This window comes from Fopius arisanus, unplaced genomic scaffold, assembly GCF_000806365.1.
Source record: "Fopius arisanus strain USDA-PBARC FA_bdor unplaced genomic scaffold, ASM80636v1 scaffold00010, whole genome shotgun sequence".
Classification (NCBI taxonomy): Eukaryota; Metazoa; Arthropoda; class Insecta; order Hymenoptera; family Braconidae; genus Fopius; species Fopius arisanus.
Window position 1 is genome coordinate 212,837 of NW_011887749.1, and position 69,683 is coordinate 282,519.

Below are 69,683 nucleotides of genomic sequence, written 5' to 3' on the forward strand. Positions count from 1 at the left end.
GTTACTGCCAGCCTCGCGTATAAATTCAATAGATTCTTTTTCTCATTGACGATATCTCGGAGCGTCACGCGATGCGTCTTCGCGACACTCTCCCGTATCCATTATATGTACATTATATGTACATTATATGTACATGGGTGATCTACGTGACACACATGAGTCACCTCGCTGGATACCGGAGGCATAACGATTGCACTAAAAACAGCGCACCGAGCAAATTCAATAATTCTCTTTTTATTTGGTATATACCCCTGAAGAAAATGGTCGAACATTTATCACGCGAGGTAAGATCACAGTTGTCCTCTCCGATGCCAATTACAATCGTTTTTCGAATTCGTGTGCACGCCACTTCAACTCCCCATTGAATTATTTCAAATTCATTATTTATTCAACATACAATAAAAATATTTGATACATCACCCCAGAAGAACGGATAAATTCATATTTCGACGTGCAGTTAAAAAAAAATAATCAGTCTAATCCTGAAAATCAGATATCCCTTCACAAGCGAACCTAACGAGTAACCCCATAACGATGTGCAAAAGTACCCTGAGAGTCATTTCATGTCCTCGAGTCATTACCGTATAAACCCGTTATCACTGGGCAACTCAAGGCGTTACACTGGTTATCTCTCCAACACCTAATGCAATTGCCCGGGAAAAGGAAGTGAGTGGGAAAATTTATACTGAAAATAGTTTCACCAAAAGTATATCGGCCTGGCATCAGCACGATGAGATGCACTTTGTTGAATTCTATTTCACCAAAGAGATTAGGGAAAGACGAGGAGAGTATGAGTTTGGTTTGTCTCTCGAGGCGTCTCGTTCCTGGGATATCAGCACTCCGACGATCCTCTGTGTGCAGTACTACCGTCTAGCTCCGAGGTATTTGATATTGACTTCTCGAGGCGCGGCTTTGAACTCTAGGCACACTGGAGTGGTCCGTACCCTCAATCCCCCCCCTTTTCACCCCCCATCCCATTCCACCCCCTGGTTCATCCAAACCCACCCACCCCCTACCACCCCCCCTTCTCCCTTCTGCGTTTAATTAAAAAGCTCCGTACGCGAGGTCGTACCCTTATACACGGACGATATGTACACCCGACTCCGATAGTCGATTTCATCCGAGCTTTCCCTCTTTACCCTCTCGTCCTCTCTCACTCTCTCTTTCTCTCTCTCTCTCTCACTTTTGGCAACATAAAAATCCCCGCTTGTTTTCAACGCAGTTTACCTTCACCGAGTCCAAGGAGTACATTCCCTCCCCGATTTCTCTTGTTACTGTGATTCGTTTTTATATGGTACATAACCTTTTGTTTTTCTGAAAAGCTGGATTCGATTACAGCTCGGCAATATTTTTTTATTCCTATTTTTCAACTTCTTGTATTTTTTTTTTTCGCCTCGCCTCGAGGTTACCTGGGGAATCATTGATGTCGATTGTTTGTTGGATGGGCCTTTTGTTGGTGATCGGTCGAGAGTAAAGATACGAATAAAGGGGTTGGATTTGAGCTTTGAGTGGAATTTCAATGATTCAAAGGGAAAAATTCATGTAGAGGGTGATAATTGTTTTATTTCACCTTTGAAATTATTTCTCGACAGGCAGTAAGACGATTTACTGCTTTATCAACTGGAATTTTAACTAGAATCGTTCGTAGAATCGTTCATTCGCGGATTATCGTGAAGAAATGGGGATTTTAGGGGTCCGTGGTGACGATGATGACTGCCTCGTGAATTTTTTTTTTTTTTTCTTCATGTTATCTTGTATTTTTCAACAATGAATACCCAGCAGTCTCCTGCAATTTTTTTCAACGCTATTTACTCTCTCGAATAATAATTATTATCCCCCCGAGAAACTTCATTAGGCATTCGTTGCTGAGGCAGAGAGTTACTATTCTTTATTTATGGACAAACTCATTATTTTGGTGCAAGTAAGCATATGAAAAATTTCCGTCTCTCATGTACTCCGAGTTCTTTCGCTCCATCCTCCTCTATTACTATCTTTTTTTTCGGGTAAAGTCTCTCTACCAATCGTAATTTCACTCTCGCATTTCCCTCTCCTCCCTTTTTCCCTTGCATTTTTACTCTTCCACTGAATTCACTTGAGGATCGTTGGTGCGCTAAATTTTATTCAATGAAGTACTCTTCTTTTTACGCCAGGGAAAAACTTGATGAGACTGCAGCTGAAGTGAATGAGGAAAGTGTAATAATTATTTTGTCGATGAAATAACTCATGGAAATCGAAAGAAAAGAATCCGTTAAAACGAAAAACCAGAATTGGTGATTTTTAAAAACTGAAATTGACTAAAAAATAAATTTCCAGTCATATCTTTCATATCCCACGATATGTTAAACGACTGGTGTTGAATTGCACAGGTTCCAGGACAGCGTGGGCTCTTCCACAGAAGCCAGAATCCTCGGCATATCTGTCATCAGGTCAAGTGGTCAGAAACAAAGGGTGACCGCCCCCGCACAGTAGTTCTCGGTTAGATCTTGTGATATGAAAAAATGTCCACCGCGTCGACTATTAAAAAAAAAAAAAATTTAGTACACAGCGAGATACACCACGGGATTAACGAGATTATCAAGCGATTAAAAGAATTCACATACCCCGGGGTTAAGCCAGAACGACAGGGAGGCAAAACCAGCGAATTAAATTGAGCCCAATGGAATTATCCAGGGGCGCTTTTGTGGGCGTTCAATCAGACCCTGACTTGTCCCTCAAAGGGCCCCAACGACCATCCATTTTTAATTGCCTTCAAATATCTTCAAATGTTTCCTTACCTCTTGCCTCGCTCGCCAAACTGTCTTAATTAAATGTCATATTCCGCCGGAAGCATTTACTTTCATCCTTCAACGCTTTTAATCTACATCCTCGGTCTTAAATTTTTACTGCCAATTTCGCCTTACTCATTCGGATTTTTTAATTTATTTAACATTTAATTTCGATATGAACCCTTTATCTCCAGGTTTTAAATTTAGAGTGATTATTCGAGAGCTTGAAGTGTTCCCTAAAAAATGAGATTCGTTTTATGAAGAGGCTTTTTATATACCCCCGGTAAAAAATAGAGAGCAAATAGCACTGGGAAGTAATCCAACACCCCCTATTAATTGCCATTCAAGATTTTGTAAGCAGGTGTTGCCTCGTATGTCGCAGGTGAACACGTAAATGCGCACTGGGCACAAGTTAGCAGTATGTATTCTTATCGTCCATCGACGCGCTCAAATCCAGAGTGAAATGCCCATTAGCGTCGAAACGTAGTGGATTTATATCACGATAAGAGTCCTGGATACAATCGTAAAGTTTGATACGTGGAGCAATACAAAACCGCTGAGGAGTCGAGAAAAATAGCCCGCTGTATTTCCACTGCTGCTGGATATAAATCGTATTTTACCACACCGGAAGTCACGGTACCAAGAAAAATCCCAAGTATAATCCACAACAAATACGTTGAAATAATAAATTGATAAAATGGTGCGGTGCAATTGGTGGCAGAGGTGTAATCGGGGTGTGAGAAATAATCGTGTGAAATTTTTATTTCAATTTTTATCCGGAATGTATCGGGAATATTCCTCTGGAACAATCATAGCTGAATTTGAATATAACAACTCGTGGAATCATACATGCGGCGTCGTGGGCATAAAGAGTCAGGGATACATATCTATTGCCATTCCCTCGTGTTTTTCCTCACGGCGACACATTGCAAAAGTATTAATGTTTTGTGTCTCGTGGAGCGTAAGTCGTGTGAAATTCAGTCCTTTCAACTGCGGGTGGTCTGATAGTTTTATATCTGCAAACACGCCTCGATTTAATCTTATTTACATCGGCCAGATATTGATTTTTACCCATTGATCTCATGAAATATCACTTCTCGATATGACGTTACGGTAAACAATGATTTCATTTTCATTTTTTCCACCATGAATCAACTCAATTCCTCATTTCACCAGACAAATCACCCAATCGTTCTTTGTCAACGAAGAATATGTCACTGCAGTCTCGCTTGATCGATGCGACATCCTGTCATTTTACCATCTGATTAAAACAATCCATTACCCTTTCACTATTGCTGCTTTTTTCTCATTCTCGAAGTGAATACGTCTCTTGTGACAAATGAGAATTCTCTCGATTGTTTTATGTGGTTGTGTCGACAATTCGAAATAGTGAATGTAGAAAATACAGAGAAAATGAGCCCTCGGCATTCCGAAAGAGAGAGCCATGTGGTTTGAGCGCCAACCGGACGTAGAATCTCAAAATTTTAATCAAAGTTAGACAAGTATGCGTTTGCGGGTTACCCTATTCTTTTACTCTTCTTTCGATTCTTAATTTTTTTTCTCCTCAACAGCCCTGTAACGCGCGGTTTAACTGTTTGACATATTTGTTAACGTGCGCCGAAACAAACTCAAATGCCCAACACGTTTTGGGATTCCCCCAGTTATCTCAGGCATTCGTTTGATGGTTTAGAAACGAAATGCTGATGCAATTGAATAAAATAGCGGAATGAAGTCCCGACGTGAATGATAAATTATTTAATCAGAGGCACTGACTCTGGGCCCCAGTGAACGAAAATATTCGCACCATTACGAGACAGCAGTAAACATCAACAAACGTGGATTAGGGCATGGGGTTGGGTATTTTTAAAGGATAGGGGGTTGGGGGGGTTGGCTCGAGGCAGTAATAAGAACGACGAGCATAGTTTCAACTTCTCTTTTATGTTGGAATTTTCCAGCGGCGTTTGCTTTTCTGAGGCACCGGGCAGAAGCACAAATTGCCGTGAAGCGCCTTCAGGGAGACATTGAGACACGGAAGAAGAAGTAAGAAGAGTACACAGATACAACAACTTTCCATTCCCCCTCATACCCCAGGTTGAAAAGCCCAGTGTTGCTTTACTTTAGTCAGTTTTGCATGGCATGAAAAAGGAAAGTAGATACTTGCCAGGGGTTTTGCCACCCTTCAACTGCCAACTGCTTCATGCCTCCGAGGATTTTCCAAGTCGAGCGGAAACTCAAAACTCGCGTTTTTACCCATTTTTTTCGTATCCGAGTGACGACCCCGGGGCCATACACTCCATTGAAAAACCCACCGAGTCGATCTAACCTCAATGGTGCGCGCGCATGCGGTATTGTGACGTCACAATAGAGTAGAAGTGAAACCCGAGGGCCAAATGTATCAGGTTGAGAACTGGCAGGTTCAATCATCGAGTGACACACACAAAAAAACAACCGTGTATTTATTCCCTGATATATATTCAAGGAAAGAGAGAGAAATATACGTAACGATTTCCTGCAGGTGTCACGGGTCCAGGTATTTACCTCTGGGGGTATTCTACCTTCACGTATTTTTGTCTTTATTTATTTCTCTTTTCGCCCTCTTCTCTTTCTCATTCTTTCGCCTATATGTCGCGTGGATGCGCCCGAGGACGGTAAGGCACGACGAGATGCGTTATCGAATGTTTTATTCATAAGGTAACCCCTCTTGGAAACAAAGACCGCGTTTTTTATCCTGAGGACATCTTGAAATAATCCACTGCGACCAAACAACGAATTTGCTCGTTTCTCGGGTGTTATGTCGTATAAACTCTTTCCCTTTCCCGTTTGCCCCGTCTTATTGTTTCATTCTCCATATTCTCCATTATTTTTCTCCCCACAATATTTCGAGGTTATCATGATACTCCGTCGATAACCGATTTCTCAATCGCTACATCAGATTTCCATTGTTCCCCCATCGATATTTGAGGCGGGAAATTTGAAAATTAAATTTAGATTGGCGGCCAATAGTTCAGCTTTAATGCACAGGAAGTAGAGAAAAGAGAAAATCGATGGGCTAATTGTCGTATATTGAGGGTAAGAGGACTGGTATGGGGATGAGATAAAGGACGAAGGGCCGATGTGAAAATCCACAAGGTCGTGGGGTGGGTGGAGGAGGTGGAGGAGAGGGGAGAAACGTTCTCCTAGATGGGTAAAGAGCAAAAGGCGTGGGTGGATCGCAATGATTTACGAGTAGCGGTCCGAGAGAGTCCGGGGCTCAAAGCCCTGGACTATAGGTAGAGACCTCGCTGATAGCGTCAGAGCCACATAAGTCATCGAGACTACTGAGTCTCCCAACTAACCCCCTTGTCTTTTTTTTTTTTGTCTTCTCCCATTCCCCTCTCAGTGTATTACACTTGCAATCTCCACGACTATTCTTAATCTTCTTTAGGACCACCTCCCCCTCTCCCCACCCTTCCCCTTCCATTATCGAAGACGTACAATTACAACACGTACGTTAGCCAGTCTGTAATTGCTTAGCAATAGGATATTAAAGGGCGATACGTAAAAGTTGAGGAATAAGAATCATTGTAAAATGAGCCACATTGATGCTCTTTTTACGTACGTCACGCTCTTATTATCGCGATTATTAATACCATAAATGCAGTGCCGTTTGTATTATATTATTCCTGGACACGCCATGCGGCTATACTCACTTCGCGATGTGCGTTTCGTCGTATAATTGCGTTGAGAATGAAGCACGATCGTGAAATGTACGACACCCCACTGGGTTCACCTTATTCATCGTGATTTAACTGTAAGGAGAGTATCTATCGAAGAGCTCGGGACATTTTAAAAGAATTATTTCAGGGGAATAATTACTGCCTCTATGAACTCCCACTTATTCCAATAATTTCATTTCGTGAATTAACAGAACGAGGAAAATCGGTGGATTAATTCACAAATCATTAACTTGCAATTCAATACAATCAGTGTTTTAACAATTTTATATTGCAAATCGTTAATGACGATCCAATTAAGGATGATTTGAAAAAAATTTTGTTTCCTCGTATCGTGAAGCCTAGGACTGTATATTAGTGTCACGGTGCACGAACAATCAGTTTGATCTACAGTCTCCTCGTTGTCTTTAACTTGTGCATTGAGAACTTTACTGGCTAGGGTAAAATAATTCCCATGAATATTACATGGTTATTTACCACACCGGAAAGATAATTGTCAAGGAGAATTTCTAAATACGGACACGGCTGGACAAGGAGTGCATAATACAATGTGTACGTGCGACGATGTGGAGTTATTTGCATATTTTGAAATCCCTCCGTAAATTAAACTAGCTCCCAGACGTAAATGATGTATCGAAGAAAAATCGACTGATCGAAATTGAAAAAAAAAACAAAATAAACCATCGCTCTTTCAATATAATGGAATTAACGAGATGAACATATATCGGATCAAAGGTTGTTGTTAAATATATCAAATTATAACAATTATATAAAAAAATTAAATTTAGAAAAAAGACATTTTCTGAAGTACAAATATATATTTCCCACGACTTGGATCTGCACCGAAAAATCGTGTGCATCACAAACATTCGAGGCCCCAAATAAGTGAACAATAAACATCACAAATTTCTTAATGGATCCCCGAGAAGACGATAGTGAACTAGAAGAACGTTTAGCCTGGGAGGCACGTCCCATTTCCCGGACATAAATCACGATGACGTGCGCGGTTGTTATGGCATTTCGAAGGTGGCCATTATCAGCGTGGCCTATGTAATTAGTGGCAGAAGGGGCCCAGAATAGAGAAAAAAAAAATGAAAAGAAAATGAAGAAAAAGTGTAGCGAGACAATCATCATCCTGATGAGAATTCGAAATTCAATTCGGTCGAGATAATCTGTCCCAACTGATGAAAAAAACATCCCTCTCCTCCTGACGCCAAACGCCTGTCGACGGTGAAAATATTTTTAATTATTGAATTATTCATTCCGAAAATATAGTTTTTTTCGGGGAATCTCTGGATCCAACCCTAGGCACGTCAGCGCATATAGGATAACGTATGACAGATGGATTTTAGGGGCCTCATTCGGGTAGAACCACTAATTTGCCCGGACAACCGCAAAGCCACAGGAATAATAACACCCCCGTTGTTTTCAATCCTATATCTCCGTCTCTATCTGGCATTAAAATTCAGGCCAATAACAATCCTTAAGGGATAGACCCTGTGATTATAGAAGTGAATAAATCTCTGTGCGGTAGCGAATCGTCCAGCCCCCCAGGTCTGGCCCATTTTTTTTTCCTAGACTAGAGTCTCTTGCTCGTTATTCAGATGACAGTGAGTTATCCCGAGGGAGAGACCAACACCTGAGCCCTAAAAAAATCCAATTAATTAATTACTCGTATTTTCATCAGACCTGATTTATTGATCAAAGCACTTGCCCGTCTTATTAATGACAACGATAATTTTATTGAAATATCATGGTGGGTGTGAACATGGTGCATGCATTATTCAGGCATTGGAGTAAAAAGTTGTATATTTTTTTTTTTTCACTGACAAATAATTACGAAGATGCTGGGGTGAAATTGTTCGAGTCCAGGCGTGCTGCTCAGCTGGACGTCTGTATCCCACGTTTCAATATATCTCAATTATATCGTAAATAAAATATGAGCGTCTAGTTGCGTGAGTCGGGCAAATTGGCAGCCGAGAGGTGTCGGCAACCTGTTTCTACCTTTTCACTGGATATTTTTTTCATCTCATTTAATTCTTTCGTCACACCTATTTTCCGATTATTTAATCCCAGGTTAACGTCTGATTATATATTTTTCATTTAAAAAAAAATTCATTGACCATTTGGCACGGGATAACGACACGTGTCGCTCCATTTTTCAATTATCAACGTAATCCCCAAGTTTTTTCATCCCCCGGACTAAATCACCGCCCCTCTGGCGAACAGAAGTAAAAAAGACGTTCGCAAGATATTTTGTATCTTAAAATATATAACTGTATATCGGGGTATAGGCGAGCAGTTTATTGCGAAAACTAGGGGAATGGGGAGTCTCGCCCATTCCAGCGCTTCATTCTACGTTAAAGCGACAAGTTTAATATCTCAGGGCCCCATCGCGGGGTGTCGAAAGAAAATCTTGGGAGAGGGTAAAAAGGGAGACTTCGCCGAGGTGAAACTTTAATACAATTTCATTTGCCTCCAGCACTGACAAAACTCATCCCCTCGGCCAAGATTCTCGCTTCTCCAAGTATGCCATCTTTTTCGTGTCTCCCCCTCGCTTCTGACAACTATTTGTTATTATAAAATATGTAAAAACACCCGAGACATTCACGATTACCCAAAAATAATGATTTTCCAAATAAATTATCGGAAATCTCGTACATCGCACAGTATATTGAGTATCGATTATCTTATGTCGGCATTTTCTAGAATTTATCCGACTATTGGTCGATCTCCTCGAATGCGTGAGTGTTACAATTTTAAAGTGCTTACGTCGGCGTTTTTTTAAATCTCTGATGAATGAAACGCGTCACAGAGGATTTGAAGAATAAAGTTCTGTATGAAAAAGTTCTCACCCCAACGAAAGGGGAAACAGTTGGACTGCAGACCCCCGTAATGACGCGTTGATGATTTTTCCGGGGTGATTAATCCCGGAATTTTGAGGAGAAAAAAAAAATTGCTGAATATGAATAAGGCACGGGAGTTTCGAGCTGCGTCACGTAAACGTGGGGCATTCCCGAAGGAAATTAGGAACCGCTGAAACGCCTCTGCACAATATACCACTCGCCGAGTCACAAATGTAATATTCACGAAATAATCCTGCTCGTCCTGTTTCGTTTTCATTCCTCTTCTTTTTTCATCCCTCACTACTCACCAACGCGAGAATAAATTTTCAAATTGACTGCATTTCCCTCCCCAATCTGCACAATGATGATCGAAAAAAAAAAGGCATCGCGATCTGAAAACCTATTTCGAAAAATCGGAAATAAAAAATCGATCTATATTACCAATATTCCCGTATGATATTTTTCCGCTCGCAAATCATTCTGCCCAGACAACGCGGTCAGATATCGACGCAGGACTTACTGTGGTAAAATAAAAAAATTGAAACAGGGGAGAAAAGATCGGTCCTCGGTTCGCAAACACGAATTCACCAACACAGGTTGAGAAAAAGGTAGGAGGGTAATCGCCCCGTCCTGATGTGTGTTACGAGGGCCCCCATACACGCCCGCGCACTCATCATCGCGGGGATAATGGAGTAGGCGGATACGAGAAGGATGCACACGGGATGAGACCTTCCCCGTTTTTTCTTTTTTACTCATCATATTTTCGAGACAAAACGAGCAAACGCGACCACTCCATCGTCCTCATAGTGAGAGCAATAAAGTGGTACTTCCTCATGAAGTTGAACTCCAGGAACCAGCGACAGTGACACTGGAGACCGGTATCGAGGGAGGCACTTCGATTTGGCGACGTTTCTCATTGGCTCGACAAATTTTAATAATCCCGGCCACCGATAGGCCACCGGATTACGCATGTCCGAAGAGCCAACCTGATAGTGTCACCAGAGTTGCGCGCACGACAATTCCAACCTCTTGGTGACATATAAATATCACCAACTCCCTGATAATCTACCTGTGCGCAAGCGTATCTCCAGAAAAATACCAATGAATTTAACCCCGAGAATCTGCAATCCCGTGTCTTAAAAATGGGCTGTCATGAATTCAACGGATCGTGTGCATTCCATCCCCCGTTTTCTCAAAACTCCATCACGACCTCCTGGTGTCCACCGGCACCGAGAGTCCCCACCAACTGTTCTCACCCCTCACAATTCCATATGATTAAATAAATGAAGAAAACAGGTGCACCACTTGCTCCAACACTATCCCATCATAGACACGAATTCTCCTCATAGTGATAGTGTTATCGGTGTAGGTGGATATCTCCAGGGACTACCGTAGGAAAGATGGATCTTTAGATGGAGGGCCGGATGAACGGGTAACAAGACCAAAGTTGGATGTGGAATGGGTGGAATGGGTGGTGTGGGGTGAGACAGACCGTGGGGGGGTGGAGAGGGATAGGAAAAAGCAGAGACGAAGATTCACCGGTTGGAGAGTGTATATAGGAGTGGAATGGGGTAGGACGGATGAGGTGACCCCGGGAGAGGACTGTACACCAGGGGTTGTAGAGGGTATAGTTTGTCGGGATCGATACGGCAGAGAGGCCGCGCACAGCTCCTGTCCCCGTGCTGCCATTGGTCATAGCTGCAGCTAGACTCTCCTTTCCAACCTCTGCAACCCCCTTCTCTCAGCATTGGTATAGGTATATCCTCTCCTTTCAGCCCCCTTTTGGTGCCCACCAGTATCTTTAACAACCCGCCCATATCAATTCATTAATCCGGCATTTGTGTTATTTTATTTATTCAACGTGGGACAGCCACTCAATCAAATCACTGAGGATTTATCACAGCTGATGAGTTATAGGTAGATAAGTGGCTCGATCTGGATGGGCTGTTGAATATGGATGAACCAAGAGTCAACGGACACACTATCGTGCTCACAGGAGACATAATTGCCTTAATTAACGCTAATATGGTAAATCGAGCACTGTCATTTCCTTCCCTGGGACACGATCGTCGTCGTGATCATATTCACCTGTGGAGGGTGGTGAGGACAATTGGATGTGCTACCATTCAAATCGTCACGTGAATTTATTCAGAATACCTCGGATGGACTATCCGTGGGGGTATGACTTTGGAATTGCGTTGGGGAATGCAGATACATAAATTCATGAGGTGAACGAATAACAACCGAGTGACGCCACGCTAGCTTCCGTGCCCCGAGTACACCATGGATATATGAAAACCGCGGCTACGTAGCAATCGTATTCATGAACCGACACGGTAATTAGGGACACTAGCTCGCCTCGCAACCGGAAGTCGAGGAGCTCAAGAATCCTCCCCTCAAGGTTTCATATTCACCTTTCCAGGAGAAAATCTACTATCAACGGAAACACTTGTGCATTATATTTTTCATATTTTTTTTTTTCTCATTGTGTTAATTATCGGGATAGAGGTCGAGGTGGAAAATTCATCGAATTGACGGATTAATTGCAGCGACGGATGAGAAAAAAAATTAAAGAATCACTCGGAATTATTTGGACGCCAATTATTTGCGCTGAGCCGAGGCCAGTGATACCTAATAATTCTTGCTCACCATTTCGCAAAAGGAGTTGCTTAACTCCTCTGCATTCAAGGGCCCATCGTGCCTTTATAATGAAGATATAACTGAGCCGAGACATATTTACGTTCAGGAGAGAGTTTTGCTTGTTACTCTCTCTCTTTATGGTTCGAAGGGATAGACAAAGAGGAGAATAATAATAAAAAAAAAGATGGTCCATAACGCATGGGCGTTTGTTGTTAATCAAACCTTGGGCGCTATAACGAGAGAAATTTTTTTCCACCGAATCGACGAGCCAGTTGACATACCCGTCGAATACCAGTCGTAATTCAATGAATAACGCGAAACTCGGTAATCAACTGACGCAATGATTGGGTAATTAATGAATCACGGAAGTCAACGAGCAGATGGACTAATTATTCCGGTATAAAAAGTGGATTAATTTCCATAAATGTGCATCCTCGGCTCGCGGAAGTGAACCCGACGCCACGCCCGCGTTCCCCCGTACCCCACCAACACACGCCGACATATACCCAGCATTATAATCCTATTACGGATTAACCTGGCACTCTTTTTATTCTCTCCGTCTTCCCTTGAATCGAATATTTTTTGTTCGCACGAGACAACTCCGCGATCCCCGAGTTAAAATTGGCCGGAACGTATTTTTCCATTAAACTGGATGGCCCAAAAAGCACCGAGTTGTATTAAATTATAAGGTGTACAGGTTCATCGATTTTGAGGGCAGTTAAATGAACCTTCAAAATTCATATTAAATTCATTTTACTCTCGAGAAGACTGCAGCTGATTTCAGAGTTTCATTTTTTTTCACTGCAATTGAAAAATTTCCTTTGCGCACTATTGCACTAGTGTCACTTGGTCGAATTGTGCAATTGACGATTATAAATATCGATGGATTACCTGGGGTATTAATCCACAAGGTAAAATATAACGCAATCCGAAGTAGCTCCATTCCAAATAAGACGTCTGAAGACACATGAGGGGCGAGAGATTTAACGAGCCAGTCCCCAAGGTGGTATGAAGCTCTCAGGACCGAGAGAAAGATCCCCCGGAGAAAAAAGAAAAGCATCACCCAGAAAGAATGAAGCCATTAAAACTTGGGGTTGCACAGGATTCTCCTGAGTGGCGAGTGTCGTTATCCCGAGACAGGGGTGATTAGCGTTTTTAATATCACACCCATTTTGTCCCATACTTATCTTTTAATTCCTCACCGTTCGTCCAAGAAAACCCCTCCCATTCTCTTAATCCCACGCCAGCTAAAAGGATTCGGCAATAAACAACAGTGAGTCTCGAAATTAGCCGAAGGGTATTTTCTTTTTTCTCGTGGCAGAACACCCCCACGATGGATTTACGCTGTAACCGCTCTGAGGATAAAAAAAAAAATCACCAGCTTCTTAATTTCAATTCACCGTAAATAACAACCCCCTGACATTTACTCCGTTGACATTTACTCCAGAGTATGACTTTAATTCTGAATTAACCCCCCCGACAAATGATAAAATATCACTGTTTCTAAAATAAAGTTTTTCCTTACCTTCCAGATGAAGCGGATTCCTCTTCCCTCCCCGTCATGAAAACCCACCGCACATCCCGGTAAGTGTATCTAATTACCCCGATGTTTACGTCAACGTTTACAGTGATTTACAACAAAATTGTGGCATCGACCTTCGGTGCACAGCGAAAACGCTTACGAGAAAGAAACAGAGTGAAATAAACAAAGCAAAATGAAAACGAGAGAGAAACTCGCGGTCGGCTAAAAACTACATGAGGATTTGGTCATTTATCATGACGTCGGCTGGCCGGAGGGTGCATCCTAGCGAAAAAGAAAACCTTGGAGTGAAAAAAAAAAAATATGTATAAAATGGGTTTGGAATATAATCCACTGGACAGACTAATCGCAGTCAGAACCTAGCCAATATCGTATTATTATAATTTCATGTTCTGCGACTCCCTGAATGTGTCAGAACAGTCTCGATTTATGAATTATCGACGACGTGTCGATCGTGATCGAGAATTTGATGGCCTCTTCGGTCTTTCGGTCTTTCAGTCTTTCAGTCCTGAAAGATCACTTTTTTTCCATCTCAACGAACAGGTGCTGTGTCCTGGGGTTAAAGCCAGGACATGAGGAGTCGTGGGAGCAACGATACGGGATGAGGGAAAAAAATGGAGAGCGTCATATTGGGGCAACACCTACGTGTCCATCGATGGTACACACATAACGCCTCCAAATTACATAGTCCCTGGGGTTCATCCATCACAATCCCTCGTGATGTTGGAAAGAGTTTCGCAGGACCTGAATGAGAAGGTCCTGGGCAACGCCCCGGCGTTTAAGTCGTTAGCAATTTCCTGCACGGGACTATTTTTCGGGTCCAAATTCCATATGGCTCTCGGTAAATGCCGTCCGACGGTTTTTATCCCTCGTCAGGCCACCTTTTGCATTACGGCACTTTCGGGGCTATTCACTAAATTGATCGGTCAGCTTCACGCTCTAAGGATTTTCGATTCGTGTAACCGATTTTTGGATTATTGTGTTTATTTTATGAAGCTCTTGAAGAGAATCTGGTGGATTTAATACGCGAGACAATTGTTTTTCAATTTTTTTCGAGTTTTTTAAACCCGAAAAAATTACTGACTCTGTAATTCAGGTGGGACGGGCTCTGGGAGCCCCCGGTAGAGGGCGCTAGAGGATGGACTCGATATTTCTCGAGAGGCAGGGGTGGTAAGGAAGATTTCTGTATTAGATTGCAGAAATCTGTCTGAACAGAGTCGAAGGAAATTTACCGATGAAAGCTAAAATTTCGTTCTGCGGTAGGACAAGTGGGTGATTATTTAATTCATCATCAACTGAACGGTCAATTTATTAAAAACCTCAGCTAATATTAACACATTCATAAAATGCCAACACTATAAAATTGAAAATGGCGTCATATTCAAGGACATTGTTTACAATTTTCAATGTTAAATAGCTCTCGATAGAAAAATAATATCGAGAAAAATCCGCGAAGCACGCGCGGACGATCTTGCATGTAAAAAATCCGTTGAGTAGTTCAAGTGATATTCAAGGAAATACATTCATGGAAAAGGTGTAATATCTCTGCAGCTACTGCAAGTTTTACCGTATTTATGTCGAGTTTTCTCAAAATTGATCTTCAAAATCGGTTAAATACAAGGTTTCAATTCGGAAGCAAAAACAAAAAAAAACCATAAGATCTGTGATTCACATGTATTTATTTCTCTGAATACATAAAAATACTGTGTCCGATACAAACGTTGTATAAAATCCGCTACAATTATCCTCTGACAAAAAAATTAAAAATATATGAAGAACCGCGGAAATACTCTTCTCCAGTAACAGTAAAAATTTTATGTTTCCGTTCAGTCATTGATTAACGTACATAAACCAGAGCAGCCTCTCCCTCAGCAAGTAGTCGAATCAAAAAAATCTCAAGCATTGGTAACCCCCTCCATTCGAAATATCCTTAAACCCTAAATAATTCCCCTACAGTAACCTACAATCAATCCCGATTATTGCCCCCATCCTTAGCATCTACGTTGCCCTCTCGCTCGATCCTGGAGTTCTGACGGAACCGCTCAAAGTCGTCGTGCTGTCCAAAAACCTTGCGCCCAGTGATTCTCTCATTGTCCTTGACATTCAGTTCAGTCCCAACATGAACAGGCCAGGGTAGGTTGCCCTGGGTCCTGCCCTCGACAGGATTCACGGGACTCCTGTGGCCCTCGTCGGTACCCAACACTTCCTTGAAGCTCGCGTGGTCCAGGTCTTGTTCCCTGTAGCGGGTGTCATCAATCCTGTCATAAGACATGTATGGGCGCTCCCAATAATTTCTCTTTCCGTATGGATCATACGAATCCTGGCCGTAAGGATACCGGTACGGGTACTTCAAATCAATACCAGGAAGTCTCCTGTATGTGTCCCTGACCGGAGGCATTGAGGCCCTCCCCGTGGTGTCGTATGGTCGAAAATCGTAAGGCCTCCTGGTATCCACGGGTTTCCTGACGATCTCCGGAAGAGTCGCGTAGTAAATAATTCTCTTTGGCTTCGGTGTCGGACGATTCCTGTACATATCGTAATCCTCGATACGATACCTGTCCGCGGAGAAGCCGGGGTCATTGACCCCGCGAATGAGGTATTCACGCTCGGTCCTGAAGTGATCCGGATAGAAATATCCCCTTGAGTAAGGCACATCCAGGTCTCGGTCCCTCAGGGAGTTTCTGTAGGGCACATCCTCGTAGTTTCTTCCAACCGGTAGAGCCCTGGCTTCCCTCCCTTCGGCATAGCTCCTCCTGTTTTGAGTGACAAAATCCGCCCGCGGGGGTTGTTGCCTCATCCCCCTGGAGTCATCTTCAGAGCTGTCTAAATTCGTTCTGTGACGGAATTCAACGGCCAACGGCTGTTTTGACCACGACTCTGGTGAATTCAATCTAGGCTCTCTGACGTTTTTCGTCCCAGATATTTTTTCCATCACCCGATCCTCTTCATCGGCGTTCCTCCGTACCCTAGGCTTCTCCCGAATAACCTCTGCAGAGGTCAAGTCTTCTTCCAGGCTTTCCGGACAAACCTGTCGGTTTCTGCCAACGCGGTTTGGCTTTCGGGACTTTTCCCACGGTCCTGGCAGCATTTCGACGTCAGGATCGTTCCTCGGCTTCTTTAGGACTCCCTTGAACACGGGGTGATCGAAAAGAACCTCCGGGACATAGTCACTCCCCATATCCTCGACTTCTTTAGCTTCTCGCTTTGAGTTCGCTTGATCTGTCTCGTCCTTGATCAGCTTGCCAACTCCGCTGACACTCCTCACCTCAAATGCTGACAGGTCAACCCTCGGCCAGGTTGGATGGGTCGTATGTCCTTGCTGACCTGGCGACACATCCCACGCTGTACCCACGCCAGCACTCAATGTCAATGATATCACACTGAACAACGAAATAATCAGCAGCATATTGTTATTTGTTAGCTGCAACAAAAGAACTCATTAAAACAGGTGTTGGTGCGAGGGAGACTTCAAATCGTTGAAATGCCAAAATCAGTGGTGCATAAATGTCACGGTAATTTCATGTTCTTTCACCGAAATGAACAATGAACAATCATCCGGTGTGCGTTGGCGTGATCCTGACAAACCAAATTGCACGGACTGGTATTACCGTGACAAATATAATTCCCTAGGCGTTTCCGTAAGCCTTTATGTGTAACAAACTGATCGGTCCCAGGATCCGGTTATCGGGTTTCCGGTCCCACGCAGTGACACCTTTTCAAATTACCATTCGATCCATCATTGATCACTCAATAATCGATTTTACAATCGGCGCAATGTCAACGACACGACACTCTATTTAAAACGGAATAAATCTGAAAATTGTCCGTGACGGAGACAATTGCCACAGATATTTACAGTTAAAACTGGTTCAATGTACTTTGGGCTGATATCGTCATTAGAACGCTCTAATTATAAATTCGCGAGCGGAATCAGTGTGTGAAGAAGTCGAAAAAGTCTCGTACCGTAAACTACATAATTGCGCTATCCCCTTTCAAGGACAGGTCAATTATCCGCGAAATAAATATTCCAGAAAATGATAAATTGATTAGCGAGGAGTGATGATCGGAGTAATGATTAACAATTACAAAATTATCGACTTACCCAACTTATCACGGATTTTGAAGAATTAATGATCCTCGATGTTGTCCTCGCGGAGTCGCGACGATAACTGAAATCGGCGGTCGGTCTCTTCAGTTAACAGTCAGCATCTGCATGTCGTCATTATGAACCAACGGCATTGAGGTGCAGCCCCTCCACCCGGGGCTGTACCGTTCGTTAAAAGACAATTTTGTTCCACCGGTATATCCACGCAATTTGTTAAATCTTATCTTATCCTTGAGAAATTTAATGCGTAAATCTATTTTCTTAATTGATCCTCAAGTGCATAACAGTACCGCTGGTACTTGCTGACGAAAAACATGTGAATCCATGCGACTAACGGTGAGTATTCATTAAGCATATGATTATTAATTAACTCCCTGATTACCCTGCCTGATAATCGATCTGAACTCTTGAAATCAACTTCCGGGACTTGTCAAAGTCCATTAAATACCCATTAATCTCAGAAACTACTGATTTTAGGAGAAAATATGAAAAGATATTTTCGGCTGGAAATTTAATCAGCTACAAAAAAGTCCTCTACAGTATTCACGTTAAATCAATAGTTTCCAAACAATTCGGTAATTAACACGAATTTTTAATTGGATTCATTTGGATTTATAATTTCCCGCCGGATTTGAATACTACTGTCGAACAAAAGATGGCGACAGGGGAAATTCATCATCGGCACCTCTAGAGTCGCCTCCAGCGCCATTTCTCTTTCTCCATCAGAAAAGGTACACGCAGCACGCTTGAAACACACCATCGATAATCCATAATTAACAATGGCATCATTCAATATTTCTTCAACTAAAAATGTGAAATTGTGGCTTGTGGAAGGGATTAATAATATGGTTTCTTTATTTCAGCGGCCAAACATTCGATAACCATGTCCGACACAGAAGCGTAAGTGCCTCTCAAATTTTTGACAACACGAGTTTTCCAGTCCCTCATTCCTTCACATAATTTCCGTACTATTTTCCACTCCACGATTGTAATTAATTATTCACCTGCATCTTTTAACCAGGCAATCATCGCCTCCATCTGCAAAGTGCAATATTTTTTTTGGTTATAGCGATGATATTCCCCCAGCACCTGTGGTTGGAGGTCCCATGGACGTGAATCAGGCTCTCCAGGAAGTCCTGAAAAACGCACTTATCCATGATGGAGTGGTACATGGTCTCCATGAAGCCGCCAAGGCTCTCGACAAGTCAGTTTTAATGTTAAAAATAATAAGAATAATTTATGGTGTATTGGAGACTCATTGGATTTTTTTAAAATGTAAATCCTGCAGGAGGCAAGCAATGCTCTGCATTTTGGCTGACAACTGCGATGAGCCCATGTACAAGAAGCTTGTGACAGCCCTCTGCAACGAGCACCAGATTCCCTTCATCAAGGTTGATAATAATAAGAAACTTGGTGAATGGGCTGGACTCTGCAAAATTGATAACGCTGGAAAGGCACGTAAAGTTGTCGGATGCTCCTGCGTTGTTATCAAGGTACACCAAATACATCAATTGTTCTATAATTCTTTTATTCAGTAATTAAAATGATGAAAACCTAGGCTCCCTCTTCTGAGGAGAACCCAAATATTAAAAAAACCGTGCTGATACACGCCTGGCTGAATAATTATTATAAACAAAAGATTTTTCTCATTTAGTTGAACGATTTTTGAGTTTGTCAATTTTTTTCAGGATTTCGGTGAGGAAACCCCAGCAAAGGACGTACTCATCGAATACATCAAACAAAATGCTGTACACTAAGTTATTTTAATAAAACTTTGATCGTATTCCACTCGTATTTTATTTTTATTCAGTTCCTACCACTAAATCGATGAGAAAAAATAATGCGTTAAATTGAAGTTCAAGTTTCAGCGGATTTTATCATCTCGCATTGATCCTTGTGGGTAGTCCAGTCTTTGACTTGACATTCCCTGTGAAGAATTTCAATTATTCTTAATAATTTTAATTATTTCAGTGATTACAGTGCACGTGAAAATGAAATATTGTTTACCTTCCGCAGTACCAAACGATTTTGCATTTCGAGCACTTTTTTGTTGCAATTTGCAAGCAAAGAGCGCAAGTTTTAGTGGCTGTGGCCACAATTTTATCAACATCGTACGCTGCACTGAGTATTTCAGCGTAACTTTTAACATGATTGACGTCATTATTGTAGAACAACTCTCCCTGAAATTTCGCGATTTTCTTCCACTTCTTTCTGTATTTATCGAGAATAGAGGAGCGAATCTGGGGGATTATTTCCACAGAAATCGGAGGGTTTGAGTTGTTCGCAGGAGGCGAGAGGGTGAGATACCCCAGCCATCGACGTAGGTCGATCAGAGGAGATATTTGATCCAAAACTCGCTCGTGCAGATATTTTTGCAGCTGATAGAAATACATTTATGAAAAAATTATTTCTATTCAAATTACACCTCAATAGAATTACCTTCGACAATTCCGATATTCGGAACTCATTGATTGGATAATACGGGGCGCATTTAGGATTCAAGAGAAGTTCTCGAAGTGCGATCCAAATCTGTCCCTCAGTCTTACAGATTTTATCCCTTTCGTTTTCCTTGACTTTCTCCCAAGTGGACGTATAAATTTCCTCGCCCTCTTTACTAATTTTCCTCCAGGGCTTTTTCTCAATTAATGTCGTCATCAGATAGGGCAGATCATGAGTCGCCATGAGTCTTTTGATAACAGCCAAGGAAAGACTCTCCGCAAAACCCGACAGATACGACAAAATCGAAATTGACTTCATCGCGATATCGAATTGCATCTGCTGTCGTTTAAAAACTAATTCCTCGAGGCAGGATGCGTTTTCTGGAAGGGAAACCTGTGGTTCTGTCTCAGAAAAAATCAGAGCAGTCACATTGCCTATGGAGTAGTCAACCAGGTCTAGAGCCGAATCATCTAGAGTTTCCACGCTGTCAGAGTGGAAGAGAACGTTCTCCAGGAGAGAAACAACTAGACTTTCGTGATAAAAAATACTGTACATCATGAAAGTATTGGAGGGCTCGCCATTTGCTCCGATTATCACCGGAAATACCTTTTCCTTCCAGATAGAGATTTGAATCGCTTCGTAAATCAAAATCGGGATCTGCAATGCAATAAATACTGGATATATCTAATCAGTGAAAATACTGCAGTTTCACGAATTTTTAAAAAGACCTTTTGAAAATTGACAAACCACTCCTTGACAGCCTCTTCCCTCAACGTGCTAATCTCCAAAACGCTCTGCTGATGCAGAAGCATGAGCCTCTGATGATTCTCGAACCATTTTTTCATCCCGATTTCATCGAGACTCGAGGGCCTCAGATTTTCGATTAAAGCCTCTGCTTCCCAGGGTGGCAAAATATACTCAACACTCTCATCACCCATTTCTCTCGAATTCACAACCTTAATAAACAATTTCCTCACGAACAATTCGTTCCCATAGCAACCAAATATTCCCGCTAAATTTCCACACCTAGGGAATCCCCCGATAACCCCAGACGTCAGCTGGCAATGATCGTTAAAATCCCTAGGTTTGTTGTCATCGAACTGCCAACAATGCCAAGAATTCCAAAAACTCAAAATCACAAGTGACTCCGACCATGAAAACATAATCTTGAAAAATGGAGCTGTCAGCGATCCTGAGGAGAGCTGCAACGCAAAACGATCGGAAAGATCATGAGATAATCGAGAAGGAAGAGGGCAAGCACTTCCAGAGACTCTACGAGAGCTGGAAGGGGGCAAAATCATCCAACATAAACCAAACATACAAGATAATCCCGAAATTTTACTTCAAGCTGCCAAAAGAAGATGAGATTCTCCCTCAGAAACTTCGAGAGGAGACCAGAGCATTATTCCTGCAACGTCGCTCCCGCCAACTCCTGGACAACAACGAGCTGAAGGCCCTGTGGGTCCTCCTGGACAAACACCACAGCCCTCCACTGTCTGGTGACGAACAGCTAATAAATTACGAGGACTTCAAGAACGTGGGTAGACTAGCAGGTGCCAAATGCTCTCCCTACTTCACAGCTGTTGTATTCGCCAAACTCCAGCAGGGTGATCCCCACGGAAGGATCAGCATAATGGCACTCTTCAATTACGTCATGAGAAAAGTCTGGCTCCACCAAACGAGAATAGGTCTCTCCCTGTACGACGTGACAGGTCAGGGCTACCTGAGGGAATCAGACCTGGAGAATTATATCCTCGAGCTGATACCCACCCTACCTCAGCTGGAGGGTCTTGAGAAATCCTTCCACTCGTTCTACGTCTGCACAGCAGTGAGAAAATTTCTTTTCTTCCTGGATCCCCTGAGAACAGGACGAGTGAGAATCCAGGATATCCTCGCCTGCAGCTTCCTGGACGATCTCCTGGAGCTGCGAGATGAGGATCTTCCCAAGGATCTGCAGGAGGCCAACTGGTTTTCAGCGCCATCCGCCCTCAAGGTCTATGGGCAGTACCTCAATCTTGACAGGGATCACAATGGAATGCTGAATAAAGAGGAATTGTCTGGATATGGCACTGGAACCCTCACCGGGGTATTTCTGGAGAGGGTCTTCCAGGAGTGTCTCACGTACGAAGGGGAGATGGATTATAAAACGTATCTTGATTTTGTACTCGCTCTGGAAAATCGACACGAGCCTCAGAGTCTTCATTATCTCTTCAGGATCCTGGATATCAATAATAAGGGGTATCTCGACACCTTCTGCTTGAATTACTTCTTCAGGGCCATTCAGGAGCAGATGAAGATGCATGGACAGGAGCCTGTCAGCTTTGAAGATGTCAAGGACGAGATATTTGACATGGTAAAACCTGCTGACTCCTGCAGGATCACTCTCCAGGATCTACTCAGCTGTGGCCAGGGCGACACCATGATCAGTATTTTAATTGAATTCCATGGATTCTGGGCTTATGAGAATAGAGAAGCCATGGCTGCTGACAGTGGGGACGAATCATCTCATGTGTAATTGATTTTTTAAATAAAGATTTTGTTTTGTAAAGTCGTTTCAGTGTTAATCATTGAGAAATCAAATTGTTTCGTTCTTATCAATTTCCTTCGAAATTCCCAGTCTTGCTTTTGATTATTCTAAATACTTGATCATTTAAACATAACCTTTAAGTTTTTTCGGGAGAATGGCGAAAAACAGATCTGAAATAGAAGCTGCAAAACAGCAACTCATACTAGATAACCCCTGTCACGAGGTAATTAACATTATTCATCATCTCTCCACGTATTTACGTACTAATTACCATTTAATTAATCTTCTAGGAGTCGGAAGGCTCCCGACGTTGTCTAGAGAAAAATAATTACAATTATGACGCCTGCACTCTTTACTTCGACAATTTTAAAGCGTGTAAAAAATTTTGGGTGAGATTTCAACTACCATTCAACCAAAAGCCAAAATATCTCGGTGTCCAAGACAGATATCACGATTTTTGTCTCGACCTTTTTTGTAGAACTAATGACGAACTACAAAAAAGGTAATTACACATTTTTTGGTATCTCTCTGAAATTAGGAGATATTTAGGTGTTTATATATTATTTTCTCGAGATTATTAATGGTTTTCTTCAGAATGAGGTGAAGTGGTCAAGAAAGCGTCAAGGAATAACTCCACCGCTCCCACTACCTGATGATCGAAAGAAAATAAAGGCCGAGTACATGGAGAAAATGCGCAGATAGTCTTGTAATTGGTAGTAATAAATATGATATAATTGTTATAATTTTGAAATATTCACGGGAGACATTATTTTCACAGAAAGTGTTTAATGTGTCTGATTAGTTACATTATCATTCGTCCAGAGTATGTTAGGTAAATGCAGTTGATGTACACTCGATATTTACATCCATTAACGTAGATTTGGGGTGGGACTAGTTTGTACATCGTTCCTTACATTAAAATTTCCATCTCAAATACAGATTCATCGATAACGCGCACCAAACAGCCGCTCCGGATTCTTGCGATCTAATATTTCGATCTAATGTGAAAATTTCTATCGAATGAAATATCACAATATATACAAGAATCATCAGAAGTCATAAAGTGCGACAAGTCGATTTTTTATTTTATTCAATATTGATTAATCCAAGAAACTATTGATTTCAGGTGAAAATATCAAAAGATCTTTTTCGATGGTAATTTAATCAGCTGCAAAAAAGTCCTTCAGCTTTTTTTCTATAAACCAATAGTTCTCGACATAAATCAGTCATTACAGAAATGTTAAACTCGAATTGTCTCGCTTTAACACTTCGCCACTGAAATAATTACAGAATAATTTTTTGAGTATAGTTTCTTTTTCCGCCCTCATCAGCTCGGAAAATCATAAACAAAGGCATAAGCCTTCGAAATGTGAAAGTGTAATGGCAACCATAAATATAAAATTATTAACTAATCGTCCGAGGGACGACGCACGCTAAAAACGAAGAAGTGCAGATTGCAAATGAATTAACACACGGTCAAACCAGGAGTTCGAATCATGCCAAATCGTTCACAATCACGGGATAAATAATTTGAAAAACAAAGACAAGAGATCAGATCTGATTAGGGCATCGAGAGGCTGCTGGGGATTTTTTTTTCTGCGCACAAATTCTCAGTATTTTCAAATAAATTTGTCGGTTACATCGATTGACTCTCTCGTCGATAATTGATAATTGATGAAACACGTGTGCATAATCTCATTCTCCGAAGGAGATCTTCGTTTTTAACATGCATCGTCGGCAAGTAGTCATTCGGAGTGTTCGCGTATGCGGAATGTTTTTATGCGGAAGTGATGGCACATCTGACGAACCTGTGGACAGAACAAAAATTCATCTCATTGAATTATTTAATCTCCCAAAGAATTATAAAAAAATCCACTCACAACACAAGTTCCATAATGAACATGAGCTAATAGTGAAGCGACGGCGACGATGTACATCGTGACGAGGTCATACTCCGGTAGAATATAACTGAAAACAGCAGCGCCACCCACAGGAAGTAGAATCCAGGGCAAAAGCTCGCACCTGGTGTTGCTCATCTGCGCGACAATGAGTCGACAGGAGATATTCGAGAAGATGGTACCGCTGGCGAAGTAGATGATCCTGGGATCCTTCTCAAGTATTTCACTCCTGGAGTGACTGACCCAGAAGGTGGTGATGGCAAAGAAAACACCTAGTGCAACAAGTGGCCTGAGTGCCTCCCCCATCGTTCGATTTTTCCCAGTCTTGTCTCTGTAGGACTTGTAAATATTCCAAAGTACAACAGGAAGATTCGATACCAGAGCACTGGCATACAGAAGCGTCTCGAAGATTGTTCCCGCAGTCATTCCCCCAGGTAGATCAAACTTCCAGACTCTGTACCCTGCGAAATTCGTCAGGAGGAACACGAGAATTGTAGCAACCATCGATACGTCGTAGCCCCAGGGGAGAAAGAGAACTCCAGTGTTGTATTTCTCCCAGTGGCTCAGGTAGAAATTTATGAAGACATTCCAGAGAATGAAGTACATCCTCAAGGGTGATACGCTGTGCTCGGTTCTACCGAATACAGAGTACATGCAAACGGTGATGAGCATCGCTGTCCAGCTGTCCAAACCGTGGTCAAAAAGCTCCCCTAGGGGACCCGATGTCTGCGTTCTTCTCGCCTGTTTTCCATCTATTCCGTCCAGGGTGTACGCCATGAAGATGTTGAATGCACCAAAAGCAAAGATCCACGTTGGGATTCTGTCGTACTCTAGGTGATCGTCACTCGACGCGTAGAAATAGTAATCGTAGTAGGAGAATACCAGGAAGTTGAGCACTGTGAAGAGAAAGCCTGCAAACGTCAGGACATTTGGTGCCACCCATTTTGGACAGAACTGGAAGATTAAAATTATTAATCGGGTGGTATTTATTTATCTGTGGACCAGTGGTTTTCCTACCTCTACCACTTTGTTCCAGAATGGGTGCATCACGTAGATGCTCAATGGGCTCGTGTCCAAGCAGCTGTACTGTGGAAAATAAAATTATTTCGAGAATTCTGTAATCCAGCGATAGACATTCTCAAATAGTCACTATTTTGTGGCGTAACAATTCGAGATCCTTCGGGAGTTCTTGAAATTATTCTCAATATCTCGTAACTGATTACATAGTTTTGTAATTAAATGATTAATCAATTCGATTTTGGGAGAACAATCGATAGTAAATCGTAGCTGAACAATGGTTTTCCGTAGAATTGTTAACATTTCTCTTATCAGAGATGTATTCTCGCATACATCAAGGTAAAACGAGGTTTGCATAAACAGAATTGTCACCTGTTCTGATAATTGTCGTTGACAATTCACCGAGACCTGCGTTATCAGGCTTCCGTAAAAAAAAAATATGAAAGAATTGAATTGTGCAAACTAGCGAGTGACAGAAAATAATATCATGACCTTGAGTCATCACCGTGACTGAATACCTCCTTTCTCAGCGATGACATCGATATATTCTAGATGTTAAATCTAATAGTGATATAGTAAAAAAAATTACCTTGTAATTCTCGAAACCCGTGAGGTGTTCCTGAGTGAGATACTTCACCTCCAAGTTCAACCGTGTCATGGTTTATTATCAAAAGTACGCAATACTCAGGGAGAAAAATTGTCGAGCCAGGCTTTTAATTATCTCCCGCTAATAGACTATTTTTTTTTCATTGATAATTACATAGATGCGGGTTAGCCTCTATTTATTAGGAGTAATTCACCAGATGCTCTTGGATTAAATCTAAGTACTTTAATATATTTCTTAATATTAAAATAAATAACTCTCGAGTCTAATTTAACAACTATTTGAAAGTAATGAGATGTTCACTCATCGTTTATACTTTTTATCCGGTTAACTATCCACCATGATAGTTAAAAAAATGTTGGCTTGTAGGTACGCGTGCGCCTTCCGACGTTGACACATGATAATTGCTGACGAAGACGATGTAGTTGGACAGAGGGGCATGTCAGGGGTTTAAAATGACAGCTAATATTCTAGTACCGACCTCACGACAGAGAGGACGCAATTATCTATTTGTATTATTATTGTTATTATATACTATGAGATTGCTTTAATTTTATCATTTTTATTTTTTATTTTTTTCAAGTTAATATAACGTAATAATTTTTGCGCATAAAACATCGGTAGATGAATGGAATAATCATGGAGATAAGGCAAGAATAGATTTCATGAGGAAAAATTTTAATGAGACTGATTTATTCTCAATTAGAAAACATAAAGAGTCAACATATCCACCGAAGTATAAAATCAATAAATAAATTTGTTTTTCATCCAGAATCTAAAGTAGTACTATCCTAAAATACGTAAACACGAAAGGATAATTAATTCTCGTAAGATTGCCGCAGGTAGCCAAAAATATAACACGATTATGGAAATACTTATTGCGTCAAGCAAAATTGGTTTTTCGGACATTTGTGCAGGGTCGTAACTTATTCATGATTTAATCACTAAGTTCTCTTTAAGTCGAATGAATTTTTAGTTGTATAATTCATTATTAAACGACTGGGGAATGTAATTCATGAATCACAAGATTCCGATTTACTAGATCTTTTTTAAAAATCATATTTGGACGATTCCAAGATGGAAATCAACTCCTTATTCAGGAGAGGAATTGAGAGGAATTGGAGGATATCGAGAGGAAAGTTTTTTTGAGAATTCTTCCAAATATTGAATGGAAATTGACATTTAAAAAAAAAAGTAGGAAGACTCTAAGGACTGAGTTTAGTTGAATCATTTGTAAGTTTCGAAGAGTATCTCTGAATCTAAGAGAAATATGGAAAATTCTATATGAATCTTGTTTATAGCTCTTATTCCACTCTGCAGAATAGATCCTGCGGAAAATTATGCTCTCTGTCTCAGATTCAGTAATATTTCCTGGAAACTGCACTGAAGAATCAGTTAACGTGCTCTTTACCTCTTCCTTACTGAAAGTATTCTCCACTTATTCCCTCGCCAATTAATCACCCAATTAACAAGCTAGATATCCAAAATGGGACTAATCCATTCCATTCATACTGTATAATAACTTTTTAAATATAAATTAAGTCTCTGAGATTCGATGAGGAAGGCGAGGAATTCATCAACAGAATTGAACGAAAAATTATAAAGTGTGCCTTCTTAAAAATCACCTAAAATCTCTAAATCATCTTATATTAGAGGGCAAGTTGGTCTTTCAATGGATCGGGAGAATTATGATTTACTTTTGAAGATTGATAAGCCGACCAACAAAAAATCTCTTCACTAATTTCATTAACGGAGTAGTAAAACAGAATAAATTGACTCATTTCTTGGATGGTGTTTTTTTAAATATTTCCGAAACTAAGGAAGATAGCGAAATTTCAGTAATAACTTGATTTATCGCTTCGAATTACCTTTGCAGAAGAAGTTTAGCGAAAAATTTCATTATCTCCCCTAGTTTTGAAGATATTTCCGAAAAACTGATCGAAGAACTGTCAACGTACCTCTTTTTACGACTTCGCCGCAATTGTTTATAAATTAAGACTACGAGTGATGATCTTTAGAGCTCGAGGGGTCGTAGATCCTCTCAATCAAAGCCCTCATTATGCTTCCAGGCACCTTCTGGTGCTCTTTGATTAGATCCTCGAGGGCCTTGGCTACTTTGTTTTTCAATTCTTCTGGTGTCAGACTACTGTCGTAAGGAATTGGTTTGCCAACGTATGTCTTTAGTTTTACTGGAAAACCACCGTACAGTGGTGCAAATGGAAATCTCGTGGCTGCGTAGATCCTCAGCCACATTCTTCTGCCCCAACTCATCGTTCTGAACGCTTCTCTTAGGTTTTTGGTGAACATTGGTACGATACACTGAGGAAAATCATTAACTTAATCGCAAAAACTACCCGAGATAAATTGATAACTAAGAAAAAATATTGAATTCAATTCCCACAGTTGAATTATTTAAAGGAAGTAAAATATGACGTTGACTAGAATTTCTGGGACTGTAGGAAATAAATTCGAGTATGAACGAATGTAGAATCTAGTGTACCACTTTAGCGTCGAGGGCGACTTTAGCGAATCCCATTCGGTTCTTCCACAATAATTGATAATAAGAATCACCAAATTGTGCCTCGTAAACACCACCTGGAGATATTGCGAGCATATTCCCCTCCTTCAGAATAGCCGAACAAGTCTGAATCGTACCTGGTATCAACTTCATAACGTGACAGATGATAGCAAATCCAGGTACTTTGAATAAAAAATTATCCACCACCGAGTGAATGACTTTTGAATTGAGTAAAACAATTTTTGCTATGAAGTAGTAGAGATCGATGGGTACAGCACCGTGGTAATAGATAAATAATACTGGGGAATCCATTGGAATGTTTTCGATTCCAACAACTTCATATCCTAAAAGAATACAAAAATAAGTGATTAATAAATCAATAATCGAATATTCCTTTTTTCATTTTTATATATCTCTGAATTTGTCAGAGAGAGTGGATTTTTTTGTAAGACAACTTTGGTAGGCAAAAATAAAAACTTGATAAATGTTATTTACTAAAATTTCCCTATTTCTCATAGATTCAGAGATTTTCTTGGAAAACTTAAATAATCGAAAACGTAAATTATCTTGTTTTGCAATTTTACTAACGCATTCAGGATTTATACGGACCATAATAAATATATCCATGGACATCCCAAATTGCAGCAACGACACTTCTCGCTGCAGATTTCCAGTCCTTTCCGTAAGCCTCTCTCAATCGTTTTCTAGAGATTGAAAAAAAAAAAAATTTCAGTAAAAAACAGAATTTTATTCTCGTCTTACATGAATAATTCACCTCCCGGGTCAAGTGTTTCATTGTCCCTGAGAACACAGTATTGTTCGCGTTTCTCGTTGAAGACTTTCAAATTCGAACCAAGTACTACTTTTTTTTTGTATTTTTCAACCGTCGATTTACCTCATACCAGCAAGACTTTTTTAAAAACTTTTACACTCTTCTCTCAGTGCAAATTTTGTATTTTAGAGAAATAACTCACCTGTGTAATTTGTAAATGTAGAATATTAATGCAGTCATGTACAGAAGTAAGAGAATAACAACAGGTAATAGAAACGTGACTAGCAATGGCATGAGAAGCCATGAGAGCCATAATGTAAAATCCACGTCAATGTGGTCAACTGTGAACAAAAATAAGACGATAAAATAACATCTACATAAAAACATAAAGCATAAAGCATACAAACATGATAAATTAACATAGCCCGATAATATATAATTCAAACGAGTTTCGATGAGATTTTATTACGCACATAAGATAGAAGATCTTCCACTCATTCCAAATGTTACGCAATATTAAGGATGCCAATCAAAAATCGTAGGTCTTCACAAAAAAAATCATATTTCTTTCTGAGGGATATTATTTACAAATAAGTGAACGAGAGGCCTCAAACTTATGCACGAACATGTGATATAGGATAGGATCTTTTAATTATTTTATCCTTTTTGTCTTCAATCCCCAAATTTTTCTCTGGACATGTAATTTCATACATTGCAATGCTGTTGAAAAGTATAATTTTACCAGAGGTTTATCAGGCCCAAAAGAATTTTTTTTCTGTCATGAATTCAATTACTCAACAAAAAATAACACAACAAAATTTCCTGAGACATAATAATTTACCATTACCTGAGGAAATATTAATTACAAGCTTTTTATCATATCTTGGGTAGTACAAACAATTTGATGTTTAAACAAATTTAAACAAATGGTCTCTTATTTATATTTTTTATATGTGAAAAATTGTGAAAAAAACTCACCAATAATCTCCTCAAAATTCTTCAAAAAGTCATACACTGTGGAGAACATTCTCCTCTTTTATAGCCCCTCATAAATGCAACGAAAATTAAGAAGAACAATAAACAAACAACATAAAGTCGTCGAACTCCAAGAAATCAATGAATCGCTGAGGAAAAAAATATCGCGATCATGAAAAACTGAGGGAATTCAGTGACAATGGAAATGCCTCACTAGTTCAACGTCTTCCACACGTCTAAAACACTAGTAAGAGATGTAAAACATGATGACCGGCTGAAAAAAATCGTCGCCTTTCACCGATTACGCACACGAATCTTTCATTTCTCTTCTCAAGAATTTTCACCTAAATGTGTTTACGTTCACTCCATGTTTTCGCTTGTCGATTGGATCTGCTGCATCATGATTTTATGACGATGATAGTCATTTTTGATTGATTAATCAATCGATAGGGAAGATAATGATGAGTAGAGTAAGGGAAATTGGGTAACAATTGTGGGGATTCTTGGTGGTGGACTAAACAATCGGCTGTGTTTTTATTTAACATATGAGAAACCTGACGTGAGACGAATGGAGATCAGGTATTGCTGGGTTTCAGGTCGACGGTTAAGTTAGGTTATCGAGTAAATACCAACAATTCATTAAAAAATATTAGAGATTGACATATAAAAGGTCAGAAATCTACCACCAGTTCTCAAAAATTCTATTTTTTTAAGGTACAGCTCATTTTATATTTGCATTCATGTCTGCTCCAAATTATCGACGTCCTTACCATCGTGTTCTTCCTCCAGAGCAAAGAGGATTGACTGAAGTAGAGGCTCAGTTCTGGGAGTTTGAGTGACCCCAGCAGCATCGTAGTACTACACCCCAAGTGAGGGAGGGCGCGGAACTGCTACTGAGGCTGTTACTGAGCCAGCTCACGGGTAGACACCCCACCATTGGGTGCGACCCCCTCTTTCTCTTGGGGTGACGTACTACATGGCGGTGGGGTCACTCAAACCCCCACTGAGCGGCCCAGTTCTGCGCGAGCACCCTACCCCAAGAGAAAGAGGGGGTCGCACCCAATGGTGGGGGGTCTACCCGTCAGCGGACTCGGTAACTGCCTCAGTAGCACTCTCGCTGTCAGAGGGACCAGTCGACAGAATGAATATTAATTTCTGCGTTACGAAATTGGTATTCACTTAAATTTTTTGCGTCTATTTTCGAATTTTAGTGAATCCCTCCCCATTTTTATGCTCCTCTAATACTTTTTTGAAAATTTTTAATTTTTCAATTTCAGTGAATACCTTCTCCATTTTCATGCTCACCTGATACTTTTTTGAAAATTTTTAATTTTTCAATTTCAGTGAATACCTCCTCGATTTTCATGCTCCCCTGATACTTTTCGGAAAATTTATAAATTTCAAATTTCAGTGAATACCTCCTCGATTTTCATGCTCCCCTGATACTTTTTTGAAAATTTTAAATTCTTCAATTTCAGTGAATACCAATTTCGTTTTTTCGTAACGTAGAAAATAACACTCAGCCTATCGATTGGTCCAGTTACCGAGTCGGCTGACGGGCAGAGACCCTCATTGCGTGTGCCGCCCTCCCTCTCTTGGGGTGCAGTACTACGATGCCGCTGGGGTAACTCGAACCTCCAGAACTGAGCCTCTACTTTAGTCAATCCTCTCTGCTCCAGAGATTCCGTTCTTATTCACACGACTAGTTCCTTCGATTTGTTCACACGCCACCGCTATGACACATTCTTACTGACGGCTTTGCTCAAAGAGGATTGACCTTTGATCTCCCCTATAATTTCTGTCATCACACGTGAATTCACAGATAACATAACCTCAAGATATAAATAAATAACATGGACCTTTTCGTTGTAAATAGGTAATAGTTGTTCATTTTAATTATTAATTTATCCCTGATCCCTCCGCAGTGAATGTACTTTGGAGCTTTATTTCTCGTAAAGAAATCTTAAAGTATCAAAGTGTTGATTTTCGTTTCAACAGGTACGAAGGAGACGACGGGGAAGATCCCCAGGTATCTGAATCTGCTCATGATCATCTCTCAGAGCTTCTCAAAAAGATAGAACTGAGAAAACGTCAGAAATCAGAAGTTTCCACTGCGCCGGCAGTCACTCCAGGGGAACCCCCCAAAAAGAAGAAAAAACGAAAAAAATCGACTCCCATCACCGACGAAATTCCACCCCAATCCCTTCCTTCAGAGTCTTCTGCGATCACTGAAAAGGATACACCAGGAATTTCTGAAGAACATACCAAAGAAAAACCCAGAGAAACTGACAATTTTACGATTCTAGGAGCAACATCAAAACAGAAGAGACAAGCAGTGAAGAGAGTCCTGCCAAATTGGCTTGCACATCCTGAGATTATTTCAGCAGATCTATCGACTGGTCCCGAGGTTGAGGAGCTTCGAGGAAAGCTTGATGACAGATTGATCGATCTTTTAAAAACAAAAGGCGTGAGTAGATTTTTCCCAGTGCAGTCTAGCCTGATAAATTGGATGCTGAAATGCAGTGAGGACAGAAAAAAGGGCTTCTGGCCTCGAGACACTTGTGTTTCAGCTCCTACAGGAAGTGGAAAGACCTTGGCATACGTTCTACCTGTAATTCAACAGTTGAGGAACAGGTTTATCCAGAGGATCAGCTGTCTGGTGGTGGTGCCTGTTCAGGAGTTGGCGTTGCAGGTCTATAAAGTATTTGAGACGTACGTCTCAACGACCAATTTGGGTGTGGGACTTGTCTCTGGGGCCAGTTCCTTCGAGGCTGAACAGCAGAGTCTTGTCGAGAGGACTTTGAAGGGGGACTTGGTGAGTCGAGTGGATATTATTGTTGCCACACCTGGCAGGCTTGTCGATCACATCGAACAGACCGAGGGGTTTTCCCTCAAGTTTCTCGAATTTTTGGTCATTGATGAAGCGGACAGGGCCACTGACTGGCTCAGGCATATACCCATGCCTCACAGGTGTCCACCACCCCTCACTATCAGGAACTATCTGGCTTGGTGAGCTTTCATTTTATTAATAGTTCCGACGTCAATATCTAACGAAGAAAATTATAAAGTATTCGTTAATTACTGGAATAATCCAATGTTTATTGATTATTGAGTAAGACGAGGAATTCCCAGGATAATTGAGAATTGATTTCGAATTAAATTAATATTAACTGTTACTGAAATTTATAAAATTTGTTGTTGTGCTGTAGTGAAATTCCTCCAGCCCAGAAATTGTTATTCTCAGCAACTTTGTCCCAAGATCCTGAGAAATTGAGTCGTTTGGGACTGTTTCAACCAATTCTCTTCACATCAGTTGTGATAACAGACAGAGACGATGATGTAGATCTTGATAAGGAAACTGGCGAATTTGTGGGAAAATACACAAGTCCAAATGAATTGATGGAGCGTGCGGTTGAGTGTGCACCTGAATACAAACCAGTTGCTCTAGTTAAATTGATCACGTCTCGACAGCCAATTGAGAAGACACTGGTATTTACCAATTCTGGTGAGGCTTCCCATCGACTTGCCGTCCTTTTGAGACTCATGCTACTGGATAAAAACGTTGTTGTTGATGAGTTATCGGCCAAGTTGTTGCCGAGACAGAGGACTCAGATGTTGGAGAGATTTACCCAGGATAAAAGCCAAATGTGAGTTATTTTTCACAACACTACATTTCATTACTCTAAAACTGCATGGATATTTCGTTAACGAGTGATCCTACAAAAAATCGCCCAGCAGCATTTTTATAGATCATCAAATTTCCTCTAAAAAACTCCTTATCAGTTCTTTTTGTAAAACGATTCGTTATCGATATAATTAGACATTTATTGAGACGTGAAAAATTGCTCTTTCAAAAATTCCCGTTTTACTATTTTTGTTATTTTCTCGATTATCTCGGGAACTAATGATCGTAGGAAGAAATGTTAGAAGATTTTTTTGTAGCTAGAGAGATTGCCCATAAAAATGTTTTGGGAGATTTTTCCGTAGGATTGCTCATTATTAAGGTAACTGTGGAAGAAGACTCGAGCAATGAAAAATTTTGGATGAAATCCTTGAGTGATGAGATATATTTATCCGTTCACAAACAGCTTAGTGAGCTCAGACGCTTTGGCCCGAGGGGTGGACATAGCAGGAGTTAAATTAGTCGTATCCTATGATCTACCAAAGCACATAAAGGGCTACATTCACAGAGCTGGACGTACTGGACGAGCTGGATTACCAGGAACTGCTATTTCAATACTCACATCCAATCAGGTTCCCGTCTTCTCTCGAATGCTCAGGGCTGCCCACAAAGCATTACCTCCCATTGAACAGATTGAATCGCTTGAATCTGTTGCTGAGGCAATGAATTATCAGGTGCATGTAGAGAAACTCAAGGAATTTATTGAGAACGAGAGGACAAAGGAAACCCAACGGATCAAAGCCAAACGTAAGCGTGCACATAAAAATTAAATTGTATTTCCTTAAATGAATAGTTGATTAATGTAAAATTAACAATAAAACCAGAAATTCAACATCGATAATAACATTTTATTGTCTTGAGTATTTAAGTTGCTATACGTCGTACGCCCCATTATTTTTACATTCTTAATGAAGTTGAATATATTTTTTTGACATTTTTCTCCCACTTTGTTTTCAAGGCAAATTATTTACATTTGTTTTCTCTTTCTTGTCAATTTATAAAAGATAAATGGTGTTATTTTGTGGTATTTTATCAACCGAGAGTGCATTCATTAAAGTAAAAGCACGTCTTCATTTTTTTTACTTAAGATTTTAAGTTTTCATTGATATCGTGGGAGTGGTGAGAGGTACGTGAATTTTTGTGGGGACTTTGTTGTAGGTTTACACATTTTCTGCAAAAAGTTTCGTTTGAAGTTTACGCTGTTTCGATAAGGTTCGAAGATATTTCGCGGAGACTGTTCGTTGATTGGAGGAGTTGGCGAATGAGTGAAAATGAATTATTTCTAACTGTCAATGTCTCGAGATTGACGCAGTCAATCTTGGTGATTGTTATTTCATTATGAAGATCATGTTTCGTTCTTACAAATGAGACCTCACTAGCTCGATTCGTACCTTTCGTTGACGAAATATTTGAGACTAAATTGCAATAATCATCTCCCCAATTTATAAACGTGGCTTTTACTCTACTGTCACTGTTCCAGTTAATGCCACTCTCCCTATTTTTAATTAATAACAATATAAAATTCACTGAAAAGTAAAAAAAATGTGCATTTGGATTCATTTAATCGTCGACGATATCGATTAATTTTATCTACCAATTGACAGAGGAAAATTAGCGGAAACTTGGAAAAATTTACGTTCCGATGGAATGATGTAAAATACCATAAAAATAGTAAAAAACAAAAAATATTGTAAAACTTTAGAGAGACCGCGGAAAGTTAAAAGTGGTGATAACTGGGACACAGACAGCATTTATTCATTGACTTTTCTGAATTTTCAGAGCTTCCTCGACATTGATTTCTGTATTAATGAGAGATTAAATGATTAAAGCTCGCATATAACCCCCTTTTGGGGGTAAAATTATCCCCAAGTATGAAGCACTTATGAATCTACCAGCCAAAAGATAAATAAAATATCGAATGCATATATCGTTTCGACTCATGATTCTCCTTGGATATGTATTCAATCCGTTTACCATTGAGAAATATTTTTTGATTAAATAAAAGCGCGTGAACATTTTCATCAGATTTTGTTCGCGACTTTTCGTTGCTTGTTTGATTTTTTTTTTTTGCATTGCACATAGAATTATTTTCTTCCACTCCACATATAAAATCTAACACTCTTTCGGCATTTTAATGATTACATACTCCCCCTCGCTCGTCGTATTTTTTTTATTTATGTACAGTAGTTTATAGACTGTATATTCTAATAGTATTTACACAGTAAACGTGGTCCTATGCAATTCATATGTGTCGTTGCCGTGTATGTCATCATTCATATTTTTCTTTCTCCAGTGAACAATCAACTCGAAATTAAACTATTTACGAAAATCAGTCGAAATCGTTTCATTCGTGGAATTAATAGTTTTAGTGGTCGAGTGGTTAAACGAGACAAGTTCAATTTAATAGTTTCATTACATATCATTACATAAGAATAGAAAATACCTCTAAATTTCAAAGTATTTCCATTTTTCCTGAAAATCTTGGAATACCTCTGAATTGTCCACATTAAAATTTTCAAAAATTTGAGATAACTTTATTTTTATAATTATATTACATATCAAATAATCTGAAACTCATTCATTCTAGTCCCAACAGCTTTTTTGATCGGAAAATTCATTAAGAAAATATTCCGATCTCTCATCGAGAATTTCTGCTGATAATTATTAATTAAGACGAATATGAAATGCCACTTATCGCCTTTTACCACTGTCCCACTGACTTATTCAAGAGTGAAGTTGTAAAACAGCAACAAAATTTAATCATCTACATTTTCTTAAATAGCGAAAGGAATATTTCATTAGGTTCCACAACTTCTCCCCTGAATGGGATTTTCTCAGTAGAAAATTTAATCATAAAAAATTTCAATATAACAACATACATTACGAGTTCAATAACATTTTTTCTAAATCGTCTATTCAACTTTACATTACCTTTATGATTACTGAGAACGTGAAATTCCGTGATGAAGTGGATTCAGGTAAACTCCACTCCGACTCGGCAGCAGAGAATTAACTTGAAATAAATATTTGAAACTATCAATTCTTGGAAAGAAAATGTTCAAATTGAATCGATTTCCCTTATTCCACTTCACAACTGAATTAATCTTCCAACTCGATTTAAACTGCGTAATTAAAACCTAATCAAACGCTTTTAATATTAACTCTCGACGTTACATTATTTATTGTCTCGCTTCCTCAACTCTCATTATTACGTCTGATTAGTGAATTACTTGTGGTCCTAATTCGAGATGAAAATCGAAACGATTCGAAGTCTTTATTGATTTGCGTTATGGAACTCCGAAGTGAGAGATGAAAGCTTAAGAAAATTTTCATCAAGGAGATATTTAAAATAAAACTGACGATTTATTTACTTCTTATTCATCATCATTCTTCATCATTAGTAATTACCTTCTCATTGAAAAATGTGAAGATGAAACGACTTGCTGTGATAAAGGGATATTTTCTGGGATTAAGAAATCTGTTTTGCGCTCACAGAACATTCAATATTTTATAAAAAAAGGACAAAATCAACTAGTTTTTTTTATGAAGTCAAATTCCTCAAGCCTCCACCAATTCTCCCCATTTCCCAAATAAAAAGTTATTGAAAAATATTCCCCTCGAGCCCAACGCAACTCATTACCCTCTAGTCGGACTATAATCGAATACCACTACTTAATAATTCATTTGCAATAGCGAGATTATGTACACCCCTGCACCGTTAATCCCTCGACGTCACGATATTGGTCATTAATCCAACTAATGGCTCTGGCCATTGAAAAAAAAACATAAAAAATGGGAAGACAATTTGTGGAATTCTTAAAATCACGATAATTATCGGTAATACTCCCTCCGAACCCCATGGAAATGGCGATCAATTAATTCCAGTTGTAATCCACTGGCTATTGATCAATGGGTAATTGATGAAAAAATTGCAAAGCCAGAAATTCTCGGATAATTCACCGTTAAATGCTCGATTAATCGAACAAATATGGGTCCGCAGAGTTTTACCCGCATATATTTCGTATCATTACACGCCCACTTCAATTACGATAGTCGTTAAATTAATTTCAACTGGCTGCGTATGAGAGCTGGGTAATATCTCACGGAGAACTAATCGTCATGGCGAAATATGTGAAATATTTTGAGTTCATTCTGCGCGGTCACATGTCTAAATATTTCCCAACATATTCCGTAGTAAATTTGTTTGACTCGTTTGACGAACATGAAATGAAATAGTTGTCTAAGTGTTTAAAATTATTCAGATCGTTGACACGGATATATCAATCAATGAATTAATAAATAAATTAATTGGGTCATTGGAATTCTATTTTACCCAGCACTGGTACTAGATTCCCTCATATATACATTATTTTGGCAGATGATTAATTTAAATAGTAATTAGATAAGAGTACAGCGAGGCAAATAGCAGAAGAAAAATTCCGTGAAATGATGGATAAAGTCTCTGTGTGGATGATACCATGGTTACCCAAGGTCTCTCACTGAATGAGAATGGCCTTTCGGTCCTGTGACCTTCCTGGGTGCTACCACCCATCACTTGAGTCGTACCCAAATCCTCAATTCCACTCAGGTAATTATCCGTCTCTTCCTGGTGATCGTACGGCCTTCTGTGTAACTTCTTCTTTCCGTTCAGCTTCTTACGCATTTTTCCATCGGTATGACGAGACACTGGTCCTGGTGTTGTCTCCGTCACTAGCTCCAATTCTACAATCATCAATTAATTATTCTGCAATTCTATGCACCAGACTTACGAATTAATGTCGCAGAATAATGCAATAATATTATAGAATAATGAAATTATGAAGAAATTAAGAGTCGGTACTGGTATTGGAATCCGTAAACATTTTGTAATACGAATTGAGGCAAGTGGATGTAAAGAATAAAGATAGATAAAATAAAAATTCGTAATTCTGTGGATGCTGACAATAGGTTTAATTCAATTGTTCCATCTATTGTTTTTTTTATGTTTATATTAGTATTCTGATGGTGATAAAAGTGTCGGGCAATCAATGATTGCAATCCATACGTGAATGGCGATTAACCAGAGAGAGGAATTAATCAAACATTTGTTGGGTACCAAAGCCTCTCCACAGATTGAAACGCAGCTTAACTGGTATTGAGAAAGGGATGAGGATGGAGGGTGGGCTGGAGGGTGTGTTTGGGGGAGGTGGTAAATCCACTTCATAGGATCGTTTTCCGTCTCTACACCTGTTGCACCTGAACCACCCGTCCACCCACTGGCCCATCTATCGATTCTCGTACAGTTCACGCTAATAGCCCTAGGGAATGGAAGTGGTGGATGAGGGGGGAATGGATTAATTCATCGTTACCTTGCAAACGTACGCTGGCCTCTGCTTTCCCAACGGCATTCACGGCTCCACATGAGTACCCGCCAAAGTCATTTTTTTCTAAATTATGCACAGTCAGATTCATCTGCCAGGAGTACTCGTTCTGCTGGAATTCTGTCATCGTGTATTTTCCACTTGGCAGTAATTTTTCACCTGTTTCGTTGAGAGATAATTAGACGGGGGGTTTTTTTTTATTCTGGCTATTCCACAATAATCGAGTCAACGAAACTTTCGCCACTTTAGGAATTCAATAAGGATCCCTTCATTAAAAAATTCGGAACTTGGAACGATCTCTCGATTTTTTTTGGGTTTTTTTGTCAATAATTCGAGTTTTATTTGTCCGATTTTTATTGCATTGAAAATTATCAATTTTAATAATTAATTATTGATTATTGAAGAATTGTTTAATTTCCCGCAAAAGTGGATTTCCGTGGATTGGTATCAATTTTCGAAATGTCCAACGAATCTTTCGGTAATTATTACCGAATGTTGTTGTTATCAATCGAATTGATCTATCAGCGCGCATTAACAAAAACAATTCAGTTCCATCGCTCCTTCATTCGGTCTTAGTTCAAATCCCGTAAGTCGAGTAGAAAGTAATTTCTAAAGTCTCTTGAGTTCGGTTGAAAAAAAAAATGGAGAAATACTGTACCTTTATCCCTTAACCAAGTATTCATGGCACGTGGCGATGCCTCAACGGAGCACTGGAGCGTCACGTTTCTATTAACCGGTGCTCCCACCAGCTGATTCGTCACCTTTATCATTGGGGCAACTGTAATTCCGAAACAATTCAATAAAATCCGGTAGGAAACAAGTCAGCGTAATCATCCAACATCAAAAGTAAAAGCGAAAAAAAGAAAAAAAAAACGAAATACAAGGAGATCCTAATATCATTATACAATAAATGTAGATTATCCACTGTGTAAACAGAGTTAGATGCAATGAAAATTACCAGAAGAAGAACGTAAAAATTCCGTTTCGAACTGTAGTCCGCGAGCGAAGTGAAATTTAATAAAATGTTCAATGAAATGGAGTTATAAGAGAAATTGTACGAACTGTCACGTGAATTCTACCAGCTATTCCGTAATAATTACCCACCAGTCTCATGACTCACTCCTGGTTTGACAATAAGTCGTTCCGTCATTTTTTCCTAACGATTGAGAAATTTGACGGAACAGAATGTACAAACGACAGACCAACCTCATCAAAATTTAACCTTCATGAATTTTTCATTTTTCAGGCAATAAGTCGAGAATTTTATGTGAGATTTTACTTGTTCGGGTAAAATGACGTGACCACTTTATTATTTTACCACTTTATTTTCTTCTACTCCTTTAAAACTACCGGAAAATCGTTCTTTATATTTCGGATTACGCAAATTGTTTGCGCAATTTCAACAGTATAAACAATTTTTGGAGAATCCAATTCCAGTGGATGAAAGAAAAAGCTAAAAGTGTTAGCACTTTTTCCGGAATTAAACGAAGAGAAAATTGCATGTGGGAAATATTTTAGGAAAATATTACAATGTTCAAAGAGAGTACTCACAGTGCACTTGTACGGAGTAACGTTTGCTAACGGTTGGTGGTACTCCATTACTGGCGATACATAAGTATATGCCCATTTCCTGGCGTATAACACCAGTCAAGTTGAGGGTTTCTCCATCGTAGCTTTTTACCGCTGGAGGAACAGAAACGAAAAAATATGAAAATTGAGAATTAAGAACTTAACACTTCCAGATCTTGTCGGGATATTTCAGGGATGAGATGCAGTATATTTATATTCATATGCTTGAGAAAATCCAAATTGAGTTGGGAAATTTGATGTTAATATTTCGGCAATTGAATTTTCCAATAATTTGATATCTGCAAGAAAATTCAAATTCATTCATAAAATAGAGATTAATATTTTCAAGGGATTTGTAATTAATCAGGAACCCTGATAGATAAGAAATTTAATGGATGACGCAATAATGATCTGTTATTGGTCCCGAATATAAAAAAATATATTCCATAAAAATCAACAGGGGATTTCTATTTTTCATTACCACTGGAGCCAGTGAAATTTTATGTGAATATTGAAAAAAAAAGTGATTTCAAAGAATTTTATTTTTTCCTCTCATTACGTTTTTGTTTGCAGCTGTAAGCGAAATTTTTTTACATTTTTCAAAGGATATTATTTAAAACCCGCGCGGTTATAGAGCCATTTAATTTACGATACTTTATCATTGGCAAACAGGAATCAATTCAAATATGTGATACAATATGTGATATTAAATATGAGTCTTCAGTAACATATATAACAAATGTCATTGAACTTTGAGCATCAGGCAATTGCGTAGCGATCAGTGGAATACATTATATAATATTTACTTATTTACTTCGATTGAGTAAAATACGCAATTCCGTGTTTTATGTTCGACTACTATAATGTACACACGAACGATAATTACATTTGACATTGCACAATTGCCCGCTAATACTTGCGAAATCGTAGATAAAAAGATTGAAAAATGCCTGATCCAAGTATTTTGGGTAAATGATCTAAAAATCAATACTGTAACACTGACAATCCCCGGAGATGCTCAAATGAAAAACCCGTGGCAATAAAGAAAAAAAGTTACGAGGATAATGGGCGACGTGGGAGCGATGTAATGAAGGGGTGGTGGAGACGTGTGGTGAAAAGCACAAGAACTGTAAATTCAAGATGTCCAAGGGACAGTACTGGGTAATAGGGGAATGTTGGTACGGTTTATTTTAGGAGAGGCGAAAATGCCTGTAACTTTTTGGGAAAGGGTTGCTACTGACTCCAGATGGTGGAAACGATTTACCGCGCCGGATTGCGCGGGCAATACTACTTCCAGCAAAGAGACTATTCACTCCTTCTCACTTTTTCGTTTTGTGATGAAATTAGGAAGGATTGGATTCGCTGATGATGGGGGTGAAAGAGCTTACACAATTTTTCACGGCCTTCCTCTCGGAGAGTTATGTTTCGGCCGTCCTCTCGCCTCCATGTGACCGTCGGTTTGGGAATTCCTGTTGCTATACAACGGAGTTTTATATTTCCACGCTCTCGGGTCACCATACCGTCTGTCGAATCATCGTCCATTATGTCGGGTGGAATCTGGACCGTCATGTGTCCCATCTTTAATTAATTCATTTTTATTAGTGATTTTTACAATTTTTTGCGCAAGCTGGTGGAAATTTCAGTCCCACGGAGAAAAATATCCGGTAAATTACCAGGAAAATTAGGTAAATCGTTATTTGCGACACGTCAAAATCGCGGAGTACAACAGCAATCACGTAATTTACGTGAAATATATTTACAGTACAGAAATTAATTTTTGGGAAAAATGTGTTTTCAATGGAGGAATTCCCCGAAATTTCAATGAATTCCTCAAGATGTGGAAATTTCTGTCTGAGTATCTCGGAGGGAGGACTAAAAAAATCCTCAAATGCGGAATTTAAAGAATGGAAAAGTTTCCTCTAGGTCTGAGCAAAACAGTGTTTTACCACTTGCTCCATGACTTTTTATTTTTCCACGTGTGCATTTGCTTCGATTACCTTTCAAATGAGCACTCCTCACCTGACTTCGCATCGGATCTGTATTGACCTGACACATATAAGTACCAGAGTCATTATTCTGTACATTCGAGATATGGAGCTTCCACGTGTTGTGGCCATTGTGAGTAACCGACAATCGAGGATTGTGTGTCACCATGTGCGTGTGAATTGCGAGAATTGCCCGGGAATCCGACTTTATCCAAGCAACCTGTGAAGCAGAAATTTTAATAAAATGGTCATTAATCACTCAAACTTCAACAAGACAGAAAAACAATTGACTTTACTCAAGAATATATTACAATTGACTACTATAGTCTATTCCATTTTGATTACCATATCCATAAAAAATTGATTTTCTTACGATTCCACCATTTACTATGAATAAATTAAATAGTACAAAATCCTTTAATTTTAATATGAGCACTCAACATTTTTAATTGTTCGACAAAATTGCAAACGCTTTTAATTGAAAAATGATAGCAAAATAAAAATTACATTTCAATTATCCTTGATAGGTGCACGATTGTATCCATTTGAAAAGAACAATTTATTAATTGAATTGAATAAAAAAACAGCAGTACCTCTAAAATTATTATTTATTAATTTACCTTGTACCCTTGCAGATGATTAACAACACAAGTGAAGAAGACATCCCGTCCTTGTGTAACCGTGTGATTCTCCAAGGGCGCAAGGAACACTGGTAGCACTTCCGGTGGACTCTGACCTAGAATCAATCCAAATGAACAGAAAAACAATTAAAATTATTCTAGCCCGATAAAATATCCAATTGACTCAGATTTCTTACTGAAAAAAAATAACAACATTCAGCTGAGTGGATGGGAATGGAAGGTATCAGAGCCCTGAATGCAATAAAACCGCTGTTTCATATGCTTGTGAAATTCCATCGGATTCTTGTATGCACTCATCCAAAGATTGAAGACAGCCACTGCGGGGGTGAACGAATTGAGAGTAAAAAAACGAGTGAACTAAGAGTGGAAGAGTGTGTGAGCGATAAATGGAAAAATTCTTGACTTGGAATCGTAATCCAGGGAGTGAGATGGAGAAGGGAGGGAATGTCGTTTCCATGGGGAGCTTTTATAGCTTGGCCAGAGGCACGCAAGGAATTCTAATTTGGCAGGGCTTCATCCACTTTCCTCGGGCTCTTATCGCTTTTTTTTTTCTTACAATGGTCATTTTTTTTTCTCTTTCTTTTTCGTTACTCTTTCGACTCTTACCGCACTTGACACTCCCCAGGTGTACACCCCCCTTATGACGACTAAATTAATCCAAGGGGACAAATAATTCCGATGTTTTTACTATCGATGCAACACTTGTAAGGATTTCTTCAAATTTCAGTCAGAAAATCCCGTCAATTTACAATTATGTGAGCGGAAATTGAATTTCGATGGAAAATCTATTTGTCTCACTAAATTTCTCATTTGTCTGGGAAATTCCCGGGAATTACGTTTCTTATAATGGAATAAGTAAATCATTACAATTACTAATTAAAATTGTTATGGAATAAAATTAACAAATGATTAGAATATACCAAAATGAATATCTCACAATAGTTTCGAATATTTCGTACAATATCATTATTGATTCTAATTATCTCTTGTTAGTTATAATAATAATAATTGATTAATTACTGTGTGAGAGGCAAACCATTGAAGGTTGAATACATTTTGATAAAGTTGTAACTAATTCAACCTTTTTTGATCATTTCATAATTTCGTATTGATAATCAAATTGAAATATAAATTGACAAATGAAACATTTAAATGGATACAGTAATTATTAATTTATCAGTAACAATGAAAATACCAGAATAATAATATGTAACTGTGCACATGCTTTCATTGGTAATAAAAAAATTAGTTCTGGCGGGTTCCGAGGGTTGAATTATTCTCAGAGAGTTGGACAATTTGTAATGCAAAATGGGGTACTCTCATTTGCTATTATCATTTATTTTTATTGAAGTGGGGCAGAATGGGCAAACTTTTTCAATATAATCAGCAATATCTGTGGTTAGGGTACCAGAAATTCATATATTTTCCACGCGCTCGGTAATAAAATTCATATGGTGGATTTGAAAAATTTATTATACTCATTCGTCTGCATTTCTCTTCGTTTTATATAAAATTCAACAGTAGAATAGCACTCCTGGTGGAAAAATACCGGAAATTCCATGGAGATTGGAACGTTCGCTTGGGACAGGTAGCAAGAATGTATCCTACGAATCCCAAGTCAGAGAACTGAACTTTCATCTCTTCCTCGAAAACAGTTCTTCCTGAAATTCCACCTTTTTCTTACCCCTTCCCAATTTCATCTTTACATTCAAAGGAGTGTACAAGTCTGCTGAGAATCACGTTGGAAAATTTTCATTTTCATTCTCGTGGTGAGACACGAAAACTCGTGAGAGTTGAGAAAAAAGTGAATCACTTGAATTTCTGGGGGATGGAATAAAAATAATTTCAAAGTGCAGTTGGAAAATGTCTCTGGTATTATTCTCGCGGTGGGAGGGAGGGAGGGGGGGGGGTGAAGTAATGGTTGATTTTACTATCGGGGTGGGTCTGTTACTCAGATAAAGTCCAAGTATCAATACTCGGGCTTATTTACTTCGAGGAGTCGCTTTTTCCTTTGGATCTACTCTTCTGGGTTTTCAACTACTTTGCTTGGCTTCTTTGATCGTTACTCCCTTTCTTTTCAATGGGAGATGAGACTTTGATGGCGTCTTTGAGAAAACGCTCGTCAAATGGACGAGAATAGTGGCCGATGAGATTTTTACCTCTTCGGTATTTCAAACAAACATTTTTTTTCTTTGGGTTTATGGAGAATGTTGATGTGGATAGATTGGAGGAATCAAGATACACGTGAAGAGGTCGTATGGATCGAGACAAAAGGTGATTGCCTCTATGGAGAGGAAGATCCAATGAAAATTACCTGGAGAAGATGGGGAAAAATGACGTTTCGAATTGATCCACGAGGGAATCAGATTAACAAAATGTGGGAGTTGAAAAAGAAATTTTACGAACCGTCACTTTAATTCTATCATCTATTCCGTAAGAATTGCCCACTAGTCTGATAGCCTACCACTGTTTTGATAACAAGTCATTCCGTCATTTTTCCCCAGCGATTGAGAAATTTTACGGAACAGAACAAATAACACACTAGCCCCATTAAAATTGAACCTTCATGAATTTTTCATTTTTCCGGGAATAAGTCGAGAACTTTCTGTTCGATTTTACTCGTTCGAGTAAAATTACGTGAGTATTCCGTATTCTTTATTCACCGATCAACCTGAGGAATTACGATTCCTTCTTACGGATTATGTGAATTATTTCGTCATTAGTACTAAATATTTCTCTAATTAAAGTAATTGCGTATTTTTCAAGCAATTGTAAAGATAATAAAGTACCAAATCTCAAAGGAAGACGCGATATCTCCTGGAGAACAGCAGGAATAATGACGAAATGCTCTTAAAAAATTCTCCATCAGCAGTTGATCGAAGAAACCAATTGCCACCCCTCCCCCATCTATAAACTTCCCCCTCCCCCACCCCCGGGAAATCCCCGATAAATTAAAAAATGCCCGTCTCTCATGCGCCCACCACCCGCTTCCAAGACCAAAAAAGAAAAAAAAGACAAATCACCCAAAAACTTCAATATCCCTTTTGCCTCGCATCTATATCTAAACGAAACTTAGATCCCCCCTCGCTCGACAAAATGGAAAAAAAATTTTGCTCAAGAGTTTTTAAAAATGGATAAATCCAAAGATAAAAGTTTTCACAACTTTTGCCCAGTGAGATTCTTCACATGTCGGTATCCTCTCCACCACTGAATAAAATCTGTGCATCTGTGCATCTGTGCATCTGTGCATCTGTGCATCGCCTTGGCATACGGTATATATCCTGAGAAGTGGGCGTGTCTATCCTTTGAACTGTGCGAGAGAACACGTTTTCGAGTGAAACTAAAATAGGAGAATAAAAAAAAGTAGGAGGAAAAAAAAAAATGTATATAAACACATGTGCGCACACTGCAGATTTTCTTGAGGATCCAGTAGGGTATAGAGAAAAGGTTGAATGAGGGCGTTGCAGTGGATAGGGTACCCCCCCACCTCCTTCCCCTCCCCCTCGTTGCCCCCCTCGAGCAATGGCTCTGTACAGGGTAATACATTCTCGGACCCAAGGGGTTTGTAGAATCCACTTAAATCCACCATGATTTAGTTAGGCTCCCACTGTACATTCACGGCTGGATACGTGTACATGTATGTGTGTGTGTGCGCCACTTTCGTGGATGCATGCTACAATGAATCACTGAGAGGCAAATTCTGTTGTTTGGAGTGATGGGTGCTGTTGAAAAGCTGTTTCGTATGGGGAATTATCTGACACGTTAGTTCAATTATAGATTATTTTGCCCGGGAGTTATTACCGATATTCAGGGTAGGGGGTGGGGGAGGGGGGATCCGCCGAAAAATTGTAGTTGATTGTAGTTGAAGTATATGTGATTCTCAATACGATTTCGTTGAGAAATTATTGGTTGTAGAATTTTTGAGTGCTTTAAGAGATAACTGAAAAGAATTGTTAACGGTAAATTGATTTTTAAAAAATTTTGGGAAAATTATATTTGATTGTTAATGCGATTTCGATGAGTCTTATATACTAATATCTCTTATATACTCTTATATACTAAGTATATATAATATACTTTCTTGTAAGTTCAATTGCATGTTCATCACTTACTCAAGCTAAGATGGAGAAGAGTGGCTAGTAGTGCAATGACTTTTTGGGCAGCCATAAGTATTCCTGGGACTTCTTGCTGTCAGGTTAAACCTGAAACACCGAATAATAAATTATCAGTCTCGCTGAAGAATAAACGATTAATTCAACTTTCTTTTTTTCTTTTGTTAGGAATTTTTGGAATTTTCGGTCACAATGTTATCTGAATTTTTAATAATTCGGGTTTGGATTAAATTTCAGTTGGAAATGTTCATTAATTCTTTCATTCACCGCGAAAATTCAGGGCTATTGAGTTTCCCGTGTTAAATGATTATTAAATTTTAGAAGTGTGGGAATTTTCCGAGCTCTAGTGAAAATTCAACGTCAAATATTCATCATCAAATATTCAAATTCAGTTCTCAATTGATTCATTCTTGAATATTTACAAAATTAATTCATCAGTAAATAATTCGTCAGAAATCTTGCGTGCAGTTTGATAAATTGAAAGCATACAATTTTTTTATAATAAAAAATTAATTGTCAAATATCCTAAATTTTAGGATCAACTCCAGGAAATTTAATCCATTTCCTGCGAAAATTCCGAAAGATGCCCTCTTTTCATTTATCAATAAATAAATATATAATTTTAACTAAGGCAATTCAGTGTCCAGTACTCCTGAAAATGTAGTAGATCATTGACACTGAAAAAAATTGTTTCAATCGAAAGGGCATTGTCCCCGAATTCCCGGAAAAGCGAGAAAAAAGTTAATTATTTGGGAATTATCCCCCCCAAAAGGTTGGAAATCGGTTAATTGACCCAATTTCCATCCGAAATTGAATTCCCCCTCAACTGGCAATTGCGCGAGGCACTAAAACTCTTATAAAGAATAAATCCTCAAATCCGATTGCACGGGATAGTATTATTGATGCAAAAAGAGGATGGGATAAAAAAGTGAAAAAGGAATGATAAAAAAAAAAAGGAAAAATGCTGAAAAGAGGAGAAAAAAAAAGTGTGGAGAAATGGAGGTATGAGAGTAGGTGGGCAGAATAAAAAGCAAGTTGAGATATTTCACACAAGAATCAAATGAATTCGAGAATGGAAAATGGAATTTTGATCGATTTGGAAAGGTATCGATGTGAGGGACTTGATACGTGCCTCCGTCACCCTTGGGTGATTCCCACTGCCAATAGTAGGTTTACATATATATGACGATATATACGTTCACTCAGTCACTTCAGTAGCCATATACTCGAACCACCATAAGTCATGACTTTCACAGTATGAATGTATGCATGAGATAGCAACTTTATGCTTTATGCATCGAACGTGAACTGATAAGGAGTGGACCCACGGAAAATCTCGACCCTTTTCTACCCATGATTTTATATTCAATAGGATGTTCGGTTATAGTCTCCTGGCAGGAATCATCCACCACCGCTCCGTGTTCCTTCGTGTTCCTTCGGGTTCTCATCGACAGAACATGTACCGTTTCACTGTACGAGATCAACAAGTGGAACTTCATTCAATCAATTCAATTCTTTCACCCCACCCTTAACTATTTTACAACTACACTTGTATATCTTATTGCATACGATCCAATACTATTTATTCCTCAGTCAAGTATACTTCGACCTTGAAATAAGTATATTCATAGTAAGATTAATATTGTATTATGTGATGTGTATACTTTATATTTAATTCAAGTATTGATTTTATTTGAAATGAGTATGTAATGTATTTTGTACTTTATTCTAGGGAATATTTTTAACTTGGAATAATAATAAATATAGTAGCATGCTTGCAATGAGAATGTTCATGTACTTTTTTCAAGTACAGCTCGTTTTTCGTAGAAATTTCTAGTGGATACTTGAATTTTCACACTTATCTCACGAAATAAATATCAAATACAATTCAATTGCCGATGAATTGAAAATTTGGAGAAGTGGCTTGAAGTTTCAATAGATATTATATTATATTATTAGGATATTAATTTCGTCAATGAAAAATTCTACAGAGATTTTACGTTGCTTTGTCGTTGTGGGAAATTTCAAGTTCTTTGACTGTTGAAGTTTTAATTGCAATCGTCTCACAGTTTAAATAAATTTTTAAATATCTCGGTTGAACCGAATATTTCATTTCAGAGGAAAATTAGGGGATTATCCTGCGATTATCCCCCAAAAATCATTATTAAATGTCGTAAATTCTTACTCGAATAAATTTTCTCTAGTTCTTTTACAGTTGAAAACTCAATTGCAATTCTCTCATAGATGACTAATTAAAATTTCCGATTACAAATAATAAAACGATTCAGTAAAAAGGAATACTTCATTTAAGAGGAAAATTAGTGACTTATCGTGTGATTATCATCCAAAAATCATTGACAAATGCAATAAATTTTCGCTCGAATAAATTTGTCGAGTGACTTTTAATAACGGCAATTGGACTCTAGCCATCCCTTTCTACGCCCCATTATCATTGATTCATTCCTCCCATTCGGCACCCATTGCCATTGTTTTATTTATTCCCTTCATTTTTGAGGGAACACCAACATTTTTTTCCTCTGCTCTCGGTATTTTCGATTTGATGAAAAATCACTCCAGTGATCCGTGAACGATTCATTTTTACCGTGATGGAAAATGTCCACTCTCCATTCCTTCTCAGGTGACGATTTTTTTTATGAATTTTTATTTCAAACGAGTCAGTCAACTGTGACGTTATTCATTGACCATTGAATATTCCATAGGATTGCGGCTGTCTTATTGAGAACAATTCCACAGGAAATGAATGACACAGTGATCACTGATTTCACACAGAGGAGATATTTTTTATATTAAAAAGTTTATACGGATGAAATAAAATTGCAACATACACGAATACTTTTCTTCGATTACTTTTCAGAAGTCTGAAGTCGTTATTCTCTGATCTCTGCACACATTTTTCATTTCGTTATGTAAATGCAATTGCAATAAAAGTGCACGGAGAGAAATATCCAATAAAAATTACGGAACTTTCAGTTCGCTTACCGATTACGGAATCGACTCGAAAAATTGAAATGGTGGTATCGTAATTTTTCACAGATAATTCAAATAAAAATTATGTGATAATTCCGTGAAATTTCCTACAACCATATTTCCCTCTGGATTACCGACCATTTGAAAGTTAGAACTTGATTTTGGAAAATGACATTTTTTTAATTTTTCAAGGGACCTGAAAGGTTCGCTTTGAGACGTGAGACGTGAAGTCAATATCGTGATTAGAAAAAAAACGCAAGTCAAGGGGGAAAGTCTTTCTCCAAATTATAGAATTCCTGCAAATTCCAACTTACCATATTGCAAAGTCTGCGTTATAAAAAAGACAAGTCTAGGCAAAAGTTCAATTTGGTAAGAGAGAAGGAAGCCCCGAAATATGACAATCGACATATTTATGATGAAAGTTTTTCTGCCCTTGAAAACGATTCACTGAATCTTCCACATATTTTCTATCCTCTAGTACTTCACCGAGACTAGTGGGTTGATGCCAGTGGCTTTACTTTTATAACCGAATTTCCACGACATTTACCACCGTTAATGGAGTCTAGAAGGGGAATGGTATAGTGTGCCTTTTCCATGAAACGTAGAGGCTGAGATTATTTTCGCGATGGAGGTGAATCCGAGGTAAATACTATTTTCACGAGAGTGGGTGGGTTTACCACCTCTCAATTTCTCGTTGAGGAAGAGCAATGGGGGCACAGTACAATCGTGCAACCGGAGAGGATGCCCTCATGTATCGAGAGAGACGTTCATGCTAAAATTCAATGTCTCTCTCTTTTGTCACTCGGTGTGTAATCGAATATTTTCTCCTGCTATCACATTTCCCATCGGATATTTTTTTTTTACCTCGATACCTCTGTCATTATACTTTCAGATTATTTGCTCGGTGCTTTACGGTGTTTCGGTCATGTGAAAGCAATCCAACTGCCGTTTGCTTTGATAGCAACAGATATTTTTGCATTGCAATGAACGAGAGCGTCAGAATAGTCGCCATTCGTGAATAATAAATCCACCGCAAAAAGATATTTCGCCAGGTATTATTCCGCAATTTTAGGAATTCACGAGGTTTTTATTGGAATTACTGAGTTTTCAGAATTTAAGTGGAGGGATCGGGGAAGTGAGAGCTATCGAAAAATCCGGATGACTTAAGGATCGCGTCAGGATTGAATCGGATGGGAATGAGGAATCGAGGATTTTTTTATGACAATGTTAGGATTTCACATTTTCCGATTGGAAAGTACGACCTGAAGGGAAATTTCCAAAAGACCACGTTTGCACCTAGCCACTCAGGATTAATTCTACAATTAGGAATAATAAAAACATCTGATATCAGCAAAAGTCATATGAAAAATCGGTGAGACCGATTCGCATGAAAACATGGTGGTAAACTGGTGATACTCAACGTGCCATTTGGTGAAGAAGGAAATGAGGTGTATGAAGTGAACTCCAGGAGTAAAATGAAGGGAAAGGTGTGGAACCCAAGTGGGATGGGGGTGGAAAAGGATGAGGAGGGAGAGTTAGCTGGAAATGAGGGAGTTATACAGAATGGGAGTGGACGCTGGGGACTACACCAGAAGGGGTTGGAAAATGAGGGGAAAGGAACACAGGGTGGTAGGGGGTAATGGGGAGAAAAAGGGAGGGGGGAGTATATGCTTGAATGCGAAAAGCGGCCACTTTGTATGCGCAGTGGTGAGGTGTAACATGTTTTCTCTATCAGAGAGCCATCGTGAGGTCCGAGCTATACGTATACGCGATGTTCACGGAAAAGCCTCCTATCCCTATTTTCCTCCTGCTCCTGACTACTCACTCCAGCCTCTTAACCGCCTCTTCATGCACGCGTTCAAACACCAATGTGTGGCCCATTAAACGCTGGTGTCGGTGAATATTTCATAATACTCCTGGATGTTCGACTTTTTCTAGAAAATTCTCCATTCAAATATCCTGAGGATTACTTTTTTATTCTAGTGGCGGATTAAGGCATGATCTGTCGTTATATTGCGTATGGTGGGAGAGGGGGAGGGAGGGGGCTGATGATTATGTTGATATTGGAATGAGGTGGATTGGGAGATGGAAAGAAAAATTGTATGGATGTGGAATACATGTTGATTATACGTATATGTATTCTGACTGAAAATTCAATGTATCAGATAAGATAAGATAAGATGAGATGAGGTACGAGAGGATAAGAGAAGATCTATTTTTCAGTATTCCACTGTCTATGTTATGTCTTTTGCAGTTCGATAATTTCGGTTTTGTTTAAATAAATTAGTCGTCTGACGATTAGCCCGTTGCAATGAAGATCCAATTCAATGTGTGAGATATATATTTGAAATATAGGGAGTATTTTCATTGTTATATATCATAATTTTCTTTTGGTCAAATGAAAGTAATAATTGTAGTTGTTAGCCGGGCAATAGAAAATTACGTTTTTTTTTTCGGTATTTTCACATGGAAAAAGTGATTTCAGGAAGGAAAATTGATAAGAACGCGGTGGATCTAACATTCAAGTCAGGTTAACGTGAAATATATGCATGTTTAAAAAGGTTCTACGGTGGAAAGTACACCAATAATTATGCGAGGAATATCACGAAGGCGGTGTGCTCCATGCGGCATAACAAGTAGAGGGTACCATATACTTCCTCGTCATTCTCTTTTTCTCTTCTGATGTACAGAACAATGAGTGCGACTGAGATAAAAGTCGAGGGTCCATAAAGTCTATATATTCCTCTCTCTTATTCCGGTCTCACATGGAATTTATCTGTCGCAGTAAGGGTATATCTCAAAAATCTGATTTTCGTGTTTGATTTAACATTTTTGGAGGAGGGGGGTAATTAAATTCATGATGCAATTTCGGTTAAGGAGGATGATGGGAAGGAGGAACTTTGAAAAATTTAATTTTTATTGGGCTAGATGAATCTAATTATCTACAGAGTGACAAGTAAATTGAGTTTAATTACTTCACTGTCGCGACGGTAGTGTTCAACGCGAAAATATTATGGATAGATTATTCAAAGTGGATTCAACTTTTTCTTTAATCGCATAAATCATTAAAAGAATTTTATCACTATAAATTTTACGCGTCGAAAAAATTCTTTTAAAAAATGTATAAAATTTATATATTTTTCTATTAGGTAGACAAAAATTATGGTCAGTAAATAATAATAATAATAATAAATTGTTAATATTCAATGAAACAGAAACGAGATAACAATTTCCTATTGAATCTGGTAATAATTACACGATATAATTTCAGATATTAATTCTGCGATCCCCCGAAGACATTCATCAGTCTCAATTACTACTCCACAAATTTAAATAAAAACATGTCCATGCCACCCTCCCCTCTAAAATACAGCTGAGATGATTCTTTTATATCGCCCCGGTGGAATGAAATTATCCCCGAATCCCCAGAGCACTTCTAAACCGCCAGTTAACGCAAATATGATAAATTTTAAAAAGCGCCTTGGAAAAATGAACTCGAGTTAACGAACTTACCAACAAAAAATTTAATCATGCAACGCGGTGGGGCTAGAAAAAAATCTGTTAATATTCAGGTACATCGGATGGGGGTCTGAGGGATGGAGAGTGAGGGTGGGTATTAAGCAGCCAGAATTAGTGCGATTAAGACGAGGGTTGGGATGAAGACGGACACTGGGACAGGATCAGGTTCAAAGTAACTGGCAAGTAGAGGGAGGGACATCAGAGAAAAGAGGAGACGTGACTTCCCCCCTCTCATTCTCTCCATCACTTCAGATGTATATACGTGTATATACATGTATATATGTATATAGTGAATGAGGGGGGCGAGCGTGTTGGTCGGGATTACGGAAATACGAGGGACTAGAGCCCCTCCGACGTATACTGGCGAACGGGAGTGAGTCACTGATGCTGAGTTACGTGCGGCTCTATATCCCTCTCGGACCAGGACCTATTGGCCCTTTACTCTTGTCCCATAAATACACTCAACATACACGTTAATGTTTACTGTCTTTCCAAATTAACCTGTTTTTTTCTCAGGCATCATCACCTTTTGTGACCGGAGAACAGCCTATTAAATAGGAAGAGACTGTTAAATAGGGAAAATTATCATCCACTGAGAATTAACATTTGCAAAAAGTCTTGATCAATCAAGAACAATAAAAGTAGAAAATTTTTATGGGGGAATGGTACGTCAAAATTAGGTAATTACAACGAAAATTTCATCTTTTTCAATTCATTCATAAAAAAAAATTATTTAAAATAAAAAATATAAAAGGGTTAAGGATATAAAAAGATTGAATAATATTAATATTATATTATATTAATAATATGATAATATAATATTAATAATATTTCTCAATTTTCAATGTTATCCTGAAAAATTTAGAGAAAATTTGACAGAATCGTTTCTATCGACCGAGACTGTCAGAAAATATCAGATAATTTTGAAGTGTTAGTACTACTGACTATTTCTCTCGGTGCACGAAAAATTCCACTTTGCAATGACTCGCAAACTCGCACTCGGTCCCCAATATTTCCGGCGTGTATTGAATCGCTGAGATATCTGTGAAACCTTTTTGTATCCACGTTCAAACGATAATTCAGAAGACTTTGTTTCTACAAAGATTTTTCTCACAATGGAAGTAAACATTGTGGAGGGACTGGGCGATTTGATCCCGTGTGAATCGTGCGGCTGTGGACGGTTACAGGATCACCGCCAGGAAAGGCTTTGGCGCGTCAAACGACCGTTACAGTTACCGTTTATCGGTCTATCATCTATTAGCTAATGGCTGTTGGCTATTGGCTATTGGATACTGGAGGGCTGCTACCGTTTTCCCCAATCTATACCGATTAAATCCATATACATATAGAGAGATAGGGGGATTTTTCCGGTGGATTCTTGCCAGTTTAAATGACACTGGGGTGTGTGTCGAAGGAGATGATCGATGGGTCGAATGATCAAAATATCTATCAACGCTCGAACCAATCGCTGAATTATGGGGAATCCCCGAGGCTGAGGAGGTATCGGCCAATCAGCGATCAGTGTCACACGCCTGCCAACCATGAATTTTTGAATTTTTTGTTTGTTGTTCCGATGATTGCTGATGGACGATCAAATTTTGTGTGCCATTTTTGACATGATGGAAATCAAGCGGATGTCAGGTTTTTTATGTAAAATAAAATACATGGAAGGAAATATTGATTCAAAAGTGCGGGACAATTCGCGCGAGCCGAAAGAAAAAATTATTTTTCGGCAATTTGATAGGAATGCATGAAATTTTTCGGGTAATTTTCATCAGACTTTTTTTCTCATGTATTATACTCCATTTTTGATGTGATATCTATAAAAAATTGATTATGTATTATATTTTTATAATCTTATATTTTGTGGAATTTCGCAACTTTGCGTTTTTACTGGGATTTTGAAAATATTAAAAATTCAGAAATATGCAGTAAATTCCATAAGTTGCTGAATCAAGGGAAAAATCGTCTGATCTGTTGTCAGAAAATAAGTTTTGGGAAGCGATTCCACATGCGATAGAATGATATAAATCAGAGCTCTGAAACACTCCGACGGGAATAATGTGCGAAATTTATAGGAATGACTTTTCTCGTATCTGAATCTCATGAGTGAATGCAGAATCGAAATGCTGTATGGAAAATCCCTAAGAACTAATCGAATTTCCTCTGTAATAAAACTTTACTGTTACAGTAATAAAGTTAATTCTGGAGGAAGCCAACTGTTCCTCCAGGGAATCAATGAAGCATCCGGAAATGCTGGAGGAATGGGCTCAGCTTTCTTCTCTCGGTTCAACAGAGAAGGCAAGATAAATAACGTACGGTTTGGTGATCGCAGTTTTGGACAGGTGTGTTAATAGATTTTATTCTTAATGATTACTCCGCCGGCCCGAATCGGAGAAGAAAATAAATAAATGAATAAATAAATAAATGAATAAATAAATAAATGAACAACTAAAGGAGCAGTTCGTTTCCTCCAGAATTATATTACATATTATATTTACGCTAATTTCCAGTATCAATTTGAAAAAATGGTAACTTTGAAAAATTATGGAATTAAATGATTTGTGTATTTAAGGTACGTACGCTGATAGAAGAATTCATTTGATGTTACTATTGTTTTCCGATTTTTTTTTTGGTTCATAAAGCAAATTTTCTGAAAAGTTTTCCAGAAATTTTTGACAATTTGGAAAAAATATTCTGATTACAATTTTTTATTACCCGGGTAACTATTAATGAATATTCTGTTGCCCCGGATTCAATAGTACTTTTTTGTTAACAATTGCTGAATTTTGTTCACATTAACCAAATTATTCTATCAGTGTATCTCCCATACTGACACCGAGAGTATAGAGATTTCAGTTTTTCTGCTTTATTAATTCCGATTAAACCGATCTTTGAATTCATGATTGGTATAATTCCCTCAGAAATGTTGACTTTCAGGTCGAGAGGATATCCGGAGATAAAAACCGCGATATAATAATCCGTTCGCTTCGCAAATATACTTCGATATTTGGTGCAGTGGTAGCATTCGAAGAGGTGCCTCTTGAAATTATTACAGATGGTTTGGCTTGATCAGGGGTGTATTGAATCCCGCTATTTGAATAGCTAACGCAATAAGTCTTCATAAACTTTTGATATCGAAGGTTGGAACGGTTTAAACTTCATTCCAACTCGTCCAGTTGATCGAGAGGAATTAAAACTAACTGCTGCTAACGATATTTCCGAGGGATTTCCGGTACGCTTCTTGGAAATGTTTATCATTTTGTATTTCCCACGGGATTTTATCAAAATTTCGCGAATCTCTGAACAAACAGACAACAGAAAAAATAGACACATGTTCATTTTCCTATGGTGTATTAATTTGAGAGGATTTTAGCACGTTTTGGATGTCTGGGCTATTTTTTTCTGGTGTATTTCTTCTGTGTACCAAATTTCACAGAGGCAAATTGAAAATATTTATTTTGTCAATTTGAGTTAATTGTTTCACTTGATTCAAGTCGATTTTTCTGTTGAAATTGAGTGGATATTCTCATTTGACTCAGAATCCTTTGACTTGATTTAACTGGTTAATTCCACTTGACTCATAAGATTTCATTAAAGAGAGAGAAAATCGACTTGAATGAACCTCAAGGAAATCGCCTCAAATCAAATCAGGTCGAATTAGACAGCACGACTCCTCTTGAGTTAGCATGAGTCCTAATTGATTCAAGTTAACTCCCACTCCATTCCAGTCTCAATCCATTCCAAGTCAATCAGAGTTTCAGCCTGACCCAAGTCCTTCTTCTCGCCGATTAAATCAAACCTGGACTTGCATCATCCTCAATAAACCACCACAAATCCCCTGTAATTACTCTAATTACTAAAATCCAGATGACTCTCGCTGAATCAAGTGGAGAGTTAAATTGCCCAGACTAGAATGATCAACTGCCACCTTATCCGTGAAGGTGAAGTCCGTGAATTACACCAAATAATTGCCAAATGCAGACTCAAAGTGACAAGTCAATCCCGCCAAGTTCAAATATAATCGCTGCCTCGACAATTGCACAAGGTTCACCCCGAAATGGAAACACGAAGCAGCCCGAGATAGAATGGTGTGTGTCCCTCATCGCAGTGATCCCCTCTCGTCTGTTCATACCAGAGGGGAATGCCCCCTCACTCACCCCTTCGAGCGAGATATGAAACCTGAGAGAGACAAATAGCCGAAATATGGTGCGGAAGAAGTGAAGAGGCTGATCCAAGTGGTAGAGGATAGAATGAGAGCGTTACTTTCCCCACGTAATGCACCTCTGTGCATTACTGGCATTCGCATCGCCTGCATTTCCATCTGCTTAGCAGTGAAATCCGCTTTATGTTACGAGGGGGATAGAGTGCCCTGGCATTGCCTAATGATTGTGAGACTGAGAGAGATCGGGGATGAGGAGTACAGGTTTATCGCGACCGCGGCTCCCAGATTTCCGGCTCATCCCTATGCCACCCAGCCGGATCCTTTCGAGCCGAGTGCCTGCCATACCAAAGTGCTGGATGAGACGATCCAAGGGGGTTTCTTGTACCAAGGGGAAAAGGGAAGCGCGCGAGACTTGACTCAACACTCCAGATGGCGAAATGTACGTATTATTTTCATTCCATTGTCTAGTGAAACACTAGGCGACGATTTCACTTCGATGTACTTATTCGACGACGGGGGATACTCAGCCATCATCATCCTCTTTGTTTTACACTCACCAGGGCTTTCTCTTTTGCTCAAGTCCATCGTCGCCATCCGGAATCAGGGGGAAATTCTGGGAGTCTGACAATGCACCTGGAGTTGCTCAGGTGGCGGTTTTTTTTTTCTTTTCTTCGGAAATTACTCTTTGGTTTTATACTGTTAGGATCGATTCAGGCAGGTCGATGATTCGGTTGATTGACGGTTTTGCGGAAGATGTTGGTGATAAGGCATATTGAGAGTTTGGTGGTAATTCTGATTGCAACCTGTTCTTGGAAAATCAAAAAGAATTTTTGTAATGAATCGCCATCTCGCGGGCGGGTTAAATGGTTGTTTATTTATTTTTCAGATCCACGTTTTGGGTGTACGGAATATTTAAGGCGTGTAATTGAGAATAATTAGGGAATTGTAGGAAAAAATCAACTTCATTATTTACGAATTCTAAATTCAAAGAATTCTGAATCATAATGGATAATCTGAGTAATTCATGAATTCCAGAGCCGTAATTGTAAATGGAATTCTGTCTATAATTATTAAATTAATTAATTAATTATACTGTTAATTTCGATTCACAAATCATTCGAATCATCACAATGCAAATGATCTTCACCAATTTTTCCGCTGACTCTGTTAATTGTAATTCACTATTGAATGAATTACAATTAAAATGAAGAACACTGAAAATTAATTATTATCTGTAGCAATTCATGGGAAAAATCTACATGAATGAAAATTTGAGTTTGGGGTTGTTTTGACGGGATGTTCAATGCACGCTGTGATTCATGTGTAGGGGTTGTTCATTTTGCGGGAAAAGCGTTGCATGCGATATTTTTTTTGTCAGTTTTATTGAAGGGCTGTTCACCTTTTGAATATCAGAGGCACAACATCCCGAAAATTACTATTTTAATGGCGCCAAAGTTAATTAATTTGGGCACTGAAAATTCAGCGACGGTCATAAATAATAAGAAATTCCTAGCTGTAGTCACAGCAGAAGTGACCGTTGGGTTCAAGTTAATGGAGCATTCTTGGCGATATTGAATGCAAGAATAAAGAATACTTGAATAAATACTTGAATAAATACTTGAATTCAGAAACGAAGTGGCAACTAGAATAAGTACATTTTTTTCGAGGACATTTTTCGCCGATATCTCGGCATTGAAGGAACATACAGATTTTTTTGTATAAACATTTTTTATAGAAAAAGATGAGAGCTATAAAAAAGGTATCCATAAAAATCTCGTTATCTCTCTTCAATTCCGAGATATCGGCAGAATTAAGGGAGATTATTATCGATATCTTTTCATTTTTTGAGATTTTTTAACAAATATCCGAGAAACGGTTGATAAAATTGACGTAAAAAAATATATGATTCGTAAGTTTAGTTGTTATTCAATGCTTTACGAGGGTTCAGTACCGTGAAGGAATTTTTTTACCTTCTTTGTGCAAAACTTCAATTAATCAGTATCCACAATTTTTAAAATTTAAAGTTTCTATTTGTAAACACTGGTTATAAAAGTTTGGTGGGTGATCGGCGATCGAAGCTAAAATTTTAAACTCCGACTTGATTGATTAATTTATCTGTCTCCCCGAATTAGAAAAATAGCTGGAATTCTGGTTGGCTTGAAAAATATGCTGACGTGTTAAAACACGCGGAAAAACACGTGCAGGAACAACAGGAAGAAGTGACCGCTGTTAGCATCCCACAATTACTGTTATTTATGAGAGCAAACATTTCGTATTTCTCCCATTTTTCCCCCTGGCGTATCTCTTTTTACCCTTTTCTTTCAGTTTGGTCTTTTGCTGATGGCAGTACTGAGCATGTAGAGAGTTAGAAGGGCTTAAAATGCCGGCGCGTGAAATTGAAAATCCTAGATTGGCAATTGTCGTGTACGATTGCTAGGTAAACCGAGGGAAAGTTTACCCCAGCAATTGTTTTCAATGCAAAAGAATCTACAGAGGGAGAAAAAAAAACGTTTGAAAATAAAAACAAAAACGGCTAGCCGAAAAACATTCGAGGGGTAAAGGAGAACTGAAAATAGAATGAAAGAGTCGAACGAATGCTTGAAAAGTGATTTGCTCGGTGGAATTAATTCAAAGGGTGGGCTTTTTTTTTATTATCGCTTTGATGGTTTGACCAAACGCATTTTACGGTGAAACTGTAGCTTTGGACGAGAGACCAAAACGTCGAGTTTTCTCGGTGGAAAACTCGACTGGTTTCGGTAAAGTCCGTGTGCAAACGTTTCCATCGAGAGTCACGTACGATTTCCCATAGAGTTCCTTTGTAGAGAAACGTTGCTTTACATTTTCGGTTGGCAGTCGTTCTAAACCGACCAAACATCTAATCGATATGAACAATCGAACGAGTTTTCGAGTTCTCTGTGTTAGAGGCAACGCGATACGAGCGATGCAGATTGTATTTGGTTTGAATGGTCCACGGAAGTTTCAATTCTGGTTGGTACTGCCATTTTCCATGGGGTATAGTGGATTTGATGGTTATGGTCGTGGAAAAGAGACTAAATTTCATGGTCAGCTCAGTGGGAATTTTTAGAGCAACCATATCGAAAGTCCATTCCCATCGAGGAGAGTGAACGCTTTCAAGTTTATTTAACAATAACATTACCCCTCATAATATTCCAAAAAAATGATTACAACTCAAAACGTTAGACTGTAAATATATTACTTAGTGAAAATATCAAGATATACGATTTCATTATATTGTTTTTAAAAATATCATAGATTTAAATATATTATTATAATTAAATTGAAATATTATAAATTAATGAAAAAATCATTGGTATGTTGAGGGAAAGAAGGAAGTGAAAATTTCTAGTCAACAATCGATGTTGAATGATAATTAATTTTTCCGGAAAAACGTGAGGCTTCGATTGATTCAAAGTTTCACAGAATTGATTGATTATTATTATTAATGTTATTTCTGATTATAGTATTATTATTGCTTGAATTTTCAACATTTATACGGTTTTTGAAAATTGAGAATTAAAAATTGAGAGTATTTTGAAAATTAACGGATTTGTCGATGAAGAATTCCACAGAAATTTCTTGTCACTTTGCAGTGGGTAAAAATGTCGAGTGTTTTTACTCGAAATTTAAAGGGTAATTTCCCAATAGTCGTCTTCTCAAGAATTCAGATCCATAAACGTCTCAATACACTGGATTTCCAGGAACTTAAAATGAAATATCGAATGAAAAGCCTCCAATATTCAAAATCACTTCTCAAAGTTAAAATGGCGAAGTTGATCGTTCAGTTGAATTGCTGAATGAGACCTAAAATGTATAGATGAACAGAACAATGGTGAAAATACTCGGCCAGAGGCGGGCCGAGTTTCATCGATCCTCCTGAGAGTTTCGGTATAATTATGCCTTCCCCCCTGCAATTATTTACCTCGTCGATTTTCTCACAGTTTAAAGACGCTCATTTTCTATTTCTCATTCCGGTCATTTCAAATTCCCCCATTATTATAAACTTTCGTGACGAACGAGGCAAAAAAAAAACAACTATTCGTTTCGCTAGTTATTGTTGCTCATAAATTTGCTATTTGCCTTTCAAATCAGTTGTCTTTCTTCTCATTATTATATTCATTCGAACATTCTGGAATTGCGTCGAAAAATATTCTCTCATTTTGCTAATGTAAACACTGAAAAAAATCGTCTCGTTAATTCTTGAAGAGCTATAAATAAATAAATAGTTACTGAAGTTAATAGGTCAGTAAGATATACGCTGTGTTAACAATTGTCTAATTATTATCAGGTTCGATATCAAATTGAAGGTTTCGCAAAAAAGTCATTTTTTATTAACGATGTAATAAATTTAGTATACAAAAGATTATTGAAACCAACAATGACAGACAATTAGAATTTTGAGCCTTTTTGATAATGTACATTATTATTACCAATTTTTCTACATTATTTGCATTTTTCTTATTTTTGTTCTATTTATGATTCATTTAATAACAATTATTATTCATAAATTTTCTTAAAACAAGTTCAAAACTATATCTAGGTTTTGCAGAGAGTCTGGGATAAGAAAATCGAAAAGAGATGGATTTTCCATAAATCGAAACAGAAGGGACCGATTTGATCCACTCGACCAATCGATTATTTTCTCGAATCGAAAAGCCCTACACGGGCCACGAAAAAAAAAATGGGAATTGAAATTCAAGTGAATAAAAAGCTTCCATTGAAAAGTAAAAAGAAAAAAGAAAGACTTGGCTGATCTTTAAGAAATTCGTTTCCTCCTCAGACTCGGTCACACTCGCGCCATCCTGTCTGCGGCATTCACTTCGTAATTCGTACAGGAGGAAAAGATGAAAGAATTTGCGACGTGGGAAGATGAAAAAAAAAAAAATAGAGCAACGGGCGATGGAGGATGGAGGATGGAGGTATGGCCTCACGAGAGATAGACAATGGTCTTCGGTGGCGATTGTAAGTTTTTCGAGTTGATCTCGTGGTGGTGCGCAATGAAACGAGAGGGACAAAATAACAGAGTACCTGGCAAGATGGAGGGAGATGGTCTTCAATTCTAGGTGCAGCCGTTGTGTATAAACTGGGGATAGGAGGAGCTGTGGTGAATGAGATGGTGTGCATGCCTGAACAGGATGCTCATTAGGCACAGCCCGAGGTCTTCCTGGGGGAGACTTGCCTTCTTTTCCCGCCATCTCCCACTTCCATTCATCCCTCATCCCCCGTCTTCTTTCCCCCTCGTCATCCAATCCTTACTATTCCATTTGCCATCTTTTCCTCAATTACAACATCACACATCGTGTCGATGCAACAACCAAACGCAATATCATTGTTTATATCCCCTTTTGTTATCATTTTTGCTCGGTTACACCCACGCGGAGAAATAATCTGCTGTAATTCTCCAAGACCTTCGAAATTATTGGATATTTCTACCCACATTCCTTAAGCTATAGGATTTTTTGGTATATTGTTTCCTGAAAATAGATTTTTTTTTCCTCTGCGTGGAAAAAAAATATTCAATAACAATGACGTATCTTCTTCGTGGGAAAAATTCCCGAGCAACAATTCTTTCATGGAGAATTTTACGGGACTATTCCGTAATTTTCCCAGTGAGTTCGGTAATTTTTGGCTGTTATTTCAGCGAATAATTAAAATATCGGCACGTAAATTTTGTTAGTCACTTCCATAATCGGTAAACTAACTAAAGTTCCGTAATTTCTATGGAGTATTTTTCTCCGTGTGCGACAATGGAGACTGTCTCAGCTTAAAATTCATCGCTGAGGGAATAATTCTCGGGAAATCGTGGCGCCGTATAATTTCCAGGGGCAGGACCATTTCCAATGGGCAATTGGGAGCTGTATTACATGACTGTAATCATTCAGCAAACTGTCGTAATTTAGAACACTCGTGTGGTCAACCATTACTCGATGCATTATTCTCTGGCTTCCGCTTATTGTGGTTTGTTTCAAATACGCAATTACGAGATGTTGACGTGTATCAATAACACATATGCTGGTTTATTACGAGAATGAGATGATCATGCGATTGATTATTGATATTAATGTGAAGATTGAGTGAATGTGTTCGATATTGCCTTTTGATTTTCAGTACCGGAGGCCCCACAGCGAGGAATTGTATTTAATAATGCATTGAATTCGCACAATTTGTCATTATAATTTGATTTAATTTAATTAAATTCAATTTAATTTAATTTAATTTGATCCATCACAATTGACACAACTGCAAAAAATGTCTGGAATATATAATTGAATTTACAATTCATTGGGTTGAATGTTATTTATTTTTGGATGCTCATGCACTCGTGCAAAATTCATCTAATTTTTTTTTCTGGATTTTTCTCATGAATAATTATGAACAAATTTTTAGGGAGATTCACTTGATCTGACAGTCTTTTTTGTGAAAATTAATTTGAAGTCTCATTAATATAATGGAGTAATTTTAAACAATTATCTAAAGATAATGGTAAAGTCGACTTTTTAAGATTTCATTTCGAAATTTAATCGTAAATTCTCGACTGGCTAAAATGAATTTTATAGCTGAGCAAATGAAACGCTTAATTTCAGGTGATTGCGCTCAAAGTAAGTCATAGAGTTCCTTATATAGGGAAAATAGAAGTTCTTGAATGGATTGTCGTTTCTAACTGCTATTATACAGCTTTAAATTTACACTTACTAGTCAAAACTATGCAAATTAATGCTCTGCCTTAATTACTATATTTCTGTCTTCCCCTATTTCAATCGGACACTTGAAAATTTCTCGATTTCAAAGAAAATGCGGCTTTCCAACTGCAAATCGGAAGATCAAAATTTCAATTTTTCCAATTTTCAACTTTGAGCTTTGAATCATGATTTTTTATTTTTCGTATAATTAAAATTAAACAATTATTGTAAATCCGTCATTACATAGATTTCAATAATCGACTTTTATTTCATTCATTCTATATCATTCTATTTCCCTATCGCTCCTTTTTTCAAATCTTTCTCCAATATTTTTCCTACAATTATCAAATTTTTACAAGCAGAAAATTTCCAGCATTTCTGTTTTTGATTTCTGCCAAAAATTCTCAAAGCAGACTTCCCGCAATCAAAATTCCTCATCCAGACCCAAACAACTCTAAATCCCGGATTTACCAAATCCCCTCGCAATAAAAATGAAAAAAAAAAAAAACCACAGAGTCCCAATTTGAATGGGATTCCCCGAATCACACCCCAATTTTCAAATAATCAATAAATTAACTGAGGACATGTAATTTTTTTTCTCAGTGAAGAAATTTAATCATTCCTTCCCCTTTTCCAGAACCCAATAAACATTTTACTCCCACTCCGTCCAAAAGCCAATAAACATTCGCGTATCAGGACCAGGGAGAGAGAAAGATCGGAGAAAGTGAGAGGGAGGTGTGAGGTGAGTGAGGATAGGATAGTCTCACGTTTTTAATATTTTTGGAGAATAAATGCATTCTACCATGTGGAGATGAATTTTGCACAACTATTATGAACCTCCTATCGCAATGCCACCAGAGTGGGTGATGGGGAGTTGCAAGGGCTGTAAGGGGGAAAGGGTTTGTTGGCTGGGGGTGCTGAGGGGAGGGTAAAGGTATAGCCAGGGAGCTGGCACACTCCGCTGTAACGATAATGGCTTTAGAGTGTCATGACGTTCCGAGTTCTCCACCAGCTTTCGAGAGTTGTGGAGGAGAGGCTCTCCGTTAGACTTTCGCACAACTGCCAACTGAATATGTGTATGCTTAGATTCACTGAGGCTTGGGATATATAGCTTGAGCAGAAAATCCTAAAGATGTCTGGGATAACAGAAGATATATGGATATTGAGACAAATTTGGATTTGGTCTTACTGCCTCAAATGTTTATCGCTGCAAAAACTTACCTAAAAAAATATAAATAGTGGGGACAACCAATCTGGATGGGAAAGTATAATTGAATCTCTCCAAACACTATTATCCTCTGATGGTTGGGTATGGCTTGCTCGGTAAATAATAAAATGTTCTCGGCAAATGGGAGAGCGTGAGTAAGCAGAAAAATTGGTGGTTTTCAACGTCAGCTGGGCATGAAAAAAAATGGAGAATGTATAGGGTGGGAATTACGTGTGTATGTGTCAGGTCTGTGTGAATTATAGGGTCTCGGACTATTGTGAAATCCTATTTTTGGAAATCCTTTTGGTGACCACGTTTTTTGTCTGGACCGGGCACATGTGGTGTGAATGATTCTGTAATGAAATGGGGAGGGATCGTTGGAATGGGCAAGGGTTTTGTCGGCTGTTGCTGAATTTCTTGGGATATCTCTGGAGGTGGTTTTTCCAGGGGATAATGGAGTCTTAAAATTTTTCGTGCGAAGTTAATTGAAATTACTGGAGAATCGGTGAAAATTTCTTGTGAAAACTTTAGAAAAAACAGAGATAAATTATTGTACGATGACAATTCGGGAGTTCTGGAATAATGATAAAATGCAAAATGCAAAAATGCTATATTTTTTAGGTCCATCCGATCAAAAATTTGTTATAAATTGTTTATCAGAAAACAATTTGTTAGAAAATTCAAAGAAACAGATAATATTGACTGAAATAAGGCTGAAATTCTCTAGGGGCTCACCAGTCAATACGAAAGCCACTCTTGAATAAAAATGTCCACTCAATAAAATACAAGATAAATCTTATTTTCCCAGTGCATGTTGAGTTGTCTCGAGCCACCGAAGAAAGCAATCTCCGTTGAAAGCCATCAAGATAACCCCCGACCAAACTTTCATTATAGACAATCTCTCTGGCGTGTCACAATTTTCCTCATCAAGCGCTCATCCACGTTGCGCTTAAAAAAAAAAATCCTCTCCTCGGATTAAGGAGAGGATGGGTCAATGTTTTCAAGGTACAATTGACCATATCACGTAAAAGGATCGGAGATTCTCGGTACATCACGGACGAGGATGGATCAACGCAGAAATTGGACTTTCAGGTGGGGCACGGTATATAGATATATCCACTCCTCGTTTCTTACTTCAAGTTTGGCCATCTTAATCCAAGGTGACTTGAGTCGCCTAGTGAGATAGAACAACCGACCAGTGGAAGGGGTTGAAGTTGGTCCCTCGTCTCCTCTTACTCGAGTATTAATTCCCGGTTGTCTAATCCTGTCGACCGAATCTGACGCGCCAGAGCTACTGCCCTGAATTCGCCTGGGTAAATCATCTTGCTTATCAAACTTCCAGTCCTCTCTCCTCCCGCCACCATCCCTAGACTTTTCCAAGTGCAAGGATGCCGAATTATTAAGGAAGTCCGCTTGAAAAAATAAATAAATAAATAAAACACTACCTCTCACCAGTACAAATTGGCAAACAGAGAATAAAGGAAAGAAATGAAAAGCTTAAAAAAAGTTTTTGGAAAAAATTCTTGTGGAAAATACTAGACAAATTACCGGAAATGAATATACGATGCCCATCGCAAGGGTACAAATAATAATAGGTATTACAGTCACAAAGATGGCAAGGGAGTTATGTAAGAACAGGCTTTTTTGAAATTTAGCAACTTGTACTAAGTTTGTTTCGTACTTATAAACAAAAAAGTTGCTCAGTACAAATATTCTATTTACTCATCGCAAACCACAAAAGTACTTTTCACTTTGCCCAAGTGACATGTACTTCTTTACTTTTCCAAAGTAACAGTAGTGTATTGTGCATCAAGGACGAAGAGTCAGTGTTTTCGTGTCCGAGGTGCGCATGCTACTTTTCGACACACCTGCACGGAAAGTTCGCACTTTAGCATGTGCGCCTCCGGGGTGAAAACACTGACTTTCCACCCTTGATGCACAATATACTATTGATCTGTGGCAAGTGACAAATATATTTTTCACTTACCTAAAGTCACCCAAGTACTTTTTCCCTGTCCAAAATAGTATAACACAGTACCTTATTTATCACAAGTACCTTATTTATCACAAGTACCTTATTTAACATTTCAAGTATAAAAAGTACTTTTTTCCTTGTCCAATTACCAAAAGTGCTTTCTCACGCATACCAACAGTACTTTTTTCTTGATCCAACTTATCTACAGTATTAAAACTATTTACAACAAATACTCAAGTCCAAGAATTTGTTCTTTCTGTACCTCTTTTTAATGGGGGTAAGTACTTTTTCCAATGATCAGTAGAAATTTTTTTTATTTGTCAGTGCAGGTAAACCCGGTAAACGGAACACTGGAAACCGGCTGGTAGCTACCGAAACTTGGATCGTTGAATTTGCATCTCGCTGTTGCTCCCACCTTTTCCTCTGCTGGACCACCTTTACCCCCTTCAACCCCCTTTCATCCCCCTTCTCTACTCCCACGGCCTTAGCATACACCTCCGAAGCAATAAGAATGGCATACGAAAGTGACTCGTAAACCTCAACTAATTTAACGGAACCGAGCTGTGTGCGTATGTACAATTTAACCGAGAAAATTTTCTTCATGGAAATCGACCAAGTTTTCATGGAAATAACCTGCACGTCTATAGCCAGTACCCCAGCGTCTGTTACCCAGTGGGGCACAATGAACTTTACCTCAATTTCTGATGAAAACTTTAACGCAAGGGTGAGCTCGGGCTCATTGTTCCGGGTTGACTTGTGCAATTCTGGAAATCAGTTTCGAATGAGTGGGAGAGGGGGTCCACAGAGAAATTCTTCATGAGAAAAAGAAAGCGCAGTGCAAATAGGGAAAACATTTTCGGTGGAACACTGCGCGGGGAAATAGTTTAATAAAAATTGACCGGTGATTTTTGGGAGGATAAATTTTATACTTTATACTAGAAAGGGATAAGTGGTGGTCAAGGAGAAATTACAGAATTTATTTATTTGAATTTGTTGGTGATTTTTATTTCGGAAGTTTTTTAGTCATGAAGAAAAGGACAAGTTACGGGTGGAAGATAGCGTTCATCTGCATTTTGTTAGTGGAAAATGAGAATAATTAACGCTTTTAATAGTTGATTACATTAATGAGTTTGTCTGTGAGAGCATCGAAATGATTGGAAGCAATGAAAATTCCCGCTAGTATTTCCCCGAGGCCTAGATTCATTCGAAGTTCAATTTAATTTGTTTTTAAATTTCGGTCATGGTTTACCGTGAAAAATAAAATTCCGTTGAGTCTTTAAGATCAATGAGAATTTTCCCGAATCTTCATTGAACTGAAATTGAGAATTCATATCTAAGTGATCTGAACCGAAAATTCAAAATGCGATTGTATTTTCAACTGAAGGAACAGCAATCTCAATTAAGTAGCGACAATTGCGAAAAG

General features: G+C 38.6%; 9 protein-coding genes across 11 annotated transcripts; 4 read left to right on the forward strand and 5 right to left on the reverse strand.

The window, feature by feature from the left end:
- Window positions 1-15,166: 15,166 nt before the first annotated feature.
- LOC105274208 (uncharacterized) lies at window positions 15,167-17,685 on the reverse strand. Its single transcript, XM_011317126.1, has 2 exons — window positions 17,607-17,685; window positions 15,167-16,925 (listed from the first exon to the last, which is right to left on the reverse strand). Exon 2 carries the CDS (start codon window positions 16,908-16,910, stop codon window positions 15,471-15,473), a length of 1,440 nt encoding a protein of 479 aa, XP_011315428.1. The 5' UTR covers window positions 16,911-16,925; window positions 17,607-17,685; the 3' UTR covers window positions 15,167-15,470.
- Window positions 17,686-18,283: 598 nt separating this feature from the next.
- On the forward strand, window positions 18,284-19,397 carry RpS12 (ribosomal protein S12). Its single transcript, XM_011317127.1, has 5 exons — window positions 18,284-18,340; window positions 18,473-18,509; window positions 18,679-18,813; window positions 18,898-19,102; window positions 19,298-19,397. The coding sequence occupies exons 2-5, from the start codon at window positions 18,493-18,495 to the stop codon at window positions 19,364-19,366; spliced, it is 426 nt and encodes a 141-aa protein (XP_011315429.1). The 5' UTR covers window positions 18,284-18,340; window positions 18,473-18,492; the 3' UTR covers window positions 19,367-19,397.
- Window positions 19,398-19,403: 6 nt separating this feature from the next.
- On the reverse strand, window positions 19,404-20,986 carry Zmynd10 (zinc finger MYND-type containing 10). Its single transcript, XM_011298428.1, has 4 exons — window positions 20,777-20,986; window positions 20,049-20,705; window positions 19,617-19,987; window positions 19,404-19,536 (listed from the first exon to the last, which is right to left on the reverse strand). The coding sequence occupies exons 1-4, from the start codon at window positions 20,984-20,986 to the stop codon at window positions 19,467-19,469; spliced, it is 1,308 nt and encodes a 435-aa protein (XP_011296730.1). The 3' UTR covers window positions 19,404-19,466.
- A 161-nt stretch (window positions 20,987-21,147) lies between these two features.
- Window positions 21,148-22,599, forward strand: LOC105274210 (serine/threonine-protein phosphatase 2A regulatory subunit B'' subunit gamma). The gene has a single exon (XM_011317128.1). It carries the CDS (start codon window positions 21,223-21,225, stop codon window positions 22,561-22,563), a length of 1,341 nt encoding a protein of 446 aa, XP_011315430.1. The 5' UTR covers window positions 21,148-21,222; the 3' UTR covers window positions 22,564-22,599.
- A 14-nt stretch (window positions 22,600-22,613) lies between these two features.
- On the forward strand, window positions 22,614-23,326 carry LOC105274211 (coiled-coil-helix-coiled-coil-helix domain-containing protein 7). The gene is made up of 3 exons (XM_011317129.1): window positions 22,614-22,798; window positions 22,866-22,964; window positions 23,170-23,326. The coding sequence occupies exons 1-3, from the start codon at window positions 22,730-22,732 to the stop codon at window positions 23,275-23,277; spliced, it is 276 nt and encodes a 91-aa protein (XP_011315431.1). The 5' UTR covers window positions 22,614-22,729; the 3' UTR covers window positions 23,278-23,326.
- Window positions 23,327-23,341: 15 nt separating this feature from the next.
- On the reverse strand, window positions 23,342-26,483 carry LOC105274212 (ethanolaminephosphotransferase 1). The gene is made up of 4 exons (XM_011317130.1): window positions 26,080-26,483; window positions 25,491-25,559; window positions 24,456-25,427; window positions 23,342-24,383 (listed from the first exon to the last, which is right to left on the reverse strand). The coding sequence occupies exons 1-4, from the start codon at window positions 26,146-26,148 to the stop codon at window positions 24,321-24,323; spliced, it is 1,173 nt and encodes a 390-aa protein (XP_011315432.1). The 5' UTR covers window positions 26,149-26,483; the 3' UTR covers window positions 23,342-24,320.
- Window positions 26,484-26,770: 287 nt separating this feature from the next.
- Window positions 26,771-31,227, reverse strand: LOC105274213 (transmembrane protein 68). Of its 2 annotated transcripts, none has more exons than XM_011317132.1 (5): window positions 31,130-31,227; window positions 29,587-29,725; window positions 29,222-29,316; window positions 28,595-28,956; window positions 26,771-28,413 (listed from the first exon to the last, which is right to left on the reverse strand). In XM_011317132.1, the coding sequence occupies exons 2-5, from the start codon at window positions 29,676-29,678 to the stop codon at window positions 28,093-28,095; spliced, it is 870 nt and encodes a 289-aa protein (XP_011315434.1). In that variant the 5' UTR covers window positions 29,679-29,725; window positions 31,130-31,227; the 3' UTR covers window positions 26,771-28,092. The 2 variants fall into 2 exon arrangements, with proteins under 2 accessions (XP_011315434.1, XP_011315433.1); XM_011317131.1 differs by lacking the exon at window positions 31,130-31,227 and adding an exon at window positions 30,363-31,103.
- A 746-nt stretch (window positions 31,228-31,973) lies between these two features.
- Window positions 31,974-44,535, forward strand: Dbp73D (putative ATP-dependent RNA helicase Dbp73D). Of its 2 annotated transcripts, XM_011317135.1 has the most exons (5): window positions 31,974-32,235; window positions 32,358-33,368; window positions 33,569-34,006; window positions 34,448-34,788; window positions 43,591-44,535. In XM_011317135.1, exons 1-5 carry the CDS (start codon window positions 32,213-32,215, stop codon window positions 43,596-43,598), a joined length of 1,821 nt encoding a protein of 606 aa, XP_011315437.1. In that variant the 5' UTR covers window positions 31,974-32,212; the 3' UTR covers window positions 43,599-44,535. The 2 variants fall into 2 exon arrangements, with proteins under 2 accessions (XP_011315437.1, XP_011315436.1); XM_011317134.1 differs by lacking the exon at window positions 43,591-44,535 and having other exon boundaries at window positions 31,975-32,235; window positions 34,448-34,873.
- LOC105274215 (lachesin) lies at window positions 34,916-47,793 on the reverse strand. Its single transcript, XM_011317133.1, has 8 exons — window positions 47,709-47,793; window positions 43,576-43,691; window positions 42,990-43,175; window positions 42,371-42,548; window positions 40,953-41,084; window positions 40,060-40,179; window positions 39,390-39,560; window positions 34,916-38,763 (listed from the first exon to the last, which is right to left on the reverse strand). The coding sequence occupies exons 1-8, from the start codon at window positions 47,761-47,763 to the stop codon at window positions 38,429-38,431; spliced, it is 1,293 nt and encodes a 430-aa protein (XP_011315435.1). The 5' UTR covers window positions 47,764-47,793; the 3' UTR covers window positions 34,916-38,428.
- Window positions 47,794-69,683: the final 21,890 nt, after the last annotated feature.

Bases quoted from the DNA above. Each gene is read 5' to 3' on its own strand.
- LOC105274208 (XM_011317126.1), bottom strand. From the start codon at position 16,910: ATGCTGCTGATTATTTCGTTGTTCAGTGTGATATCATTGACATTGAGT.
- RpS12 (XM_011317127.1), top strand. The intron at 18,814-18,897 runs GTCAGTTTTAAT...TAAATCCTGCAG, and splicing joins GCCGCCAAGGCTCTCGACAA to GAGGCAAGCAATGCTCTGCA. The intron at 19,103-19,297 runs GTACACCAAATA...AATTTTTTTCAG, and splicing joins GCTCCTGCGTTGTTATCAAG to GATTTCGGTGAGGAAACCCC.
- Zmynd10 (XM_011298428.1), bottom strand. From the start codon at position 20,986: ATGGGTGATGAGAGTGTTGAGTATATTTTGCCACCCTGGGAAGCAGAG. The intron at 20,706-20,776 runs GTCTTTTTAAAA...ATTGCATTGCAG, and splicing joins GGTTTGTCAATTTTCAAAAG to ATCCCGATTTTGATTTACGA. The intron at 19,537-19,616 runs GTAAACAATATT...AATTCTTCACAG, and splicing joins ATCGTTTGGTACTGCGGAAG to GGAATGTCAAGTCAAAGACT.
- LOC105274210 (XM_011317128.1), top strand. From the start codon at position 21,223: ATGGAGCTGTCAGCGATCCTGAGGAGAGCTGCAACGCAAAACGATCGG.
- LOC105274211 (XM_011317129.1), top strand. From the start codon at position 22,730: ATGGCGAAAAACAGATCTGAAATAGAAGCTGCAAAACAGCAACTCATA. The intron at 22,799-22,865 runs GTAATTAACATT...TTAATCTTCTAG, and splicing joins TAGATAACCCCTGTCACGAG to GAGTCGGAAGGCTCCCGACG. The intron at 22,965-23,169 runs GTGAGATTTCAA...GGTTTTCTTCAG, and splicing joins AAGCGTGTAAAAAATTTTGG to AATGAGGTGAAGTGGTCAAG.
- LOC105274212 (XM_011317130.1), bottom strand. From the start codon at position 26,148: ATGACACGGTTGAACTTGGAGGTGAAGTATCTCACTCAGGAACACCTC. The intron at 25,428-25,490 runs GTAGGAAAACCA...TTAATCTTCCAG, and splicing joins TCTGGAACAAAGTGGTAGAG to TTCTGTCCAAAATGGGTGGC. The intron at 24,384-24,455 runs GTGAGTGGATTT...TTCTGTCCACAG, and splicing joins TTCATTATGGAACTTGTGTT to GTTCGTCAGATGTGCCATCA.
- LOC105274213 (XM_011317131.1), bottom strand. From the start codon at position 30,411: ATGTTCTCCACAGTGTATGACTTTTTGAAGAATTTTGAGGAGATTATT. The intron at 28,957-29,221 runs GTCCGTATAAAT...GTATTCTTTTAG, and splicing joins CCATGGATATATTTATTATG to GATATGAAGTTGTTGGAATC. The intron at 28,414-28,594 runs GTACACTAGATT...GATTTTCCTCAG, and splicing joins TCGCCCTCGACGCTAAAGTG to TGTATCGTACCAATGTTCAC.
- Dbp73D (XM_011317134.1), top strand. From the start codon at position 32,213: ATGGACCTTTTCGTTGTAAATAG. The intron at 33,369-33,568 runs GTGAGCTTTCAT...GTTGTGCTGTAG, and splicing joins ATCAGGAACTATCTGGCTTG to TGAAATTCCTCCAGCCCAGA. The intron at 34,007-34,447 runs GTGAGTTATTTT...GTTCACAAACAG, and splicing joins ACCCAGGATAAAAGCCAAAT to CTTAGTGAGCTCAGACGCTT.
- LOC105274215 (XM_011317133.1), bottom strand. From the start codon at position 47,763: ATGGCTGCCCAAAAAGTCATTGCACTACTAGCCACTCTTCTCCATCTT. The intron at 41,085-42,370 runs GTGAAAAATTGT...CTGTTCCTCCAG, and splicing joins AACTCTCCGAGAGGAAGGCC to CGGTAAAAAGCTACGATGGA. The intron at 38,764-39,389 runs GTAACGATGAAT...TGATGATTGTAG, and splicing joins GGCCAGCGTACGTTTGCAAG to AATTGGAGCTAGTGACGGAG.